General features: G+C 56.2%; 1 protein-coding gene across 1 annotated transcript; it reads left to right on the top strand.

Annotated features, from left to right (window-relative positions):
• Positions 1-10615: 10615 nt before the first annotated feature.
• On the top strand, positions 10616-34043 carry dcst1 (DC-STAMP domain containing 1; the record flags this gene model as incomplete). The annotated part of the gene is made up of 10 exons (XM_060822967.1): positions 10616-10759; positions 11597-11718; positions 13015-13172; positions 15197-15296; positions 17837-17932; positions 19497-19623; positions 23617-23733; positions 24426-24568; positions 26318-26431; positions 33292-34043. Coding segments are annotated over 10 exons (1373 nt in total), but the record flags the coding sequence as incomplete, so codon positions are not given.
• Between the last annotated feature and the right edge of the window lie 31340 nt (positions 34044-65383).

A 65383-nucleotide genomic window follows, 5' to 3' on the forward strand; every position in this document is an offset into this window, starting at 1 on the left:
GTGCTGAGGGAGCGGGTGCTGTCGGATGGTCAGTGCTGAGGCAGTGGACACTGTGGGAGGGTCAGTGCTGAGGGAGCGGGCGCTGTGGGAGGGTCAGTGCTGAGGGAGCGGATGCTGTGGGAGGGTCAGTGCTGAGGGAGTGGGCACTTTCGGAGTGTCAGCACTGAGGGAGTGGGTGCTGTGGAAGGGTCAGTGCTGAGGGAGTTGGTGCTGTGGGAGGGTCAGTGTCTGAGGGAGTGGGCACTGTGGGAGGGTCAGTGCTGAGGGAGTGGGCACTGTGGGAGGGTCAGTGCTGAGGGAGCGGGCTGTGTGGGAGGGTCAGCGCTGAGGGAGCGGGCGATGTGGGAGGGTCAGTGCTGAGGGAGCGGGTGCTTTTGGAGGATCAGTGCTGAGGGAGTGGGCACTCTCGGAGGGTCAGCATTGAGGGAGCGGGTCTGTGGGCGGGTCAGTGCTGAGGGAGTTGGTGGTGTGGGAGGGTCAGTGCTGAGGGAGCGGGCGCTGTGGGACGGTCAGTGCTGAGGGGAGTGGGCGCTGTGGGATGGTCAGTGCTGAGGGAGTGGGTGCTGTGGGATGGTCAGTGCTGAGGGAGCGGGTGCTGTGGAAGGGTCAGCGCTGAGGGAGTGGACGCTGTCGGAGGGTCAGTGCTGAGGGAATGGGCGCTGTGGGAGGTTCTGTGCAAAGAGAGCGGGCGCTGTGGGAGGGTCAGCACTGAGGGAGTTGGTGCTGTGGGAGGGTCAGTGTCTGAGGGAGTGGGCACTGTGGGACAGTCAGTGCTGAGGGAGCGGGCACTGTAGGAGGGTCAGTGCTGAGGGAGTGGGCGCTGTGGGAGGGTCAGTGCTGAGGGAGCAGGCACTGTGGGAGGGTCAGTGCTGAGGGAGAGGGCGTTGTGGGAGGGTCAGAGCTGAGGGAGTGGGTGCTGTTGGAGGGTCAGCGCTGAGGGAGTGGGTGCTGTTGGAGGGTCAGTGCTGAGGGAGTGGGTGGGGTCAGAGGGCCAGTGCTGAGGTAGTGGACACTGTGGGACGGTCAGTGCTGAGGGAGTGGGTGTGGTCGGAGGGTCAGTGCTGAGGGAACGGGTGCTGTGGGAGGGTCAGTGCAGAGGGAATGGGCGCTGTGGGAGGGTCAGTGCTGAGGGAGCAGGTGCTGTGGGAGGGTCAGTGCAGAGGGAGTGGGTGCTGTCGGACGGTCAGTGCTGTGGCAGTGGACACTGTGGGAGGGTCAGTGCTGAGGCAGTGGACACTGTGGGAGGGTCAGTGCTGAGGGAGCGGGCGCTGTGGGAGGGTCAATGCTAAGGGAGTGGGTGCTGTCGGAGGGTCAGCGCTGAGGGAGTGGGCGTTGTCGGTGAGTCTGCGCTGAGCGAGTGGGCACTGTCGGAGGGTCAGTGCTGAGGGAATGGGCGCTGTGGGAGGTTCTGTGCTTAGAGAGCGGGCGCTGTGGGAGGGTCAGCGCTGAGGGAGTTGGTGCGGTGGAAGGGTCAGTGCTGAGGGAGAGGGCACTTTTGGAGGGTCAGTGCTGAGGGAGTGGGTGCTTTTGGAGGGTCAGTGCTGAGGGAGTGGGCACTTTCGGAGGGCCAGCACTGAGGGAGCGGGAGCTGTGGAAGGGTCAGTGCTGAGAGAGTTGGTGGTGTGGGAGCGTCAGTGCTGAGGGAGTGGGCGCAGTCGGAGGGTCAGTGCTGAGGCAATGGACACTGTCGGAGGTTCTGTGCTAAGAGAGCGGGCGCTGTGGGAGGGTCAGAGTCTGAGTGAGGGGGCTGTGTGGGAGGGTCAGCGCTGAAGGAGTGGGCACAGTGGGAGGGTCAGTGCTGAGGGAGTGGGCACTGACGGAGGGTCAGAGCTGAGGGAGTGGGTGCTGTCAGAGGGTCCGTGCTGAGGGAGTGGGCGCTGTGGGAGGGTCAGCGCTGAGGGAGTGGGCACTGTGGGAGTGTCAGTGCTGAGGGAGTGGGCACTGACGGAGGGTCAGTGCTGAGGGAGTGAGCGCTGTCGGAGGGTCAGTGCTGAGGGAATGGGCGCTGTGGGAGGGTCAGCTCTGAGGGAGTTGGTGCGGTGGGTGGGTCAGTGTCTGAGGGAGTGGGCACTGTGGGACGGTCAGTGTTGGGGGAGTGGGCACTGTGGGAGGGTCAGTGCTGAGGGAGCGAGCAATGTTTGAGGGTCAGCGCTGAGGGAGTGGGCGCTGTGGGAGGATCAGTGCTGAGGGAGTGGGCACTTTCAGAGGGTCAGCACTGAGGGAGCAGGCTGTGTGGGAGGGTCAGTGCTGAGGGAGTGGGTGCTGTGGGAGGGTCAGTGTCTGAGGGAGTGGGCACTGTGGGACAGTCAGTGCTGAGGGAGCGGGCACTGTGGGACGGTCAGTGCTGAGGGAGTGGGTGGGGTCGGAGGGTCAGTGCTGAGGGAGTGGGCGCTGTGGTAGGGTCAGTGGTGAGGAAGTGGGTGCTGTGGGAGGGTCAGTGGTGAGGGGGTGCGCGCTATGGGAGGGTCAGTGCTGAGGGAGAGGGCGTTGTAGGAGGGTCAGAGCTGAGGGAGTGGGTGCTGTTGGAGGGTCAGCGCTGAGGGAGTGGGCGCTGTTGGAGGGTCAGTGCTGAGGGAGTGGGTGGGGTCAGAGGGTCAGTGCTGATGCAGTGGACACTGTGGGACGGTCAGTGCTGAGGGAGTGTGTGGGGTCGGAGGGTCAGTGCTGAGGGAGCGGATGCTGTGGGAGGGTCAGTGCTGAGGGAGTGGGTGCTGTGGGAGGATCAGTGCTGAGGGAGGGTCAGTGCTGAGGGAGTGGGCACTGTGGGAGGGTCAGTACTGAGGGAGCGGGTGCTGTGGGAGGGTCAGTGCAGAGGGAGCGGGTGCTGTGGGAGGGTCAGTGCAGAGGGAGTGGGCGCTGTGGGATGGTCAGTGCTGAGGGAGCGGGTGCTGTCGGATGGTCAGTGCTGAGGCAGTGGACACTGTGGGAGGGTCAGTGCTGAGGGAGCGGGCGCTGTGGGAGGGTCAGTGCTGAGGGAGCGGATGCTGTGGGAGGGTCAGTGCTGAGGGAGTGGGCACTTTCGGAGTGTCAGCACTGCGGGAGTGGGTGCTGTGGAAGGGTCAGTGCTGAGGGAGTTGGTGCTGTGGGAGGGTCAGTGTCTGAGGGAGTGGGCACTGTGGGAGGGTCAGTGCTGAGGGAGTGGGCACTGTGGGAGGGTCAGTGCTGAGGGAGCGGGCTGTGTGGGAGGGTCAGCGCTGAGGGAGCGGGCGATGTGGGAGGGTCAGTGCTGAGGGAGCGGGTGCTTTTGGAGGATCAGTGCTGAGGGAGTGGGCACTCTCGGAGGGTCAGCATTGAGGGAGCGGGTCTGTGGGCGGGTCAGTGCTGAGGGAGTTGGTGGTGTGGGAGGGTCAGTGCTGAGGGAGCGGGCGCTGTGGGACGGTCAGTGCTGAGGGAGTGGGCGCTGTGGGATGGTCAGTGCTGAGGGAGTGGGTGCTGTGGGATGGTCAGTGCTGAGGGAGCGGGTGCTGTGGAAGGGTCAGCGCTGAGGGAGTGGACGCTGTCGGAGCGTCAGTGCTGAGGGAATGGGCGCTGTGGGAGGTTCTGTGCAAAGAGAGCGGGCGCTGTGGGAGGGTCAGCACTGAGGGAGTTGGTGCTGTGGGAGGGTCAGTGTCTGAGGGAGTGGGCACTGTGGGACAGTCAGTGCTGAGGGAGCGGGCACTGTAGGAGGGTCAGTGCTGAGGGAGTGGGCGCTGTGGGAGGGTCAGTGCTGAGGGAGCAGGCACTGTGGGAGGGTCAGTGCTGAGGGAGAGGGCGTTGTGGGAGGGTCAGAGCTGAGGGAGTGGGTGCTGTTGGAGGGTCAGCGCTGAGGGAGTGGGTGCTGTTGGAGGGTCAGTGCTGAGGGAGTGGGTGGGGTCAGAGGGCCAGTGCTGAGGCAGTGGACACTGTGGGACGGTCAGTGCTGAGGGAGTGGGTGTGGTCGGAGGGTCAGTGCTGAGGGAACGGGTGCTGTGGGAGGGTCAGTGGTGAGGGAGTGCGCGCTATGGGAGGGTCAGTGCTGAGGGAGTGTGTGCTGTGGGAGGGTCAGTGCTGAGGGAATGGGCGCTGTGGGAGGGTCAGTGCTGAGGGAGCAGGTGCTGTGGGAGGGTCAGTGCAGAGGGAGTGGGTGCTGTCGGACGGTCAGTGCTGTGGCAGTGGACACTGTGGGAGGGTCAGTGCTGAGGCAGTGGACACTGTGGGAGGGTCAGTGCTGAGGGAGCGGGCGCTGTGGGAGGGTCAATGCTAAGGGAGTGGGTGCTGTCGGAGGGTCAGCGCTGAGGGAGTGGGCACTGTCGGAGGGTCAGTGCTGAGGGAATGGGCGCTGTGGGAGGTTCTGTGCTTAGAGAGCGGGCGCTGTGGGAGGGTCAGCGCTGAGGGAGTTGGTGCGGTGGAAGGGTCAGTGCTGAGGGAGAGGGCACTTTTGGAGGGTCAGTGCTGAGGGAGTGGGTGCTTTTGGAGGGTCAGTGCTGAGGGAGTGGGCACTTTCGGAGGGCCAGCACTGAGGGAGCGGGAGCTGTGGAAGGGTCAGTGCTGAGAGAGTTGGTGGTGTGGGAGCGTCAGTGCTGAGGGAGTGGGCGCAGTCGGAGGGTCAGTGCTGAGGCAATGGACACTGTCGGAGGTTCTGTGCTAAGAGAGCGGGCGCTGTGGGAGGGTCAGAGTCTGAGTGAGGGGGCTGTGTGGGAGGGTCAGCGCTGAAGGAGTGGGCACAGTGGGAGGGTCAGTGCTGAGGGAGTGGGCACTGACGGAGGGTCAGAGCTGAGGGAGTGGGTGCTGTCAGAGGGTCCGTGCTGAGGGAGTGGGCGCTGTGGGAGGGTCAGCGCTGAGGGAGTGGGCACTGTGGGAGTGTCAGTGCTGAGGGAGTGGGCACTGACGGAGGGTCAGTGCTGAGGGAGTGAGCGCTGTCGGAGGGTCAGTGCTGAGGGAATGGGCGCTGTGGGAGGGTCAGCTCTGAGGGAGTTGGTGCGGTGGGTGGGAGAGTGTCTGAGGGAGTGGGCACTGTGGGACGGTCAGTGTTGGGGGAGTGGGCACTGTGGAGGGTCAGTGCTGAGGGAGCGAGCAATGTTTGAGGGTCAGCGCTGAGGGAGTGGGCGCTGTGGGAGGATCAGTGCTGAGGGAGTGGGCACTTTCAGTGGGTCAGCACTGAGGGAGCAGGCTGTGTGGGAGGGTCAGTGCTGAGGGAGTTGGTGCTGTGGGAGGGTCAGTGTCTGAGGGAGTGGGCACTGTGGGACAGTCAGTGCTGAGGGAGCGGGCACTGTGGGACGGTCAGTGCTGAGGGAGTGGGTGGGGTCGGAGGGTCAGTGCTGAGGGAGTGGGCGCTGTGGTAGGGTCAGTGGTGAGGAAGTGGGTGCTGTGGGAGGGTCAGTGGTGAGGGGGTGCGCGCTATGGGAGGGTCAGTGCTGAGGGAGAGGGCGTTGTAGGAGGGTCAGAGCTGAGGGAGTGGGTGCTGTTGGAGGGTCAGCGCTGAGGGAGTGGGCGCTGTTGGAGGGTCAGTGCTGAGGGAGTGGGTGGGGTCAGAGGGTCAGTGCTGAGGGAGCGGGTGCTGTGGGAGGGTCAGTGGTGAGGGAGTGCGTGCTATGGGAGGGTCAGTGCTGAGGGAGTGTGTGCTGTGGGAGGGTCAGTGCTGAGGGAGTGGGCGCTGTGGGAGGGTCAGTGCTGAGGGAGCGGGTGCTGTGGGAGGGTCAGTGCTGAGGGAGTGGGTGCTGTGGGAGGGTCAGTGCTGTGGCAGTGGACACTGTGGGAGGGTCAGTGCTGAGGCAGTGGACACTGTGGGAGGGTCAGTGCTGAGGGAGCGGGCGCTGTGGGAGGGTCAGTGCTGAGGGAGTGGGTGCTGTCGGACGGTCAGTGCTGAGGGAGTGGGCGCTGTGGGAGGGTCAGTGCTGAGGGAGTGGGCACTGTCGGACGGTCAGTGCTGAGGGAGTGGGCGCTGTGGGAGGGTCAGTGCTGAGGGAGTGGGTGCTGTCGGAGGGTCAGTGCTGAGGGAATGGGCACTGTGGGAGGTTCTGTGCTTCGAGAGCGGGCGCTGTGGGAGGGTCAGCGCTGAGGGAGTTGGTACGGTGGGTGGGTCAGAGTCTGAGGGAGCGGGCACTGTGGGACGGTCAGTGCTGGGGGAGCGGGCACTGTGGGAGGGTCAGTGCTGAGGGAGCGAGCAATGTGGGAGTGTCAGTGCTGAGGGAGAGGGCGTTGTGGGATGGTCAGAGCTGAGGGAGTGGGTGCTGTTGGAGGGTCAGCGCTGAGGGAGTGGGTGGGGTCGGAGGGTCAGTGCAGAGGCAGTGGACACTGTGGGACGGTCAGTGCTGAGGGGGTGGGTGGGGTCGGAGGGTCAGTGCTGAGGGAGCGGACGCTGTGGGAGGGTCAGTGCTGAGGGAGCAGGTGCTGTGGGAGGGTCAGTGCAGAGGGATTGGGCGCTGTGGGATGGTCAGTGCTGAGGGAGCGGGCACTATGGGAAGGTCAGTGCTGAGGGAGTGGGTGCTGTCGGATGGTCAGTGCTGTGGCAGTGGGCACTGTGGGAGGGTCAGTGCTGAGGCAGTGGACACTGTGGGACGGTCAGTGCTGAGGGAGCGGGCGCTGTGGGAGGGTCAGTGCTAAGGGAGTGGGTGCTGTCGGAGGGTCAGCGCTGAGGGAGTGGGCACTGTGGGAGTGTCAGTACTGAGGGAGTGGGCACTGACGGAGGGTCAGTGCTGAGGGAGTGGGCGCTGTCGGAGGGTCAGTGCTGAGGGAGTGGGCACTGTGGGAGTGTCAGTACTGAGGGAGTGGGCACTTACGGAGGGTCAGTGCTGAGGGAGTGGGTGCTGTCGGAGGGTCAGTGCTGAGGGAGTGGGTGCGGTGGGTGGGTCATTGCTGAGGGAGTGGGCACTGTGGGAGGGTCAGTGCTGATGGAGCGAGCAATGTTTGAGGGTCAGCGCTGAGGGAGTGGGTGCTGTGGGTGGGTCAGTGCTGAGGGAGCAGGCGCTTTTGGAGGGTCAGTGCTGAGGGAGCGGGTGCTGTGGAAGGGTCAGTGCTGAGGGAGAGGGCACTTTTGGAGAGTCAGTGCTGAGGGAGTGGGTGCTTTTGGAGGGTCAGTGCTGAGGGAGTGGGCACTTTCGGAGGGTCACTGCTGAGGGAGCGGGAGCTGTGGAAGGGTCAGTGCTGAGAGAGTTGGTGGTGTGGTAGCGTCAGTGCTGAGGGAGTGGGCGCAGTCGGAGGGTCAGTGCTGAGGCAGTGGACACTGTCGGATGGTCAGTGCTGAGGCAGTGGACACTGGGAGGTTCTGTGCTAAGAGAGCGGGCGCTGTGGGAGGGTCAGAGTCTGAGGGAGGGGGCTGTGTGGGAGGGTCAGCGCTGAGGGAGTGGGCTATGTCGGTGGGACAGCGCTGAGTGAGTGGGCACAGTGGGAGGGTCAGTGCTGAGGGAGTGGGCACTGACGGAGGGTCAGAGCTGAGGAAGTGGGTGCTGTGGGAGGGTCAGTGCTGAGGAAGCGGATGCTGTCGGTGGGTCAGTGCTGAGGGAGTGGGCGCTGTGGGAGAGTCAGTGCTAAGGGAGTGGACACTGTGGGAGTGTCAGTGCTGATGGAGTGGGCACTGACGGAGGGTCAGTGCTGAGGGAGTGGGCGCTGTCGGAGGGTCAGTGCTGAGGGAGTGGGTGCGGTGGGTGGGTCATTGCTGAGGGAGTGGGCACTGTGGGAGGGTCAGTGCTGAGGGAGCGAGCAATGTTTGAGGATCAGCGCTGAGGGAGTGGGCACTTTTGGAGGGTCAGTGCTGAGGGAGTGGGTGCTTTTGGAGGGTCAGTGCTGAGGGAGTGGGCGCTGTGGGAGGGTCAGTGCTGAGGGAGTGGGCGCTGTGGGAGGGTCAGTGCTGAGGGAGCAGGCGCTTTTGGAGGGTCAGTGCTGAGGGAGAGGGCACTTTTGGAGGGTCAGTGCTGAGGGAGTGGACACTGTGGGAGAGTCAGAGTCTGACGGAGGGGGCTGTGTGGGAGGGTCAGCGCTGAGGGAGTGGGCTATGTCGGTGGGACAGCGCTGAGTGAGTGGGCACAGTGGGAGGGTCAGTGCTGAGTGAGTGGGCACAGTGGGAGAGTCAGTGCTGAGGGAGCGGGCGCTGTGGGAGGGTCAGTGCTAAGGGAGTGGGCGCTGTGGGAGGCTCAGTGCTGAGGGAGTGGGTGCTGTCGGAGGGTCAGTGCTGAGGGAGTGGGTGCTGTCGGAGGGTCAGTGCTGAGGGAGTGGGCGCTGTGGGAGGGTCAGCGCTGAGGGAGCAGGTGCTGTGGAAGGGTCAGTGCTGAGAGAGTTGGTGGTGTGGTAGCGTCAGTGCTGAGGGAGTGGGCGCAGTCGGAGGGTCAGTGCTGAGGCAGTGGACACTGTCGGATGGTCAGTGCTGAGGCAGTGGACACTGTGGGAGGTTCTGTGCTAAGAGAGCGGGCGCTGTGGGAGGGTCAGTGTCTGAGGGAGGGGGCTGTGTGGGAGGGTCAGCGCTGAGGGAGTGGTCTATGTCGGAGGGTCAATGCTAAGGGAGTGGGCACTGACGGAGGGTCAGAGCTGAGGGAGTGGGTGCTGTCGGAGGGTCAGTGCTGAGGCAGTGGACACTGTGGGAGAGTCAGTGCTGAGGGAGTGGGCGCTGTGGGAGAGTCAGTGCTGAGGGTGCGGATGCTGTCGGAGGGTCAGTGCTGAGGGAGTGCGCACTGTCGGAGGGTCAGTGCTGAGGGAGTGGGTGCTGTCGGAGGGTCAGTGCTGAGGGAGTGGGCGTTGTCGGTGGGTCAGCGCTGAGGGAGTGGGCACTGTGGGAGGGTCAGCACTGAGGGAGCGTGTGCTGTCAGAGGGTCAGTGCTGAGGGAGTGGGTGCTGTCGGAGGGTCAGTGCTGTGAGAGCGGGCGCGGTTGGAGGGTCAGTGCTGAGGGTGCGGCTGCTGTCGGAGGATCAGTGCTGAGGGAGTGGGCGCTGTCGGAGGGTCTGTGCTAAGAGAGCGGGCGCTGTGGGAGGGTCAGTGCTGAGGGAGCGGGCTGTGTGGGAGAGTCAGTGCTGAGGGATGGGGCGCTGTGAGTGAGCGATGTGGGAGGGTCAGTGCTGAGGCAGTGGGCGCTGTGGGAGGGTCAGCACTGAGGGAGCGTGTGCTGTCAGAGGGTCAGTGCTGAGGGAGTGGGTGCTGTCGGAGGGTCAGTGCTGTGAGAGCGGGTGCGGTTGGAGGGTCAGTGCTGAGGGTGCGGCTGCTGTCGGAGGATCAGTGCTGAGGGAGTGGGCGCTGTCGGAGGGTCTGTGCTCAGAGAGCGGGCGCTGTGGGAGGGTCAGTGCTGAGGGAGCGGGCGCTGTGGGAGAGTCAGTGCTGAGGGATGGGGCGCTGTGAGTGAGCGATGTGGGAGGGTCAGTGCTGAGGCAGTGGGCGCTGTGGGAGGGTCAGCACTGAGGGAGCGGGTGCTGTGGACGGGTCAGTGCTGAGGGAGAGGGCGTTGTGGGAGGGTCAGTGCTGAGGCAGTGGACACTGTGGGAGGGTCAGTGCTGAGGGAGCAGGCGCTTTTGGAGGGTCAGTGCTGAGGGAGCAGGCGCTTTTGGAGGGTCAGTGCTGAGGGAGTGGGTAATTTCGGAGGGTCAGCACTGAGGGAGCGGGAGCTGTGGAAGGGTCAGTGCTGAGGGAGAGGGCGTTGTGGGAGGGTCAGTGTTGAGGCAGTGGACACTGTGGGAGGGTCAGTGCTGAGGGAGTGGGTGCTGTGGGAGGGTCAGTGCTGAGGAAGCGGATGCTGTCGGTGGGTCAGTGCTGAGGGAGTGGGTGCTTTTGGAGGGTCAGTGCTGAGGGAGCAGGTGCTGTGGGAGTGTCAGTCCTGAGGGAGTGGGTGCTGTGGGAGGGTCAGCGCTGAGGGAGTGGGTGCTGTGGGAGGGTCAGTGCTGAGGGAGTGGGTGCTGTGGGAGGGTCAGTCCTGAGGGAGTGGGTGCTGTGGGAGGGTCAGTGCTGAGGGAGCGGGTGCTGTGGGAGGGTCAGTGCTGAGGGAGTGGGTGCTGTGGGAGGGTCAGTGCTGAGGGAGCGGGCGCTGTGGGAGGGTCAGTGCTGAGGGAGTGGGCGCTGTGGGAGGGTCAGTGCTGAGGGAGTGGGTGCTGTGGGAGGGTCAGTGCTGAGGGAGTGGGTGCTGTGGGAGGGTCAGTGCTGAGGGAGTGGGTGCTGTGGGAGGGTCAGTCCTGAGGGAGCGGGTGCTGTGGGAGGGTCAGTGCTGAGGGAGTGGGTGCTGTGGGAGGGTCAGTGCTGAGGGAGTGTGTGCTGTGGGAGGGTCAGTGCTGAGGGAGCGGGCGCTGTGGGAGGGTCAGTGCTGAGGGAGTGGGCGCTGTGGGAGGGTCAGTGCTGAGGGAGTGGGCGCTGTGGGACGGTCAGTGCTGAGGGAGCGGGTGCTGTGGGAGGGTCAGTGCTGAGGGAGTGGGCGCTGTGGGAGGGTCAGTGCTGAGGGAGTGGGTGCTGTGGGAGGGTCAGTGCTGAGGGAGCGGGTGCTGTGGGAGGGTCAGTGCTGAGGGAGTGGGCGCTGTGGGAGGGTCAGTGCTGAGGGAGTGGGCGCTGTGGGACGGTCAGTGCTGAGGGAGTGGGCGTTGTGGGAGGGTCAGTGCTGAGGGAGTGGGCGCTGTGGGAGGGTCAGTGCTGAGGGAGTGGGCGCTGTGGGAGGGTCAGTGCCGTTCTGAGTGCCCTGCTGTCTGTTTCCAGACCTCGTGAACGTTGGTGTCGGACGATGTAAGAAGTGGTTTGCGAACAAGCACAGGGCGTGTCTGGCCAAACTGGTGGTCCCCCTCTTCAACCATCTCTTCTGCCTCCCCATGACATTCAGCTTCCTCTGTAACATCATGAGGGGTAAGGTCATACACTCCACCCTCTCCCCCCACCCCCACTCCCCGTGGGAGCCAGCACCCCATTCTGTACTCTGTCCCTGTCTCTGGGATGGGGGGGGGACAGTGTAGAGGGAGCTTTACTCTGTATCTAACCCCGTGCTGTCCCTTTCCATGGGATGTGGGGACAGTGTAGAGGGAGCTTTACTCTGTATCTAACCCCGTGCTGTCCCTGTCCCTGGGATGGGGGGGACAGTGTAGAGGGAGCTTTACTCTGTATCTAACCCCGTGCTGTTCCCGTCCCTGGGATGGGGGGGACAGTGTAGAGGGAGCTTTACTCTGTATCTAACCCCGTGCTGTCCCTGTCCCTGGGATGGGGGGGACAGTGTAGAGGGAGCTTTACTCTGTATCTAATCCCGTGCTGTGTCCCTGGGATGGGGGGACAGTGTAGAGGGAGCTTTACTCTGTATCTAACCCCGTGCTGTCCCTGTCCCTGGGATGGGGGGACAGTGTAGAGGGAGCTTTACTCTGTACCTAACTCCGTGCTGTCCCTGTCCCTGGGATGTGGGGGACAGTGTAGAGGGAGCTTTACTCTGTATCTAACCCCGTGCTGTCCCTTTCCATGGGATGTGGGGACAGTGTAGAGGGAGCTTTACTCTGTACCTAACGCCCTTGTCCCTGGAATTAGAGGGACAGTGTAGAGGGAGCTTTACTCTGTATCTAACCCCGTGCTGTCCCTGTCCCTGGGATAAGGGGACAGTGTAGAGGGAGCTTTACTCTGTATCTAACCCGTGCTGTCCGTGTCCCTGGGATGTGGGGGTCAGTGTAGAGGGAGCTTTACGGTGTTTTCTGCCTGTGACAGTGATGACTCCATGGTGTAAGGAGCGAATTCCAGTCGATAAGAATTTCGGACAGCTCTACGACAAGGTCAATGGCTCCGTGGAAAACCTCAACAAAGAGTTCACGGCCGAAATGGCCATCAGTGTAAGTACGGCCAGGGGATGGCACCGTGTTACCCATGGGTACATCCCTCAGCGCTGACCCTCCCACACCACCCACTCCCTCAGCACTCACCCTCCTACAGCGCCCACTCCCTCAGCACTGACCCTACCACAGCGCCCACTCCCTCAGCACTGACCCTCCCACAGCGCCCGCTCCCTCAGCACTGACCCTCCCACAGCGCCCACTCCCTCAGCACTCACCCTCCTACAGCGCCCACTCCCTCAGCACTGACCCTCCGACAGCACCCACTCCCTCAGCACTCACCCTCCTACAGCGCCCACTCCCTCAGCACTGACCCTCCCACACAGCCCGCTCCCTCAGCACTGACCCTCCCACAGCGCCCACTCCCTCAGCACTCACCCTCCTACAGCGCCCACTCCCTCAGCACTGACCCTCCCACACAGCCCGCTCCCTCAGCACTGACCCTCCCACAGCGCCCACTCCCTCAGCACTGACCCTCCCACAGCGCCCACTCCCTCAGCACTGACCCTCCCACAGCGCGCACTCCCTCAGCACTGACCCTCCGACAGCACCCACTCCCTCAGCACTGACCCTCCGACAGCACCCACTCCCTCAGCACTGACCCTCCCACAGCACCCACTCCCTCAGCACTGACCCTCCCACAGCGCCCACTCCCTCAGCATTGACCCTCCCACAGCCCCCACTTCCTCAGCACTGACCCTCCGACAGCACCCACTCCCTCAGCACTGACCCTCCCACAGCACCCACTCCCTCAGCATTGACCCTCCCACAGTGCCCACTCCTCAGCACTGACCCTCCGACAGCGCCCGCTCCCTCAGCACTGACCCTCCCACAGCACCCGCTCCCTCAGCACTGACCCTTTGGCAGTGCCCACTCCTCAGCACTGACCCTCCCACAGCACCCACTCCCTCACTGCGAATGAGGACACAGACGATGCGGTCATATGTTTGGAGTGACGATTCTCAAACCCAGTGCCCCCGGGGGTTGGGGTGAGTGGAGGAGATGAGTGAGTGAGGGGCTGTGAGCGGGTGGCATAGAATGGCTCACTCACTCTGAGTCCCTGAGCTGGGCATTATTACTGATTGGAGTAGGCCTCAGAGAGAGGTAAAGCCCTCAGTGAAATATGTTGTGTCGTTACTTAGAAAATGGAGCATTGGCCATCAGAGTAGGCCTCAGTCTGAGTTCAGGCCCTCAGGCGCCATATTGTGTCATTACTTAGAAAATGGAGCACTGGCCATCAGAGTAGGCCTCAGTGTGAGTTCAGGCCCTCAGACGCCATATTGTGTCGTTACTTAGAAAATGGAGCAGCAGTCCATTGTCGGTGCTAACATCACACAAGCGGAGGTGACTGAAACCGTCCGGGAGGAGATATTGAAGAAGAAGACCGTCTTGGACAAAGTGGTTCTCATTTTCAAGCTGCTGGCTTCCCTCTCCTTCCTCATCCTCTTCATCACGTAAGGCTCCCTCTCTCTTTCTCTGCAAACCTCGCTGAACCTCTTTCAACCCGTCCATGGGATGAGGGCTGGGCCCGGGATTTGTCGCCCCATCCCGAATGAGCCCCCGAGGGCAGTTAAGAGTCAACCCGTTTGCTGTGGGTCTGGAGTCATGTGTTGGGCCGAAGGGTCTGTTTCCTTCCTGCATGACTCTAAACGAGACTAGATGAATTTGGGATATCTGGTCAGTATGGACGAGATGGGCCGAAGGGTCTGTTTCCTTCCTGTATGACTCTAAACAAGACTAGATTAATTTGGGATATCTGGTCAGAATGGACAAGATGGGCCGAAGGGTCTGTTTCCTTCCTGCATGACTCTAAATGGGACTAGATTAATTTGGGATACCTGGTCAGCATGGACGAGATGGGCCGAAGGGTCTGTTTCCTTCCTGCATGACTTTAAACGGGACTAGATTAATTTTGGATACCTGGTCAGCATGGACGAGATGGGCCGAAGGGCCTGTTTCTGTGCCCGATGTCTCTGTGAGTCAAGAGAGTTTCATCCGTTGACCGCCAAACGTGGGGCTGGTCCATTCTGGAGGGGCTGAATGGCCTGCCCTTTACTTGCCTGCCCTGAAGGATATGTCCGAGGGAGACGGTGGGGCTATGATCGTGTCGACGGAATTTGTGACGCCCCTCCCCCCCCCCACACACCCCCTCCCGCCTTGCGCCCCCTCCCAGCTTTAACCTTCGAGGGACCCTTGTCCGAAAGTGAACACAAAATGGCGACTCTCGCCCAGCCCCCTCTTTCACCTTTGGCAGGGAAGGGGGGGTGGGGAGAGTAGAGCGATGGTGTCCACGTGACTCCAGGCAACCCCCACCTCCAACCCCGCCCACGGTGAACGGCCTCGCTGCGGGATCAGGAGCCCGCCCCGTCTCATCCATGTTTCCAGGGCCTTCTGACCTTCCAAGGGTGGGGATTGTGGGGAACGACATTCCCGGGAAATTCCACGCCAACTCCCCCCGGGTCTTGGACTGTCCACCCATCTCCCCTCCCAACTCTCCCGCTGACCTTCCAAGGGTGGGGATTGTGGGGAACGACATTCCCGGGAAATTCCACGCCAAATCCCCCTGGGTCTTGGACTGTCCACCCATGTCCCCTCCTAACTCTCCCGCTGACCTTCCAAGGGTGGGGATTGTGGGGAACGACATTCCCGGGAAATTCCACGCCAAATCCCCCTGGGTCTTGGACTGTCCACCCATGTCCCCTCCTAACTCTCCCACTGACCTTCCAAGGGTGGGGATTGTGGGGAACGACATTCCCGGGAAATTCCATGCCAAATCCCCCTGTGTCTTGGACTGACCCCCATCTCCCCTCCCAACTCTCCCACTGACCTTCTAAAGGTGGGGATTGTGGGGAGCGACATTCCCAGGAAATTCCATGCCAAATCCCCCTGGGTCTTGGACTGTCCACCCATGTCCTCTCCTAACTCTCCCACTGACCTTCCAAGGGTGGGAATTGTGGGGAACCACATTCCCGGGAAATTCCACGCCAACTCCCCCCGGGTCTTGGACTGTCCACCCATGTCCTCTCCTAACTCTCCCACTGACCTTCCAAGGGTGGGAATTGTGAGGAACGACATTCCCGGGAAATTCCATGCCAAATCCCCCTGGGTCTTGGACTGTCCCCCGTCTCCCCTCCCAACTCTCCCGCTGACCTTCCAAGGGTTGGGATTGTGGGGAACGACATTCCCGGGGAATTCCGCGCCAACTCCTCCCGGGTCTTTGGACTGTCCACCTTCCCCACCAATCTCCCCAAATCTGCTGCTGACCTTCCAAGGTTGGGGGAATCACGTCAACGGGAATTTGGCGCCCCCGCCCATCCCAGGTCCTGGCCTGTCCTCCGCCCTCACCCACTGAAGCGAGCGATTTTGGAATCTGTCGTACGTGGGAGTGGGCACCTCCGATTTGAGCGTGTTCCTAGTCCCATCTCTCCCCTCCCTCTCTCTCTCTCTCTCTCTCTCGCTTCCTGTTTTGTGTTCCCAGATCCTTCCTGTACACCCTCAACTACAACAGGGACATCCGCTATGACAACATTTACGTCTGTACCTACCTTCGGCAGCTCGACGCGAGGAGGCGAAAGGCGGTAAGACTAACCGTGCCGAATATCACTCGATCCCGTCCCCTGACGAAGGGCTTGCCCAGTGACTTGACTGATTAGGCCCGAGTGAGGTCTCCTTTCGCGAGGGCCACTGGCCAATGGAACAGGGCGAGCCATACGATGTTACGGCGACTCAGAATCGTCAGGACGTTTCCCCCCCACCCACCCATTCTGCCCATCGAGTCCACGCTCCCCCCCCCTCTGCAAACCTGCATTTCCTGCGGCCAACCCATCCCCGATAAAGAGGGCAGCATGAGTGGCGCAGGGGTTAGCACCGCTGCCTCACAGCATCAGGGTCTCAGGTTCGATTCCAGCCTCGGGGGGGTGACTGTCTGTGTGGGGTTTGCACATTCTCCGCCCTTGTCTGTGTGCGTTCCCTCCGGGTGCTCCGGTTTCCTCCCACAGTCCAAAGATGTGCAGGTGAGGGTGGATTGGCCATGCTAAATTGTCCCATAGTGCCCAGGGATGTGCAGGTTAGGGTGGATTGGCCATGCTAAATTGTCTCATAGTGCCCATGGATGTGCAGGTTAGGGTGGATTGGCCATGCTAAATTGTCCCATAGTGCCCAGCGGTGTGCAGGTTAGGGTGGATTGGCCATGCTAAATTGTCCCGTAGTGCCCAGGGATGTGCAGGTTAGGGTGGGTTGGCCATGCTAAATTGTCCCATAGTGCCCAGGGATGTGCAGGTTAGGGTGGATTGGCCATGCTAAATTGTCCCATAGTGCCCTGGGATGTGCAGGTTAGGGTGGATGGGCCATGCTAAATTGTCCCATAGTGCCCTGGGATGTGCAGGTTAGGGTGGATTGACCATGCTAAATTGTCCCATAGTGCCCAGGGATGTGCAGGTTAGGGTGGATTGACCATGCTATATTGTCCCATAGTGCCCAGGGATGTGCAGGTTGGGGTGGATTGGCCATGCTAAATTGTCCCATAGTGCCCAGGGATGTGCAGGTTAGGGTGGATTGGCCACGCTAAATTGTCCCATAGTGCCCAGGGATGTGCAGGTTAGGGTGGATTGGCCGTGCTAAATTGTCCCATAGTGTCCCAGGAATGTGCAGGTTAGGGTGGATTGACCATGCTAAATTGTCCCGTAGTGCCCAGGGATGTGCAGCTTAGGGTGGATTGGCCATGCTAAATTGTCCCATAGTGCCCTGGGATGTGCAGGTTAGGGTAGATTGGCCGTGCTAAATTGTCCCATAGTGCCCAGGGATGTGCAGGTTAGTGTGGATTGGCCATGCTAAATTGTCCCATAGTGCCCTGGGATGTGCAGGTTAGGGTGGATTGACCATGCTAAATTGTCCCTAGTGCCCAGGGATGTGCAGGTTAGGGTGGATTGGCCATGCTAAATTGTCCCATAGTGCCCAGGGACGTACAGGCTAGGGTGGATTGGCCATGCTAAATTGTCCCATAGTGCCCAGGGACATACAGGCTAGGGTGGATCGGCCATGCTAAATTGTCCCATAGTGCCCTGGGATGTGCAGGTTAGGGTGGATTGGCCATGCTAAATTGTCCCGTAGTGCCCAGGGATGTGCAGGTTGGGGTGGATTGGCCATGCTATATTGTCCCATAGTGCCCAGGGATGTGCAGGTTGGGGTGGATTGGCCATGCTAAATTGTCCCATAGTGCCCAGGGATGTGCAGGTTAGGATGATTTAGTCTGGGATAAATGGAGGATTCTAGGCTTGGGAAATAGGTCTGGGTGGGTTACTCTGTGGATGGTCCATGTGGAAGCGTTGGGCCGAAGGGTCTGTTTCCACCCTGTCGGGCCTTTCTGAGAGTTGACCGTTTTCTGCCATCCCAGAAACTGACCATTTGGTGCAACTCGACTCTTCTGTCCCTGTGGTGACCTTTGCGGAAGGTCAAAACTGTCTGGAAAACAATAGTTTTCACTGTCTCTCTCTGCACACGTGCCATAAATCAGACCCGGTGTCAAATCCCAGGGTGCGGTGGATACTCAGACACTGAACAAGTTTCAGGAGATAATTGTTTTAGTCAGGAACAGGTTAGAGAGTTATCGGGAGTGGGCAGGAATATGTCTGAACAGGCCCGGGCTGTTCTCCCTGGAGCGTCGGAGGCTGAGGGGGTGACCTTATAGATAAAATCATGAGGGGGCATGGATAGGATAAATAGACAAGGTCTTTTCCCCCTGGGGTGGGGGAAGTCCAGAACTAGAGGGGTTTAGGGTGAGAGGGGAAAGGGACAACTTTTTCACGCAGAGAGTGGTACGTGTGTGGAATGAGCTGCCAGAGGAAGTGGTGGATGCATGGGAATTGGGGGCATGGATAGGAAGGATTTGGAGGGATATGGGCCAAGTGCTGGCAAATGGGACTGGATTGGGTTGGGATATCTGGGTCGGAATGGATGGGTTCGACTGAAAGGTGTTTCCGACTGTACATCCCAATGACTCATGGGACTGAGGAGTGAAATGTGCTTTTCTGTTGAGTGAACACCAGCCAAGACAAACCAAATATTTTCCATTTGTGTTTTCAATGCCCCGTTAACTGTGCGTGACCCTCCTTCCTGTTAGGACAGAAGATACATCCTGCCACTGAAGAAAGCAGAGAGAGCAGATGTGATTTTCCCCTGGCAACTCAAGGTTCACTCAACTGAAATGAAAACTCTGGTAACACACTGATTCTCTCAATGCTGTTCCCACCGACAGCGCCCGCTCCCTCAGCACTGACCCTCCCACAGCGCCCACTCCCTCAGCACTGACCCTCCCACAGCACCCACTCCCTCAGCACTGACCCTCCCACAGCGCCCGCTCCATCAGCGCTGACCCTTCCACAGCGCCCACTCCCTCAGCACTGACCCTCCCACAGCACCCACTCCCTCAGCGCTGACCCTCCCACAGCGCCCACTCCCTCAGTGCTGACCCTCCCACAGCGCCCGCTCCCTCAGCGCTGACCCTCCCACAGCGCCCACTCCATCAGCGCTGACCCTCCCACAGCGCCCACTCCCTCAGCGCTGACCCTCCCACAGCGCCCACTCCCTCAGCGCTGACCCTCCCACAGCGCCCACTCCCTCAGCACTGACCCTCCCACAGCGCCCGCTCCCTCAGCACTGACCCTCCCACAGCGCCCACTCCCTCAGTGCTGACCCTCCCACAGCACCCGCTCCCTCAGCACTGACCCTCCCACAGAGCCCACTCCATCAGCGCTGACCCTCCCACAGCGCCCACTCCCTCAGCGCTGACCCTCCCACAGCGCCCACTCCATCAGCGCTGACCCTCCCACAGCGCCCACTCCCTCAGTGCTGACCCTCCCACAGCACCCGCACTCTCAGCGCTGACGCTCCCACAGCACCCACTCCCTCAGCACTGACCCTCCGACAGCACCCACTCCCTCAGCACTGACCCTCCCACAGCGCCCACTCCCTCAGCACTGACCCTCCCACAGCGCCTGCTCCCTCAGCACTGACCCTCCGACAGCGCCCGCTCCCTCAGCACTGACCCTCCGACAGCGCCCGCTCCCTCAGCACTGACCCTCCGACAGCGCCCACTCCCTCAGCACTGACCCTCCCACAGCACCCACTCCCTCAGCACTGACCCTCCCACAGCGCCCACTCCCTCAGCACTGACCCTCCGACAGCACCCACTCCCTCAGCACTGACCCTCCCACAGCACCCGCACTCTCAGCGCTGACCCTCTGACAGTGCCCACTCCCTCAGCGCTGACCCCTCCGACAACACCCATTCCCTCAGCACTGACCCTCCGACAGTGCCCGCTCCCTCAGCACTGACCCTCCGACAGCGCCCACTCCCTCAGCACTGACCCTCCCACAGCACCCACTCCCTCAGCACTGACCCTCCAACAGCACCCACTCCCTCAGCACTGACCCTCCCACAGCACCCGCACTCTCAGCGCTGACCCTCCAACAGTGCTCACTCCCTCAGCACTGACCCTCCCACAGCGCCCACTCCCTCAGCAGTGACCCTCCCACAGCGCCCGCACTCTCAGCGCTGACCCTCCGACAGCGCCCACTCCCTCAGCACTGACCCTCCCACAGCACCCACTCCCTCAGCACTGACCCTCCGACAGCACCCACTCCCTCAGCACTGACCCTCCCACAGTGCCCGCTCCCTCGGTGTGGTTTGTTTTGGTGGTGTCCTGGTCAGTGTCTGAGGTGAATCTTCAGGCCTCGGCCTACTGCGTTGCACTCGGGCCTAACCCAGGCTCTCTCCTTCAGATCCTGGAGTTGATCCAGAACGTTGCGATCATCCTGGTGATCCTAGCACTGTTCACACTGGACTGGCTCCTCTTCACAATGTTGGACATTATCAGGCGGCACAGTTTTCTGGAATATTCCTTCAGCGGTGAGTCCACTGGGAGTTGACGGTCTCATCCCTACTACTCCTGAGGCAACGTCGGCCTGTTCCCGATGGGGCCGGTCCATTCCGTTCATGTGTGATGAAGCTGATCTTACAATCAGACAATCCCAACAGTGCAGGACCAGGCCATTCAGCCCAACAGGTCCACACAAACCCTTCGAAGAGTAACCCACCCAGATCCGTTCCTCAAACTCACATTTCCCCTGCCTAATCCACCCCAGAGCACTATGGGACAATTTAGCATGGCCAACCCACCCTAACCTGCACATCCCTGGGCACTATGGGACAATTTAGCATGGCCAATCCACCCTAACCCGCACATCTCTGGGCACTATGGGACAATTTAGCATGGCCAATCCACCCTAACCCGCACATCTCTGGGCACTATGGGACAATTTAGCATGGCCAATCCACCCTAACCTGTACATCCCTGGGCACTATGGGACAATTTAGCATGGCCAATCCACCCTAACCTGTACATCCCTGGGCACTATGGGACAATTTAGCATGGCCGATCCACCCTAACCTGCACATCCCTGGGCACTATGGGACAATGTAGCATGGCCGATCCACCCTAACCTGCACATCTTTGGACTGTGGGAGGAAACCGGAGCACCCGGAGGAAGCCCACGCAGACCCGGGAGGGGAGAATGTGCAAACCCCACACAGACGGTCGTAGGAGGGAGGGATCGAACCCGGATCCTGGCGTCATGAGGCAGTGGCGCCGACCACGGAGCCATCTTTATTGGCGGGACCATGAGAGTCAAAATTCAGTTGGGACTAGTGATCATAAAATGACATAATTTGATACTCGGACAGCGAACTTTGAACAGTATAGCGCAGGAAGAGGCCCTTCGGCCCACAATGCTGTGATGTCAAATTAAACTAATCATCTCTGCCCTCCCTTAGTCCATATCCCTCCCTCCCTTGCCTGTCCATTCCCTTCTCTGAAAACCCTTTTAACTCCCCCTATCGTATTTGCCACCCCACCAACCCCCCCTTCCCCAAAGGCAGCACGTTCCACACTCCTATCCCTCTGTGTTTCAAAACCTCCCCCTCCTCCAAACGTTCCCCCCTCACCTTAAACGCATTCCCCCGCTAGTTTGAGACATTCCAATAATGCTTATGACCATCCCCGCGATCTGTTGAATTTCCCCTCAGGGAGAGAGCAATCCAGGAACTTCTAGCCTCTCCCCGTAGCCCACACCCTCTAATCCAGACACTCCCCGGTGAACTCTCTCTCGCACCCTCTCCACCTCCTCCCTGGGAGCCAACAGATCTCTGAAAGGGTGGCCGAACCAAAGTCTTCCAAAGCTGAGACATGACGTCCTGACCCTGTCTACTCCGTTCTCTGAACAGTTAAAGGCAGGCGTGGCCCTATCTATGTGCATGGTCGCTGTGAGAGTGAGGAGGTTGGGTCAACAAAAATGGTATTTAACTTAATTTGATTTGCTTTATAATCGTCACGTGTCCCGGGATACAGTGAAAAGTATTGTTTTGTGTGCACGTCCTACCTGACATGAGTACATCAGGGCGATCGAACACAAAACGGTGTTACAGTTAGAGAGAAAGGCTCAGAGAAAGATTAGTGCTAATAAGTGAGAGGTCCGTGGGGACAAAGCTGCTGTTGAATCTATTGGTTGGGTCTTTTTCAACTTTGCTATCTCCTGCCTGATGGAAGAGGGTGGCGGAGGGTACAGCGAGGCTGACTGAGGACAGTGTCAGGAAAAAGCCAGGAGCCGTTTGATGACCTCAGTCATTCCCGACTCCTCATAGTTCGTGTCCGAACCCAGCAGGATCGGGACAACATCCAGGCTTGCGCTGACAGTGAGGCAGGTTACATCGGCGCCACACAAATGCAGGCTGTGGCCATCTCCAACAAGAGAGAGAATCTAACCATCGCCCCCTTGATGTTCAGTGGTGTTACCATCACTGAATCCCCCCACTATCAACATCCTGGGGGTTCCCATTGAGAGAGAATCTAACCATCGCCCCCTTGATGTTCAGTGGTGTTACCATCACTGAATCCCCCCACTATCAACATCCTGGGGGGTCCCATTGAGAGAGAATCTAACCATCGCCCACTTGACGTTCAATGGTGTTACCATCACTGAATCCCCCCACTATCAACATCCTGGGGGTTCCCATTGAGAGAGAATCTAACCATTGCCCCCTTGACGTTCAATGGTGTTACCATCACTGAATCCCCCCACTATCAACATCCTGGGGGTTCCCATTGAGAGAGAATCTAACCATCGCCCCTTGACGTTCAATGGTGTTACCATCACTGAATCCCCCCACAATCAACATCCTGGGGGTTCCCATTGAGAGAGAATCTAACCATTGCCCCCTTGACGTTCAATGGTGTTACCATCACTGAATCCCCCCACTATCAACATCCTGGGGGTTCCCATTGAGAGAGAATCTAACCATCGCCCCTTGACGTTCAATGGTGTTACCATCACTGAATCCCCCCACAATCAACATCCTGGGGGTTCCCATTGAGAGAGAATCTAACCATCACCCCCTTGACGTTCAATGGTGTTACCATCACTGAATCCCCCCCACTATCAACATCCTGGGGGTTCCCATTGAGAGAGAATCTAACCATCACCCCGTTGATGTTCAATGGTGTTACCATCACTGAATCCCCCCCACTATCAACATCCTGGGGGTTCCCATTGAGAGAGAATCTTCCCGCAAATTCACCCCAAACTCTGGGTCAGATATGTGGATGACACCTTCGTAATCATTAAAAACACAGAAATAGAGACTACACACCGGATCATCCACGTCACACTCACAAGGAATCTGATTCACGAGAGAGGAAGAAAAGGACAACCAACTCCCATTCCTAGACATGATGGTACAGAGAACACCGAACGGAGAATTCAGCACAAAGGTGTACAGGAAAGCCACACACACAGACCAAGTCCTGAACTACGACACCCCAACACACACAGCTGCATCAAGACACTGTTCAAAAGGGTCACCACACACTGCAGCACACCAGAACTGCAAAAAGAGGAATAAGAACACCTATACAATGTATTTGCCAAAAACGGATACCCCTGCAATTTGCCTAAGGGAAAGACAACGGAACGAGGACATACCACAACCCAAAGGACTAGCCACACTCCCATACATCAGGAGCATTTCCGAACTGACAGCCAGGCTACTGTGACCACTAGGGCTCATAACAGCACAGAAACCAACAGCCACTCTCAGACAACAACTCACCAGGACGAAGGACGCGATACCCAGCATGAGCAAAACCAATGTAGTGTACAAAATCCCATGCAAGGACTGCACAAAACACTACATAGGACAAACAGGAAGACAGCTAACGGTCCGCATCCATGAACACCAACTAGCCACGAAACGACATGACCAGCTATCCTTAGGAGCCACGCACGCAGATGACAAGCAACATGAGTTCGACTGGGACAACACTACTATTATAGGGCAAGCCAAACAGAGAACAGCCAGGGAATTCCTAGAGGCATGGCACAATCAACAAACATATCGACCTGGACCCAATATACCGGCCACTGCAGCGGACAGCTGGAACTGACACCCGGAAGCTGCAGAGACAAACCACTATAAATGCCGGAGGAAACAACACAGAAGCGCTTCCCAGGAGGCTCCCAAGCACTGAGGATGTCACCTAGACAGGGGGACGAAACGTCTGCAACACAAATTCCCAGCTCGGCGAACACAACCACAACACCAAATTGGAATGTTTTGTACCAATTCCATTCTTAAGGACGCGGGAGGGAGACGGCAGGGAGGAGGTTTATTGAGTTTAAAAGGGAGGGGACAGGGAAACCCTTGAGGAGGGGATTGGATGGGTCGGCACAGGTCAGCAGTATGGGGCTGGTGGGTGGGGAGAGGAGAGGGTGGGATTGGTTCCCACATCCCGATTTTCCGATGGAGTCTCCCGTTGTGATTCTGAGCTGTTGCGTGTGTCCCTTACAGAGAGTCATCACCTGGAGATCAATGTGGGAGGGACCTCGATGTTAGCCAATCTGATTCGTCGGGCGGTCTCGGCTTTCAACACCACCATGGACGTCAAGATAGAGTCCAACAATCTGCGTAAGGGATTGATCGCCGTGGATACGCGGTGGGGCAGGGGGAGGCCCGAGGGCTGAGCGACCCTGCCACAGCGCCCACTCCCTCAGCACTGACCCTCCGACAGCACCCAGTCCCTCAGCACTGACCCTCCCACAGCGCCCGCTGCCTCAGCACTGACCCTCCCACAGCACCCACTTCCTCAGCACTGACCCTCCCACAGCGCCCACCCCCTCAGCACTGACCCTCCCACAGCACCCACTCCCTCAGCGCTGACCCTCCCACAGCGCCCACTCCCTCAGCACTGACCCTCCGACAGAGCCCACTCCCTCAGCACTGACCCTCCCACAGCACCCAATCCTTCAGCACTGACCCTCCCACAGCGCCCAATCCTTCAGCACTGACCCTCCGATAGCGCCCACTCCCTCAGCACTGACCCTCCGACAGTGCCCACTCCCTCAGCGCTGACTGTCCGACAGCGCCCGCTCCCTCAGCACTGACCCTCCCACAGTGCCCACTCCTAAACCCCTAACCCTCTCTGAAGGAACCTCCCTTTATACTCTAATCCTCCCCCAAAGACCCTTTCTCTCGACCCTAACCCTGCGTTCGGATTCCAGTGGTGGTCCTGGACTGGGGTGAGGTGGGGATAATGGCGGGTGGGACAGGCGGTAGTGTGTCCCAATACCCTGCCCTCCGGGTTTGTATTTGTGTTTCAGACTGCCTCCCTGTTCCTCACAAGATGACCAAGCAATCGATCATCCTGACCGTGGTGCCCGTCGTTGGCCTGGTCAGCTTTTGTTTCCTGCAAGTCTACAGCTACCGACTACGGCGGGTCATCGCTGGGCTCTGCTTCCCAAAGGTAAGGTGGCAACTCCGCACCATCCTGAATACCCACTGGCTTCACCCCACTCCAGGGAAAAGACCTTGTCTATTTACCCTATCCATGCCCCCTCATGATTTAATAACCCTCTATAAGGTCACCCCTCAGCCTCCGACGCTCCAGGGAAAACAGCCCCAGCCTGTTCAGCCTCTCCCTGTAGCTCAAACCCCCCAACATCCTTGTCAATCTTTTCTGAACCCTTTCACAACATCTTTCCGAGAGGAAGGAGACCAGAATTGCACGCAATATTCCAACAGCGGCCTAACCAATGTCCTGTCCAGCCGCAACATGACCTCCCAACTCCTGTACTCAATACTCTGACCAATAAAGGAAAGCATACCAAACACCGCCTTCACTATCCTATCTACCTGGGAAATCTACTGCTCTATCATCAGTCTGAGACCAACATGATCACACACACACACACACACACAAACACATACACAGACAGACACACAGACACACACACACACACACACACACACACACACATTCACATATATGCTCACTCAGATACACACTCTCACAAACACACACACACACTGTCTCATCCAGGCACACACACTCAAGTGCAGATACACACACACACACTCCGGTTTCCTCCCACATTCCAAAGATGTGCGGGTTAGGGTGGATTGGCCATGCTAAATTGTCCCGTAGTGCCCAGGGATGTGCAGGTTAGGGTGGATTGGCCATGCTAAATTGTCCCATAGTGCCCAGGGATGTGCAGGTTAGGGTGTATTGGTCATGCTAAATTGTCCCATAGTGTCCAGGGATGTGCAGGTTAGGGTGGATTGGCCATGCTAAATTGTCCCATAGTGCCCAGGGATGTGCAGGTTAGGGTGGGTTGGCCATGCTAAATTGTCCCATAGTGCCCAGGGATGTGCAGGTTACGGTGGATTGGCCATGCTAAATTGTCCCGTAGTGCCCAGAGATGTGCAGGTTAGGGTGGGTTGGCCATGCTAAATTGTCCCATAGTGCTCAGGGATGTGCAGGATAGGGTGGGTTGGCCATGCTAAATTGTCCCATAGTGCCCAGGGATGTGCAGGTTAGGGTGGGTTGGCCATGCTAAATTGTCCCATAGTGCCCAGGGATGTGCAGGTTAGGGTGGATTGGCCATGCTAAATTGTCCCATAGTGCCCAGGGATGTGCAGGTTAGGGTGGATTGGCCATGCTAAATTGTCCCATAGTGCCCAGGGATGTGCAGGTTAGGGTGGATTGGCCATGCTAAATTGTCCCGTAGTGTTCGGTGCATTAGTCAGGGGTAAATGTAGGGGAATGGTGAGGACGTGTTGGGCCTGTTTCCTCACTGTCAGGAATCTCATCCAAATCACACACAAACACACACCCACACACACCCACACACACTCTCAGACACATACAGACACCATCCCGAGTTGGAAATATAACGGCCGTTCCTGCGGGGGTCAGAATCCTGGAGCTCTCTCCCTACAGCACACGGCGCGGGGTGGGGAGTGGAATGGGACTGCAACGGTTCAAGATGGCTGCCTAACCCTCACCTCCTCTGGGGTGGGGGCAATTTAGGGGAGAGAGGAAATGGCAGCGATGCTGTGGATGAAGCAAGGCTTGCTTTGTGGATCTGGGATCTGGGATCCGCTCCCTGAGAGGGAGGGAGGGGAATAGGAGGGGCCGCGTAGCCTGTGTCCTGTTGTAACTCCCTGTGCCCATTTGGGGTGATCTGACTGGCTCCGCGCTCTGTCCCTGCAGCGAGAGAAGAAGAGGGTGCTCTTCCTCTACAACGAATACCTGCGGAAACGGATCAGCTACGCAGAGACCCAACGCAAAAAAATTCTCATCCAGGCACGCAACAAACAACTCTGGGTAAGCAGATCTCTCCCTGAGTACATACCCCGCCCCGAACCCCTCGATTAGATTCCAGTCTGTAACTCCCTCCCGGGTATCTGTTATTCTGTATATAACCCACCCCGAACCCCTCGATTAGATTCCAGTCTGTAACTCCCTCCCGGGTATCTGTTATTCTGTATATAACCCACCTCGAACCCCTCGATTACATTCCAGTCTGTAACTCCCTCCCGGGTATCTGTTATTCTGTATATAACCCACCCCGAATCCTTCGATTAGATTCCAGTCTGTAACTCCCTCCCGGGTATCTGTTATTCTGTATATAACCCACCCCGAACCCCTCGATTAGATTCCAGTCTGTAACTCCCTCCCGGTATCTGTTATTCTGTATATAACCCACCTCGAACCCCTCGATTAGATTCCAGTCTGTAACTCCCTCCCGGTATCTGTTATTCTGTATATAACCCACCTCGAACCCCTCGATTAGATTCCAGTCTGTAACTCCCTCCCGGGTATCTGTTATTCTGTATATAACCCACCCCGAACCCCTCGATTAGATTCCAGTCTGTAACTCCCTCCCGGGTATCTGTTATTCTGTATATAACCCACCTCGAACCCCTCGATTACATTCCAGTCTGTAACTCCCTCCCGGGTATCTGTTATTCTGTATATAACCCACCCCGAATCCTTCGATTAGATTCCAGTCTGTAACTCCCTCCCGGGTATCTGTTATTCTGTATATAACCCACCCCGAACCCCTCGATTATAACAGATCCGAATGGGGATATTTGGTCAGAGCTAAAATTGCAGGGAGCTGTGTTGGTGAGGTGAGTTTACAGGAGGTTTGTTAGGTGGGAATAACAGGGATATTGATTGATGCAGAGAATGGAGGAATTCAATCCTGGGTTGTAGTCTCAGTCAGGTACGTGGTATTTAAGGTGGATCAGATTATAGTGCTTTTCATTTGAAACAAGTTTAAATGTTTAAAGGGGTTCTGAAAAGAGTACTCGGAAATAGGGTACTTGGAATGGATCAGGAATGAGTGATTTAAGGTGGAGCAGGTGTGGGAATTTAAGGTGGATGAGGTATTGGGGTATTTGAGGTGGATGGGATATTGGAGCATTTAGGGTGGATGAGTCATTAAGGTAATTAAGCTGAATGAAATATTGGGATATTTCACGTGATTAAGGTATTGGGGTAATTGAGGTGGATGAGATATTGGGGTAATTAAGGTAGATGAGGTATTGGGGTATTTAAGGTGGATAAGGTATTGGGGTATTTAAGGTGGATGAGATATTGGGGTATTTAAGGTGGATGAGACATTGGGGTATTTAAGTTGGATGAGGTATTGGGGTATTTAAGGTGGATGAGGTAATGGGGTATTTAAGGTGGATGAGGTATTGAGGTATTTAAGGTGGATGAGACATTGGGGTATTTAAGGTGGATGAGGTATTGGGATATTTAAGGTGGATGAGGTATTGGGGTATTTAAGGTGGATGCGGTATTGGGATATTTAAGGTGGATGAGATATTGGGGTATTTAAGGTGGATGAGACATTGGGGTATTTAAGGTGGATGAGGTATTGGGGTATTTAAGGTGGATGAGGTATTGAGGTATTTAAGGTGGATGAGGTATTGGGGTATTTAAGGTGGATGAGACATTGGGGTAATTAAGGTGGATGAGGTATTGGGGTATTTAAGGTGGATGAGGTATTGAGGTATTTAAGGTGGATGAGGTATTGGGGTATTTAAGGTGGATGAGGTATTGGGGTAATTAAGGTGGATGAGGTATTGGGGTATTTAAGGTGGATGAGGTATTGGGGTAATTAAGGTGGATGAGGTATTGAGGTATTTAAGGTGGATGAGGTATTGGGGTATTTAAGGTGGATGAGGTATTGGGGTATTTAAGGTGGATGAGATATTGGGGTATTTAAGGTGGATGAGATCGAAAATAGAACACAGAACAGTACAGCCCAGTCCAGGCCCTTCAGCCCATCATGTTGTGCCAATGATTAATTCTAATCTAAATAAAAATAACTTAACCTACGCACCCCTCAACTCCCTGCTATCCATGGGCATGGCCAGCAGTCACTTAAATATCCCCAATGAGTCTGTGTCCACCACCACAGCTGGCAACACATCCCATGCGTTCACAACTCTCTGTGTAAAGAACCTCCCTTTGACGTCCCCTCTATACCTTCCTCCTAATATCTTCAAACTGTGACCCCTCGTCCCACTCAATCCTGCCCTGGGGAAAAGTCTCTGGCTATTGACTCTATCTATTCCTCTCATTATTTTGTACACCTCGATCAGATCTCCTCTGTTCCTCATTCTCTCCAGAGAGAAAACTCCAAGTTTATTCAGCTTCTCTTCATGAGGCAAGCCCTCCAGTCCAGGCAGCATCCTGGTAAACCTTCCTTGCACCCTCTCCAAAGCCTCTGTATCTTTACTGCAGTAGGGCGACCAGAACTGGACACAATATTCCAAGGGTGGTCTCACCAGGGACTTGTAGAGCTGCAGCAAAACCTCGCGGCGCTTAAACTCGACTCCCCCTGCTAATGAAAGTCAAAACACCATCTGCTTTCTTAACAACCCTATCCACTTGGGTGGCAACTTTGAGGGATCTATGTACTTACACACTCAGATCCCTCTGTCCCTCCACACTGCCAAGCATCCTGTCTTTAATCCTATATTCAGCATTCGGGTTTGACCTTCCAAAACGCGTCACTTCGCATTTATCCAGGTTGAACTCCAACTGCCATTTCTCAGCCCGGCTCTGCATCCTGTCTCTGTCACCCTAAAGCCTGCAGATACTATCGATGAGACCTCCAACCTTAGTGTCATCTGCAAATTTACTAACCCACCCCTCAACCTCCTCATCTGTAAAAACTACAAAGAGCTGAGACCCTAGAACAGAGCCCTGCGGGATCCCACTCAACACTGGCCTCCAGGAAGAATACTTCCCATCTACAACCACTCTCTGCCTTCTGTCAGCCGGCCAATTCCGAATCCAGATAGCCCAAATCTCCCTGTATCCCACACCTCCTGACTTTATGAATGAGCCTACCATGGGGAACCTTATCAAATGCCTTGCTGAAATCCACATACACCACATCCACTGCTCCACCTTCGTCGACCTGTCTCGTCACCTCCTCAAAGAACTCAATAAGATTTGTGAGGCATGACCTGCCCCTCACAAAGCCGTACTGACTGCCTTTAATCATGCTATGCTTTTCCAAAGAGTTATAAATCCTAACCCTCAGAGGTCTTTCCAAAACGTTGCTGACCACAGACGTGAGACTGACGGGTCTGTAATTGCCAGGGATCTCGCCTCCTTCCGATCCTCCGGTCCGACTCCCGCGGGTATTTTAAGGTGGATGTGACATGGGGTATTTGAGGTGGATGTGACATGGGGTATTTAAGGTGGATGTGACATGGGGTATTTTAAGGTGGAGGCAATATTGGGGTATTTTAAGGTGGATGTGACATGGGGTATTTAAGGTGGAGGAAATATTGGGGTATTTTAAGGTGGATGTGATATGGGGTATTTTAAGGTGAACGAAATATTGGGGTATTTTAAGGTGGATGTGACATGGGGTATTTAAGGTGGTGGCAATATTGGGGTATTTAAGGTGGATGTGACATGGGATATTTAAGGTGGATGTGACATGGGGTATTTAAGGTGGAGGAAATATTGGGGTATTTTAAGGTGGATGTGACATGGGGTATTTAAGGTGGATGTGACATGGGGTATTTAAGGTGGATGAAATATTGGGGTATTTTAAGGTGGATGTGACATGGGGTATTTAAGGTGGATGAAATATTGGGGTATTTTAAGGTGGATGTGACATGGGGTATTTGAGGTGGATGTGACATGGGGTATTTAAGGTGGATGAAATATTGGGGTATTTTAAGGTGGATGTGACATGGGGTATTTAAGGTGGAGGAAATATTGGGGTATTTAAGGTGGATGTGACATGGGGTATTTAAGGTGGATGTGACATGGGGTATTTAAGGTGGATGTGACATGGGGTATTTAAGGTGGAGGAAATATTGGGGTATTTAAGGTTGATGTGACATGGGGTATTTAAGGTGGAGGAAATATTGGGGTATTTAAGGTGGATGTGACATGGGGTATTTTAAGGTGGATGTGACATGGGGTATTTAAGGTGGATGAAATATTGGGGTATTTTAAGGTGGATGTGACATGGGGTATTTAAGGTGGATGAAATATTGGGGTATTTTAAGGTGGATGTGACATGGGGCATTTAAGGTGGATGAAATATTGGGGTATGTTAAGGTGGATGTGACATGGGGTATTTAAGGTGGATGAAATATTGGGGTATTTAAGGTGGATGAAATATTGGGGTATTTAAGGTGGAGGAAATATTGGGGTATTTTAAGGTGGAGGAAATATTGGGGTATTTTAAGGTGGATGTGACATGGGGCATTTAAGGTGGAGGAAATATTGGGGTATTTTAAGGTGGATGTGACATGGGGCATTTAAGGTGGATGAAATATTGGGGTATGTTAAGGTGGATGTGACATGTGGTATTTAAGGTGGATGAAATATTGGGGTATGTTAAGGTGGATGTGACATGGGGTATTTAAGGTGGATGAAATATTGGGGTATTTAAGGTGGATGAAATATTGGGGTATTTAAGGTGGAGGAAATATTGGGGTATTTTAAGGTGGATGTGACATGGGGCATTTAAGGTGGATGAAATATTGGGGTATTTTAAGGTGGATGTGACATGGGGCATTTAAGGTGGATGAAATATTGGGGTATGTTAAGGTGGATGTGACATGGGGTATTTAAGGTGGATGAAATATTGGGGTATTTAAGGTGGAGGAAATATTGGGGTATTTTAAGGTGGATGAAATATTGGGGCATTTTAAGGTGGATGTGACATGGGGCATTTAAGGTGGATGAAATATTGGGGTATGTTAAGGTGGATGTGACATGGGGTATTTAAGGTGGATGAAATATTGGGGTATTTAAGGTGGAGGAAATATTGGGGTATGTTAAGGTGGATGTGACATGGGGTATTTAAGGTGGATGAAATATTGGGGTATTTTAAGGTGGATGTGACATGGGGTATTAGGTGGATTAGGTACAGGGTGTTTAAGGTGGATTAGATACAGGGTGTTTAAGGTGGATTAGGTACGTGGGGTTTAAGGTGGATTAGATACAGGGTGTTTAAGGTGGATTAAGTACGGGGAGTTTAAGGTGGATTAGGTACGCAGTGTTTAAGGTGGATTAGGTACAGGGTGTTTAAGGTGGATTAGATACGGGGTGTTTAAGGTGGATTAGATACGGGGAGTTTAAGGTGGATTAGTTACGGGAGTTTAAGGTGGATTAGTTACGGGGTGTTTAAGGTGGATTAGATACGTGGGGTTTAAGGTGGATTAGTTACGGGTGTTTAAGGTGGATTAGTTACGGGGTGTTTAAGGTGGATTAGATACGTGGGGTTTAAGGTGGATTAGTTACGGGGTGTTTAAGGTGGATTAGATACGGGGTGTTTAAGGTGGATTAGGTACGTGGTGTTTAAGATGGATTAGATACGGGGTGTTTAAGGTGGATTAGGTGCGGGGTGTTTAAGGTGGATTAGATACGGGGTGTTTAAGGTGGATTAGGTACGTGGTGTTTAAGGTGGATTAGATACGGGGTGTTTAAGGTGGATTAGGTACGGGGTGTTTAAGGTGGATTAGATACGGGGTGTTTAAGGTGGATTAGGTACGGGGTGTTTAAGGTGGATTAGATACGGGGTGTTTAAGGTGGATTAGGTACGGGGTGTTTAAGGTGGATTAGGTACGGGGTGTTTAAGGTGGATTAGATACGGGGTGTTTAAGGTGGATTAGGTACGTGGTGTTTAAGGTGGATTAGATACGGGGTGTTTAAGGTGGATTAGGTACGTGGTGTTTAAGGTGGATTAGATACAGGGTGTTTAAGGTGGATGTGGTATGGGATATTTACTGAGGGTGAGAGTGGGAGTGGGTGTCAGGTGATGTCTTCACCCGGGTTTGAGGGCGTTGGACGTGGAGAGGGTCAGGGTGACACTGCGACCGACCCTCGAGGGGTCACTGACGGTCCCTGTGCTCTCTCTCTATCTCTCTCTCCCTCTGTCTCTATATCTCTCTCTCTATCTCTCTCTCCTTTCCTCTATCTCTCTCTCCCTCTCTCTATCCCTCCCTCTCTCTCTATCTCTCTATCTCTCCCTCTCTCTCTCCCTCTCTCTGTCTCTCTCTCTCCCTGTCTCTCCCTCTCTCTCTCTCCCTCTGTCTGTCTGTCTCTCTCTCTATCTCTATCTCTCTCTCCCTCTCTCTATCTCTCTCTCCCTCTCTCTCTCTATATCCCTCTCTATCTCTTTCTCTCTCCCTCTGTCTCTCTCTCTCTATCTCTCTCTCCCTTTCTCTATCTCTTTCTCCCTCTCTCTCTATCTCTCTATCCCTCTCTCTCTATCCCTCCCTCCCTCTCTCTCTATCCCTCCCTCCCTCTCTCTCTATCCCTCCCTCCCTCTCCCTTTCTCTCTCTCTCTTTCCCTCTCTCTGCCTCTCTCTCTCTCTCTCTCCCTCTCTCTCTATCTCTTTGTCTCTCCCTCTGTCTCTCTCTCTCTCTATCTATCTCTCTCTCCCTTTCTCTATCTCTCTATCCCTCCCTCTCTCTATCTCTCTATCCCTCCCTCTCTCCCTCTCTCTCTCTCTGTCTCTCTCTCCCTCCCTCTCTCTATCTCTCTCTCCCTCTCTCTCTCTGTATCTCTCTCTCCCTCTCTCTCTCTCTATATCTCTCTCTCTCTCTCTATATCTCTCTCTCCCCTCTCTCTCTCTCTCTCTCTCTATATCTCTCTCTCCCTCTCTCTCTCTCTCTCTCTCTCACAGCAACTCCGTGGAGTGGCTGGAGTGATCCACAAGCTGATGCCCTGTGTGCGGCGGTTCGTGCGGAAGCGATGTGTGGTGTGCAGCGAGGGCCCCACTGAAACCTCGTATCATTGCCCCAATGTGGGCTGTGGGGCCATGTACTGCCACCTCTGCTGGAGGGACATCAGGAAGTTTTGCTTTCACTGTCTACCCTTTGAGGAGTTCGTATCGGAGGGCAGCGACCTGGAGAACAGCCCCAATTACGGGCAGTGAGGCCTGGCCAACCGGGATTCATTTACCCACCCCACTCTCCCTCCCCTACCCCCCCCCCCCCCCCCCCCCGCTAATCTCCCACACCATACCCCATCCAGCTCCTCATCAAATCTCCCACATCCCGAGAGCCGGAGACTCTAATCTATCAGTGCAGCCTCTCCCTCGCTTTCATCAACACACACTCACTCCAACTATCCACCCCTACACCCCCTCCCCATCTCTGTCACCCCCTACACCCCCTCCCTATCTCTGTCACCCCCTTCAGCTCCCTACACCCCCTCCCTATCTCTGTCACCCCTCCAGCCCCTACACCCCCTCCCTATCTCTGTCACCCCTCCAGCCCCTACACCCCCTCCCTATCTCTGTCACCACCTCCAGCCCCTACACCCCCTCCCTATCTCTGTCACCCCTCCAGCCCCTACACCCCCTCCCTATCTCTGTCACCCCCTTCAGCTCCCTACACCCCCTCCCTATCTCTGTCACCCCCTCCAGCCCCTACACCCCCTCCCTATCTCTGTCACCCCCTCCAGCCCCTACACCCCCTCCCTATCTCTGTCACCCCCTCCAGCCCCTACACCCCCTCCCTATCTCTGTCACCCCCTCCAGCCCCTACACCCCCTCCCTATCTCTGTCACCCCCTCCCTATCTCTGTCACCCCCTCCAGCCCCTACACCCCCTCCCTATCTCTGTCACCCCCTCCAGCCCCTACACCCCCTCCCTATCTCTGTCACCCCCTCCAGCCCCTACACCCCCTCCCTATCTCTGTCACCCCCTCCAGCCCCTACACCCCCTCCCTATCTCTGTCACCCCCCCTCCAGCCCCTACACCCCCTCCCTATCTCTGTCACCCCCCCTCCAGCCCCTACACCCCCTGTACATAGTGTTGCGGCCTCCCTCACCAATCTTCCTGATGTATCCACTGGAGGGTGTTTGGGGTTCACTTGGGACAAGATGGGTTTAACGCTGAACGGGAGGTGCTGTTCAACTGCAGGGAGCGGCACCAGGGAATGGTTCACACACCCACATCACCCACATGGGGAATGGGATGGATTGGAGCCTGAGGCCTACTGTCTCAGGCCTTAGCAACCAAACAGGGAATGGGATGGATTGGTTACCCATAGCAACTGAAGGGGGAATGGGATGGATTGGTTACCCATAGCAACTGAAGAGGGAATGGGATGGATTGGTTACCCATAGCCACTGAAGGAGGAATGGGATGGATTGGTTACCCTTAGCAACCAAACAGGGAATGGGATGGATTGGTTACCCATAGCCACTGAAGGAGGAATGGGATGGATTGGATACTCATAGCAACTGAAGAGGGAATGGGATGGATTGGTTACCCTTAGCAACTGAAGAGGGAATGGGATGGATTGGTTACCCATAGCCACTGAAGGGGGAATGGGATGGATTGGTTACCCATAGCAACCAGATAGGCAAATGGGATGGATTGGTTACCCATAGCAACTGAAGGGGGAATGGGATGGATTGGTTACCCATAGCAACTGAAGAGGGAATGGGATGGATTGGTTACCCATAGCAACTGAAGGGGGAATGGGATGGATTGGTTACCCATAGCAACCATATTGGGGAATGGGATGGATTGGTTACCCATAGCAACTGAAGGGGGAATTGAATGGATTATTTACCCATAGCAGCCAAATTGGGGAATGGGATGGATTGGTTTGTCATAGCAACCAGATAGGCAATGGGATGGATTGGTTACCCATGGCAATCCAGGGGTACAGGAAGGAGCTTTGGTGGTGGTGGGGGGGGAGGGTTAGTTTTTGTTGCCTTTAGAGCGGTTTGCCAGCGAGAGGTGTAGGGGGTGGGGTGGCGAGGGGAGCACTGACCGGGAACTCGCCATTAGCCTGGCTATGGCAAAGCGAGAAGGTGGGGCCATCGCGATGTGGGGGGGGGGAGGGGTGTGTTAGCTGTGGAATTGCCAGCTCCACATTACGGGGGGAGAGGGCAAAAGGATGCGCCCACTCTCTCTCTTTCTCTCTCTCTCTCTGTCCGAAACCCGCTCCCCCACTCCCCTCCACCCCCACAGTACCCCACCATTTCCATTGGTTGTTGTAGTCCTGAGAGTTGGGTGAGGCTGAGGGAAACAGCCCGCAGGAAGGGGTGAAGGGTCCATCCTGGACAGTAGGCCTCAGGCTCGGGCGAGAGGAAGGAACTGGCTGGATTTGACCAGGCCGTGCCGGACAAGCTGAGCCGAATACAGAGCTGACCGAGGAGTGGGGGGGTTGCGATGTGGTGTTCTGTCAGTGACGTTGGGGGAGGGGGGTGGTCAGGGTAGGGGGAGGGGGACCGTCGGAGTTACTCTCCGGATTGGCGTTATGGCATAAACCACAGGCCTGGCCTACTTTGCCTCTTTGATGCGCTTTGTGTGTACATTTATTTAGCCTCCCCGCTCCTCCTCTCCGTGGATGGGGGTGGGGGGTGGGGGGTGGGGGGGGGGCGGGCGGTGCACGGGCAAGGGCAGTGGGGTGTTCCAGACCCTCGCCGCTCTATGGGAGATGGAATTCGCTGCTCTCCCCTGATCCCGGCCTATCTCGCTCATAACTGGGGAGGGGCAGGGTCTTCATCAGCCAGGGTCGTGAACTCAGCAAGTCCCTCCCTAACCCTCTCCATCTCTCTCTCTCTCTTTTTCATCTGATTCTCTCTGTCTTTCGCTCTGTCCATCACTTTCTCACTGCGACTCTCTCTCGCTTTCTCTCTCTCTCTCTGTTTCTTTCCCTCTCTGCGTCTCACACTCTGTCTCTCTTTCCGTCTCTCTCTCTCTGTCTCTCTCTCTCTGTCTGTCTCTCTCTCTGTCTCTCTCTCTCTGTCTCTCTCTCTCTGTCTGTCTCTCTCTCTGTCTCTCTCTCTGTCTCTCTTTCCGTCTCTCTCTCTCTCTGTCTCTCTCTCTGTCTCTCTCTCTCTGTCTGTCTCTCTCTCTGTCTCTCTCTCTCTGTCTGTCTCTCTCTGTCTCTCTCTCTGTCTCTCTCTCTGTCTCTCTGTCTCTCTCTGTCTCTCTCTCTGTCTCTCTCTCCGTCTCTCTCTCTGTCTCTCTCTCTCTCTCTCTCTCTCTCTCTCCGTCTCTCTCTCCGTCTCTTTCTCTCTGTCTCTCTCTCTGTCTCTCTCTCTGTCTCTCTCTCTCTGTCTCTCTCTCCGTCTCTCTCTCCGTCTCTCTCTCTCTCTGTCTCTCTCTCTCTCTGTCTCTCTCTCTCTGTCTCTCTCTCTGTCTCTCTCTCTGTCTCTCTCTCTCTGTCTCTCTCTGTGTCTCTTTCTCTCTGTCTCTGTCTCCATCTCTCTGTGTTTCTCTGTGTCTCTCTCTTTCTCCCTGTGTGTCTCTCTCTCTCTCTCTCTCTCTGTCTGTTTCTCTCTCTCTAACCCCGTGTCTCTCTGTTACTCTCTCCCAGTCTCCATCTCTTTCTGTCTCTGTCTCACATTCTGTCTCTCTCTTGCTGTCTCTCTTTCTCTCGACATCTCTGTCTCTCTCGCTCTCTCTGTGTCTCACTCTCTCTATTTCTCTCCCTCTCCCATATCTCTCTGTCTTTCTCACTGCATCTCTCTCTCTCTCTCTCTCTCTCTCTCAAAACCCACCATCCCAACTTGGAAATATATTGGCCGTTCCTTCGGGGGCAGAATCCTGAAACTCCCTCCCTAACGGGGCCCTGTGTCCCCTCACCACACGGGGAGGGCGGAGGGCGAGGGGAACTGGAGGGATTCAAGATGGCGGCTCACCTCCTCGAGGGAGGGGCAAGAGACCATGGCCTAGCCAGAGCTGCCCACAGCTCATGAATGAGTAATTCAACGCGGGATTGGCCGAGAGAGAGTGAGAGGTGATGGAGAGAGGGTAGTGGCACTCCCTTTGGCAGAGAGAGCATTGACCAACTGTCCCTAGGGGTGACCATTCTTCGGGAGGGGCTGTACCACCGAGGGAGTGGGCTGGGGCATGGCCTGGTATCGTTCCCTCCTCTGGCCCGGGAGGGATGGGTAGAGGATGGTTGAAACCCCGAGCTGGCCCCATTCCACAGAACCATCACCCCATCCCCCTTCATCCTTCGACCTCAAAACAGGAGGACAACTGCTTCCCCCCCACCAACCTCCCAGGGGCATTTAAAGATGGCATCGGGGTGGGGGGAGCGGGGCTGTATTCCGGGATATCTGGGCGAGCTGATTGGACGCGTGGCGAGAGCAGCAGGGCTGAAGTCAGTCGCCGGGGTGGGGGTGGGGGGGGGTTGGTGGACGTTGCCCACATTATTTGCGACGACTCCGCCCAGAGGCAGAGTGAGAACCCGCTCGGCTTCGCAGGCAATACAGAGTGACAACCCGCTCGGCTTCGCAGGCAATACGAACCACACTCGGAACGTAGGAAATCCAGGGGGATCTCGCCGACGGGTCGCGGTCCGCGGTTGGGGGAGAGGGGAGCGGTTTTTACCGTCACTCAGTGTTGCTTCGCATTCCCCCCACCCCACCCCCACAACAAAGACGGGCAACCCTTCACCCAGGGGCGGGCAATGATCGGATGATGCCAACGTCCCCGGGGCGAAGGGACTCAACGTGGCCAAACACCAGGCCGAGACCAATCAAGAAAGGGTTGTCGAAAGGTCAAGACAGAACTAAAACCAGGAAGGGGGGAGCAAATTCTCAAGTCCAAAGAGCCCAAAAGTGGGGGGCGGGGGGGCTGCTGATTGACAATTCACCGTCAGCGCATCATCGTGTTGGAAACGCACTGTATCTTTGAGAGAGAGGGAGAGAGAGGAACTACTGTCCATACAGCAGTACGTTGCCTGGTCAAAGGGAGCTTCCCTCCGTGAGACATTGCGACACACGTGATCGACTGAAGATAACCCAGGGAGATCTTCAGCTAGAGGAGACACACCAAAGACTAGAGTCGCTGTGCGCTTTTAAAATGAAGTCGATGTAATTTTATTGGAAGAAGATATTATTTTTGGGTTAGAGGACGATTTGGTTCAGGGAAATGGGGGCTGAGAGTTGTGAATAATGTTCACTTTTAGAGTGAAGGTAGAAATTGATTTGTTTTTTCCCTTAAATGCCGGAATTTGGGAGTTTCAAGTCAGTCGGGGGAAGAGGGGGAAAGATTGAAAAGGCAGCTGAGGGGCAAGGTTTTCCCCCAGAGGGTGGTACGTGTATGGAATGAGCTGCCAGAGGATGTGGTGGAGGCTGGGACAATGCATCGGGATGGGGACATGGATAGGAAGGGTTTGGAGGGATATGGGCCAAGTGCTGGCCAATGGGACTAGATTGGGTTGGGATATCTGGGTCGGCACGGACGCGATGGGCTGAAGGGTCGTCTGGCATCCTCTCAGCACATCACGGTGGACTGAGGCCAATCGGTCCATCAGATCTGCACTAACCCTGTCTGGGCACAACGGGACAATTTAGCATGGCCAATAAACCCTAATCTGCACATCTTAGAGCACCTTCTGTCAGAAACCACATCAAACAATGCTCTCCCAGGACTGAGGGAGCGGGCGCAGTCGGGGGGTCAGTGCTGAGGGAGCGGGTGCTGTCGGAGGGTCAGTGCTGAGGGAGTGGGTGCTGTGGGAGGGTCAGTGCTGAGGGAGTGGGCGCGATGGGAGGGTCAGTGCTGAGGGAGCGGGTGCTGTCAGAGGGTCAGTGCTGAGGGAGTGGGTGCTGTGGGAGGGTCAGTGCTGAGGGAGCGGGTGATGTCGGAGGGTCAGTGCTGAGGGAGTGGGTGCTGTGTTGGAGGGTCAGTGCTGAGGGAGTGGGCACTGTGGGAGGGTCAGTGCTGAGGGAGTGGGTGCTGTGGGAGGGTCAGTGCTGAGGGAGTGGGTGCTGTGGGAGTGTCAGTGCTGAGGGAGCGGGTGATGTCGGAGGGTCAGTGCTGAGGGAGCGGGTGATGTCGGAGGGTCAGTGCTGAGGGAGTGGGTGCTGTGGGAGTGTCAGTGCTGAGGGAGCGGGTGATGTCGGAGGGTCAGTGCTGAGGGAGTGGGTGCTGTGTTGGAGGGTCAGTGCTGAGGGAGCGGGTGATGTCGGAGGGTCAGTACTGAGGGAGTGGGTGCTGTGGGAGTGTCAGTGCTGAGGGAGCGGGTGATGTCGGAGGGTCAGTGCTGAGGGAGTGGGTGCTGTGTTGGAGGGTCAGTGCTGAGGGAGCGGGTGATGTCGGAGGGTCAGTGCTGAGGGAGTGGGTGCTGTCGGAGGGTCAGTGCTGAGGGAGCGGGCGATGTCGAATTCGCTGGGATCTCTTTACGATCGCTCTCTGAGCCACGGTGTTGATTTGGTGAGTCAGCCGAGACTAGGAAATGGACATGTCTTCAGCTCACTAACTCTCTATTGTGAGGGCTGGATGAGCTGGGAATGAGCCAGGAATGTTCTGGAAGGGCTCAGCAATTGGGGGGGACCACAGGGATCAGTTTGGGGTCAGACACAGGGCTATGGGAAACAGAGAGAGAGAGAGAGAGAGACAATGGGTCAGTAGGATTAGTTTGGGGATTGATACAGGGCTATGGGGAGAGAGCGGGGGCAGTGGGATTAGTTTGTGGATTGATACAGGGCAATGGGGAGAGAGCGGGGGGCAGTGGGATTAGTTTGGGGATTGATACAAGGCTATGGGGAGAGCGCGGGGCAGTGGGATTAGTTTGGGGGTTGATACAGGGCTATGGGGAGAGAGCGGGGGCAGTGGGATTAGTTTGGGGATTGATACAGGGTTATGGGGAGAGAGCAGGGGGCAGTGGGATTAGTTTGGGGATTGATACAGGGTTATTGGAAGAGAGCGGGGGCAGTGGGATTAGTTTGGGGATTGATACAGGGCTATGGGGAGAGAGCGGGGGGCAGTGGGATTAGTTTGGGGATTGATACAAGGCTATGGGGAGAGCGCGGGGCAGTGGGATTAGTTTGGGGATTGATACAGGGCTATGGGGAGAGAGCGGGGGCAGTGGGATTAGTTTGGGGATTGATACAGGGCTATGGGGAGAGAATGGGGCAGTGGGATTAGTTTGTGGATTGATACAGGGCTATGGGAGAGAGCGGGGGCAGTGGGATTAGTTTGGGGATTGATACAGGGCTATGGGGAGAGAACGGGCAGTGGGATTAGTTTGTGGATTGATACAGGGCTATAGGGAGAGATCGGGGTTGTGGGATTAGTTTGGGGATTGATACAAGGCTATGGGGAGAGAGTGGGGCAGTGGGATTAGTTTGGGGATTGATACAGGGCTATGGGGAGAGAGTGGGGCAGTGGGATTAGTTTGGGGATTGATACAGGGCTATGGGAGAGAGCGGGGGCAGTGGGATTAGTTTGGGGATTGATACAGGGCTATGGGAGAGAGCGGGGGCAGTGGGATTAGTTTGGGGATTGATACAGGGCTATGGGGAGAGCGCGGGGCAGTGGGATTAGTTTGGGGGTTGATACAGGGCTATGGGGAGAGAGCGGGGGCAGTGGGATTAGTTTGGGGATTGATACAGGGCTATGGGGAGAGAACGGGGCAGTGGGATTAGTTTGTGGATTGATACAGGGCTATGGGAGAGAGCGGGGGCAGTAGGATTAGTTTGGGGATTGATACAGGGCTATGGGGAGAGAGTGGGGGGCAGTGGGATTAGTTTGGGGGTTGATACAGGGCTATGGGGAGAGATCGGGAGGCGGTGGGATTAGTTTGGGGATTGATACAGGGCTATGGGGAGAGCGCGGGGTCAGTGGGATTAGTTTGGGGATTGATATAGGGCTATGGGGAGAGAGCGGGACAGTGGGATTAGTTTGGGGATTGATACAGGGCTATGGGGAGAGAGTGGGGGGCAGTGGGATTAGTTTGGGGATTGATACAGGGCTATGGGGAGAGAGCGGGGCAGTGGGATTAGTTTGGGGATTGATACAGGGCTATGGGGAGAGAGTGGGGGGCAGTGGGATTAGTTTGGGGATTGATACAGGGCTATGGGGAGAGAGCGGGGGCAGTGGGATTAGTTTGGGGATTGATACAGGGTTAGGGGGAGAGAGCGGGGGGCAGTGGGATTAGTTTGGGGATTGATACAGGGCTATGGGGAGAGAGTGGGGGCAGTGGGATTAGTTTGGGGATTGATACAGGGCTCTGGGATGAGAGCTGGGGGAAGTGGGATTAGTTTGGGGATTGATACAGGGCTATGGGGAGAGAGCGGGGCAGTGGGATTAGTTTGGGGAATGATACAGGGCTATGGGGAGAGAGCGGGGGCAGTGGGATTAGTTTGGGGATTGATACAGGGCTATGGGGAGAGAGCGGGGACAGTGGGATTAGTTTGGGGATTGATACAAGGCTATGGGGAGAGAGCGGGGGGCAGTGGGATTAGTTTGGGGCGTGATACAGGGCTATGGGGAGAGAGCGGGGGCAGTGGGATGAGTTTGGGGATTGATACAGGGCTATGGGGAGAGAGCGGGTGCAGTGGGATGAGTTTGGGGATTGATATAGGGCTATGGGGAGAGAGCGGGGCAGTGGGATTAGTTTGGGGATTGATACAAAGCTATGGGGAGATAGAGTGGTGGGCAGTGGGATTAGTTTGAGGATTGATACAGGGCTATGGGGAGAGAGCGGGGGGCAGTGGGATTAGTTTGGGGATAGATACAGGGCTATGGGGAGAGAGCGGGGGGCAGTGGGATTAGTTTGGGGATAGATACAGGGCTATGGGGAGAGAGCGGGGACAGTGGGATTAGTTTGGGGATAGATACAGGGCTATGGGGAGAGAGCGGGGGCAGTGGGATTAGTTTGGGGATTGATACAGGGCAATGGGGAGAGAGCGGGGGCAGTGGGATTAGTTTGGGGATTGATACCGGGCTATTGGGAGAGAGCGGGGGCAGTGGGATTTGTTTGGGGATGGATACAGGGCTATGGGGAGAAAGCGGGGGGCAGTGGGCATCGTTTGGGGATTGAGTAAAAAATGAGGTCTGCAGATGCTGGAGATCACAGCTGCAAATGTGTTGCTGGTCAAAGCACAGCAGGCCAGGCAGCATCTCAGGAACAGAGATACAGGGCTAAGGGGAGAGAGCGGGGCAGTGGGATTAGTTTGGGGATTGATACAGGGCTATGGGGAGAGGGTGGGGGCAGTGGGATTAGTTTGGGGATTGATACAGGGCTATGGGGAGAGAGCGGGGACAGTGGGATTAGTTTGGGGATTGATACAGGGCTATGGGGAGAGAGCGAGGTCAGTGGGATTAGTTTGGGGATTGATACAGGGCTATGGGGAGAGAGCGGGGCAGTGGGATTAGTTTGGGGATTGATACAGGGCTATGGGGAGAGAGCGGGGGGCAGTGGGATTAGTTTGGGGATTGATACAGGGCTATGGGGAGAGAGCGGGGGGCAGTGGGATTAGTTTGGGGATTGATACAGGGCTATGGGGAGAGAGCGCGGGGCAGTGGGATTAGTTTGGGGATTGATACAGGGCTATGGGGAGAGAGCGGGGGCAGTGGGATTAGTTTGGGGATTGATACAGGGCTATGGGGAGAGAGCAGGGGCAGTGGGATTAGTTTGGGGATTGATACAGGGCTATGGGGAGAGAGCGGGGGGCAGTGGGATTAGTTTGGGGATTGATACAGGGCTATGGGGAGAGAGAGCGGGGCAGTGGAATTAGTTTGGGGATTGATACAGGGCTATGGGGAGAGCGCGGGGGGCAGTGGGATTACTTTGGGGATTGATACAGGGCTATGGGGAGAGAGCGGGGCAGTGGGATTAGTTTGGGGATTGATACAAGGCTATGGGGAGAGAGCGGGGCAGTGGGATTAGTTTGGGGATTGATACAAGGCTATGGGGAGAGAGCGGGGCAGTGGGATTAGTTTGGGGATTGATACAAGGCTATGGGGAGAGAGCGGGGGCAGTGGGATTAGATTGGGGATTGATACAGGGCAATGGGGAGAGAGCGGGGGGCCGTGGGAGTAGTTTGGGGATTGATACAGGACTATGGGGAGAGAGCGGGGCAGTGGGATTAGTTGGGGGATTGATACAGGGCTATGGGGAGAGAGCGGGGCAGTGGGATTAGTTTGGGGATTGATACAGGGCTATGGGGAGAGAGCGGGGGGCAGTGGGATTAGTTTGGGGATTGATACAGGGCTATGGGGAGAGAGCAGGGGCAGTGGGATTAGTTTGGGGATTGATACAGGGCTATGGGGAGAGAGCGGGGGGCAGTGGGATTAGTTTGGGGATTGATACAAGGCTATGGGGAGAGAGCGGGGGCAGTGGGATTAGATTGGGGATTGATACAGGGCAATGGGGAGAGAGCGGGGGGCCGTGGGAGTAGTTTGGGGATTGATACAGGACTATGGGGAGAGAGCGGGGCAGTGGGATTAGTTGGGGGATTGATACAGGGCTATGGGGAGAGAGCGGGGCAGTGGGATTAGTTTGGGGATTGATACAGGGCTATGGGGAGAGAGCGGGGGGCAGTGGGATTAGTTTGGGGATTGATACAGGGCTATGGGGAGAGAGCAGGGGCAGTGGGATTAGTTTGGGGATTGATACAGGGCTATGGGGAGAGAGCGGGGGGCAGTGGGATTAGTTTGGGGATTGATACAGGGCTATGGGGAGAGAGAGCGGGGCAGTGGAATTAGTTTGGGGATTGATACCGGGCTATTGGGAGAGAGCGGGGGCAGTGGGATTTGTTTGGGGATGGATACAGGGCTATGGGGAGAAAGCGGGGGGCAGTGGGATTTGTTTGGGGATGGATACAGGGCTATGGGGAGAAAGCGGGGAGCAGTGGGCATCGTTTGGGGATTGAGTAAAAAATGAGGTCTGCAGATGCTGGAGATCACAGCTGCAAATGTGTTGCTGGTCAAAGCACAGCAGGCAGGCAGCATCTCAGGAACAGAGATACAGGGCTAAGGGGAGAGAGCAGGGCAGTGGGATTAGTTTGGGGATTGATACAGGGCTATGGGGAGAGGGTGGGGGCAGTGGGATTAGTTTGGGGATTGATACAGGGCTATGGGGAGAGAGCGGGGACAGTGGGATTAGTTTGGGGATTGATACAGTGCTATGGGGAGAGAGAGTGGTGGGCAGTGGGATTAGTTTGGGGATTGATACAGGGCTATGGGGAGAGAGCGGGGACAGTGGGATTAGTTTGGGGATTGATACAGTGCTATGGGGAGAGAGCGGGGGGCAGTGGGATTAGTTTGGGGATTGATACAGGGCTATGGGGAGAGAGTGGGGCAGAGGGATTAGTTTGTGGATGGATACAGGGATATGGGGAGAGAGCGGGGGACAGTGGGATTAGTTTGGGGATTGATACAGGGCTATGGGGAGAGAGCGGGGGCAGTGGGATTAGTTTGGGGATTGATACAGGGTTATGGGGAGAGAGTGAGGGGCAGTGGGATTAGTTTGGGGATTGATACAGGGCTATGGAGAGAGAGCGGAGGGCAGTGGGATTAGTTTGGGGATTGATACAGGGCTATGGGGAGAGAGCAGGGGGCAGTGGGATTAGTTTGGGGATTGATACAGGGCTATGGGGAGAGAGCGGGGGGCAGTGGGATTAGTTTGGGGATTGGTACAGGGTTATGGGGAGATAGCGGGGGGCAGTGGGTTTAGTTTGGGGATTGATACAGGGCCATGGGGAGAGAGCGGGGGCAGTGGGTTAGTTTGGGGATTGATACAGGGCTATGGGGAGTGAGCGGGGGCAGTGGGATTAGTTTGGGAAATGATACCAGGCTATGGGGAGAGAGCGGGGGGCAGTGGGAATAGTTTGGGTATTGATACAGGGCTATGGGGAGAGAGCGAGTTCAGTGGGATTAGTTTGGGGATTGATACAGGGCTATGGGGAGAGAGCGGGGCAGTGGGATTAGTTTGGGGATTGATACAGGGCTATGGGGAGAGAGCGGGGGGCAGTGGGATTAGTTTGGGGATTGATACAGGGCTATGGGGAGAGAGCAGGGGCAGTGGGATTAGTTTGGGGATTGATACAGGGCTATGGGGAGAGAGCGGGGGGCAGTGGGATTAGTTTGGGGATTGATACAGGGCTATGGGGAGAGAGAGCGGGGCAGTGGAATTAGTTTGGGGATTGATACAGGGCTATGGGGAGAGCGCGGGGGGCAGTGGGATTACTTTGGGGATTGATACAGGGCTATGGGGAGAGAGCGGGGCAATGGGATTAGTTTGGGGATTGATACAAGGCTATGGGGAGAGAGCGGGGCAATGGGATTAGTTTGGGGATTGATACAAGGCTATGGGGAGAGAGCGGGGCAGTGGGATTAGTTTGGGGATTGATACAAGGCTATGGGGAGAGAGCGGGGGCAGTGGGATTAGTTGGGGATTGATACAGGGCAATGGGGAGAGAGCGGGGGGCCGTGGGAGTAGTTTGGGGATTGATACAGGACTATGGGGAGAGAGCGGGGCAGTGGGATTAGTTGGGGGATTGATACAGGGCTATGGGGAGAGAGCGGGGCAGTGGGATTAGTTTGGGGATTGATACAGGGCTATGGGGAGAGAGCGGGGGGCAGTGGGATTAGTTTGGGGATTGATACAGGGCTATGGGGAGAGAGCAGGGGCAGTGGGATTAGTTTGGGGATTGATACAGGGCTATGGGGAGAGCGCGGGGGGCAGTGGGATTACTTTGGGGATTGATACAGGGCTATGAGGAGAGAGCGGGGCAATGGGATTAGTTTGGGGATTGATACAAGGCTATGGGGAGAGAGCGGGGCAATGGGATTAGTTTGGGGATTGATACAAGGCTATGGGGAGAGAGCGGGGCAGTGGGATTAGTTTGGGGATTGATACAAGGCTATGGGGAGAGAGCGGGGGCAGTGGGATTAGTTTGGGGATTGATACAGGGCTATGGGGAGAGAGCGGGGCAGTGGGATTAGTTGGGGGATTGATACAGGGCTATGTGGAGAGAGCGGGGCAGTGGGATTAGTTGGGGGATTGATACAGGGCAATGGGGAGAGAGCGGGGGGCCGTGGGAGTAGTTTGGGGATTGATACAGGGCTATGGGGAGAGAGTGGGGCAGTGGGATTAGTTTGGGGATTGATACAGGGCAATGGGGAGAGAGCGGGGCAGTGGGATTAGTTTGGGGATTGATACAGGGCTATGGGGAGAGCGGGGCAGTGGGATTAGTTTGGGGATTGATACAGGGCAATGGGGAGAGAGCGGGGGCAGTGGGATTAGTTTGGGGATTGATACAGGGCTATGGGGAGAGAGCAGGGGGCCGTGGGAGTAGTTTGGGGATTGATACAGGACTATGGGGAGAGAGCGGGGGCAGTGGGATTAGTTTGGGGATTGATACAGGGCTATGGGGAGAGAGCTGGGGGCAGTGGGATTAGTTTGGGGATTGATACAGGGCTATGGGGAGAGAGCAGGGGCAGTGGGATTAGTTTGGGGATTGATACAGGGCTATGGGGAGAGAGCAGGGGCAGTGGGATTAGTTTGGGGATTGATAAAGGGCTATGGGGAGAGAGAGCGGGGGGCAGTGGGATTAGTTTGGGGATTGATACAGGGCAATGGGGAGAGAGCGGGGGCAGTGGGATTAGTTTGGGGATTGATACAGGACTATGGGGAGAGAGCGGGGCAGTGGGATTAGTTTGGGGATTGATACAGGGCTACGGGGAGAGAGTGGGTCAGTGGGATTAGTTTGGGGATTGATGCAGGGCTATGGGGAGAGAGCAGGGGCAGTGGGATTAGTTTGGGGATTGATAAAGGGCTATGGGGAGAGAGAGCGGGGGGCAGTGGGATTAGTTTGGGGATTGATACAGGGCTATGGGAGAGAGAGCGGGGGGCAGTGGGATTAGTTTGGGGATTGATACAGGGCTATGGGGAGAGCGCGGGGGGCAGTGGGATTACTTTGGGGATTGATACAGAGCTATGGGGAGACAGCGGGGCAGTGGGATTAGTTTGGGGATTGATACAGGGTTATTGGAAGAGAGCGGTGGGCAGTGGGATTAGTTTGGGGATTGATACAGGGCTCTGGGGAGAGAGCAAGTGGCAGTGGGATTAGTTTGGGGATTGATACAGGGCTATGGGGAGAGCGCGGGTGCAGTGCGATTAGTTTGGGGATTGATACAAGGCTATGGGGAGAGAGCGGGGGCAGTGGGATTAGTTTGGGGATTGATACAGGGCTATGGGGAGAGAGCGGGGCCAGTGGGATTAGTTTGGGGATTGATACAGGGCTATGGGGAGAGAGCGGGGGCAGTGTGATTAGTTTGGGGATTGATACAGGGCTATGGGGAGAGATCGGGGGGCAGTGGGATTAGTTTGGGGATTGATACAGGGCTATGGAGAGAGAGCGGGGGCAGTGGGATTAGTTTGGGGATTGATACAGGGTTATGGGGAGAGAGCAAGTGGCAGTGGGATTAGTTTGGGGATTGATACAGGGCTATGGGGAGAGCGCGGGTGCAGTGGGATTAGTTTGGGGATTGATACAGGGCTATGGGGAGAGCGCGGGTGCAGTGGGATTAGTTTGGGGATTGATACAGGGCTATGGGGAGAGAGCGGGTGCAGTGGGATTAGTTTGGGGATTAATACAGGGCTATGGGGAGAGAGCGGGGGCAGTGGGATTAGTTTGGGGATTGATACAGGGCTCTGGGGAGAGAGCAGGTGCAGTGGGATTAGTTTGGGGATTGATACAGGGCTATGGGGAGAGAGCGGGGCAGTGGGATTAGTTTGGGGATTGATACAGGGTTATGGGGAGAGAGTGAGGGGCAGTGGGATTAGTTTGGGGATTGATACACGGCTATGGGGAGAGAGCAAGTGGCAGTGGGATTAGTTTGGGGATTGATACAGGGCTATGGGGAGAGAGCGGGGACAGTGGGATTAGTTTGGGGATTGATACAGGGTTATGGGGAGAGAGTGAGGGGCAGTGGGATTAGTTTGGCGATTGATACAGGGCTATGGGGAGAGAGCGGGGGGCAGTGGGATTAGTTTGGCGATTGATACAGGGCTATGGGGAGAGAGCGGGGGGCAGTGGGATTAGTTTGGCGATTGTTACAGGGCTATGGGGAGAGAGCAAGTGGCAGTGGGATTAGTTTGGGGATTGATACAAGGCTATGGGGAGAGAGCGGGGCAGTGGGATTAGTTTGGGGATTGATACAGGGCTATGGAGAGAGAGCGGGGGGCAGTGGGATTAGTTTGGGGATTGATACAGGGCTATGGGGAGAGCGCGGGTGCAGTGGGATTAGTTTGGGGATTGATACAGGCTATGGGGAGAGAGCGGGGGGCCGTGGGAGTAGTTTGGGGATTGATACAGGACTATGGGGAGAGAGTGGGGCAGTGGGATTAGTTGGGGGATTGATACAGGGCTACGGGGAGAGAGTGGGTCAGTGGGATTAGTTTGGGGATTGATACAGGGCTATGTGGAGAGAGCGGGGCAGTGGGATTAGTTTGGGGATTGATACAGGGCTATGGGAGAGAGAGCGGGGGACAGTGGGATTAGTTTGGGGATTGACACAAGGCTATGGGGAGAGAGCGGGGGCAGTGGGATTAGTTTGGGGATTGATACCGGGCTATTGGGAGAGAGCGGGGGCAGTGGGATTTGTTTGGGGATGGATACAGGGCTATTGGGAGAGAGCGGGGGCAGTGGGATTTGTTTGGGGATTGATACAGGGCTATTGGGAGAGAGCGGGGCAGTGGGATTAGTTTGGGAATTGATACAGGGCTATGGGGAGAGGGTGGGGGCAGTGGGATTAGTTTGGGGATTGATACAGGGTTATGGGGAGAGAGAGTGGTGGGCAGTGGGATTAGTTTGGGGATTGATACAGGGCTATGGGGAGAGAGCGGGGACAGTGGGATTAGTTTGGGGATTGATACAGTGCTATGGGGAGAGAGCGGGGCAGTGGGATTAGTTTGGGGATGGATACAGGGCTATGGGGAGAGAGCGGGGAAGTGGGATTAGTTTGTGGATGGATGCAGGGATATGGGGAGAGAGCGGGGACAGTGGGATTAGTTTGGGGATTGATACAGGGCTATGGGAGAGAGCGGGGCAGTGGGATTAGTTTGGGGATTGATACAGGGCTATGGGGAGAGAGCGGGGCAGTGGGATTAGTTTGGGGATTGATACAGGGCTATGGAGAGAGAGCGGGGGCAGTGGGATTAGTTTGGGGATTGATACAGGGCTATGGGGAGAGAGCAGGGGGCAGTGGGATTAGTTGGGGGATTGATACAGGGCTATGGGGAGAGAGCGGGGGCAGTGGGATGAGTTTGGGGATTGATATAGGGCGATGGGGAGAGAGCGGGGCAGTGGGATTAGTTTGGTGATTGATAGAGGGCTATGGGAAGAGAGTGGGGCAGTGGGATTAGTTTGGGGATTGATACAAAGCTATGGGGAGATAGAGTGGTGGGCAGTGGGATTAGTTTGTGGATTGATACAGGGCTATGGGAGAGAGCGGGGGCAGTGGGATTAGTTTGGGGATTGATACAGGGCTATGGGGAGAGAACGGGGCAGTGGGATGAGTTTGTTGATTGATACAGGGCTATAGGGAGAGATCGGGGTTGTGGGATTAGTTTGGGGATTGATACAAGGCTATGGGGAGAGAGTGGGGCAGTGGGATTAGTTTGGGGATTGATACAGGGCTATGGGGAGAGAGTGGGGCAGTGGGATTAGTTTGGGGATTGATACAGGGCTATGGGAGAGAGCGGGGCAGTGGGATTAGTTTGGGGATTGATACAGGGCTATGGGAGAGAGCGGGGGCAGTGGGATTAGTTTGGGGGTTGATACAGGGCTATGGGGAGAGAGCGGGGGCAGTGGGATTAGTTTGGGGATTGATACAGGGCTATGGGGAGAGAACGGGGCAGTGGGATTAGTTTGTGGATTGATACAGGGCTATGGGAGAGAGCGGGGGCAGCAGGATTAGTTTGGGGATTGATACAGGGCTATGGGGAGAGAGCGGGGCAGTGGGATTAGTTTGTGGATTGATACAGGGCTATGGGGAGAGCGCGGGGCAGTGGGATTAGTTTGGGGGTTGATACAGGGCTATGGGGAGAGATCGGGAGGCGGTGGGATTAGTTTGTGGATTGATACAGGGCTATGGGAGAGAGCGGGGGCAGTAGGATTAGTTTGGGGATTGATACAGGGCTATGGGAGAGAGCGGGGCAGTGGGATTAGTTTGTGGATTGATACAGGGCTATGGGGAGAGCGCGGGGCAGTGGGATTAGTTTGGGGGTTGATACAGGGCTATGGGGAGAGATCGGGAGGCGGTGGGATTAGTTTGGGGATTGATACAGGGCTATGGGGAGAGCGCGGGGGCAGTGGGATTAGTTTGGGGATTGATACAGGGCTATGGGGAGAGAGCGGGGGCAGTGGGATTAGTTTGGGGATTGATACAGGGCTATGGAGAGAGAGCGGGGGACAGTGGGATTAGTTTGGGGATTGATACAGGGCTATGGGGAGAGAGCAGGGGGCAGTGGGATTAGTTGGGGGATTGATACAGGGCTATGGGGAGAGAGCGGGGGCAGTGGGATGAGTTTGGGGATTGATATAGGGCGATGGGGAGAGAGCGGGCAGTGGGATTAGTTTGGTGATTGATAGAGGGCTATGGGAAGAGAGTGGGGCAGTGGGATTAGTTTGGGGATTGATACAAAGCTATGGGGAGATAGAGTGGTGGGCAGTGGGATTAGTTTGTGGATTGATACAGGGCTATGGGAGAGAGCGGGGGCAGTGGGATTAGTTTGGGGATTGATACAGGGCTATTGGGAGAGAGCGGGGGCAGTGGGATGAGTTTGTTGATTGATACAGGGCTATAGGGAGAGAGCGGGGCTGTGGGATTAGTTTGGGGATTGATACAAGGCTATGGGGAGAGAGTGGGGCAGTGGGATTAGTTTGGCGATTGATACAGGGCTATGGGGAGAGAGCAAGTGGCAGTGGGATTAGTTTGGCGATTGTTACAGGGCTATGGGGAGAGAGCAAGTGGCAGTGGGATTAGTTTGGGGATTGATACAAGGCTATGGGGAGAGAGCGGGGCAGTGGGATTAGTTTGGGGATTGATACAGGGCTATGGAGAGAGAGCGGGGGGCAGTGGGATTAGTTTGGGGATTGATACAGGGCTATGGGGAGAGAGCGGGTGCAGTGGGATTAGTTTGGGGATTGATACAGGGCTATGGGGAGAGAGCGGGGGGCCGTGGGAGTAGTTTGGGGATTGATACAGGACTATGGGGAGAGAGTGGGGCAGTGGGATTAGTTGGGGGATTGATACAGGGCTACGGGGAGAGAGTGGTTCAGTGGGATTAGTTTGGGGATTGATACAGGGCTATGTGGAGAGAGCGGGGCAGTGGGATTAGTTTGGGGATTGATACAGGGCTATGGGAGAGAGAGCGGGGGACAGTGGGATTAGTTTGGGGATTGACACAAGGCTATGGGGAGAGAGCGGGGGCAGTGGGATTAGTTTGGGGATTGATACCGGGCTATTGGGAGAGAGCGGGGGCAGTGGGATTTGTTTGGGGATGGATACAGGGCTATTGGGAGAGATCGGGGGCAGTGGGATTTGTTTGGGGATTGATACAGGGCTATTGGGAGAGAGCGGGGCAGTGGGATTAGTTTGGGAATTGATACAGGGCTATGGGGAGAGGGTGGGGGCAGTGGGATTAGTTTGGGGATTGATACAGGGTTATGGGGAGAGAGAGTGGTGGGCAGTGGGATTAGTTTGGGGATTGATACAGGGCTATGGGGAGAGAGCGGGCAGTGGGATTAGTTTGGGGATTGATACAGTGCTATGGGGAGAGAGCGGGGCAGTGGGATTAGTTTGGGGATGGATACAGGGCTATGGGGAGAGAGCGGGCAGTGGGATTAGTTTGTGGATTGATACAGGGATATGGGGAGAGAGCGGGGGACAGTGGGATTAGTTTGGGGATTGATACAGGGCTATGGGGAGAGAGCGGGGGCAGTGGGATTAGTTTGGGGATTGATACAGGGCTATGGGGAGAGAGCGGGGCAGTGGGATTAGTTTGGGGATTGATACAGGGCTATGGAGAGAGAGCGGGGGACAGTGGGATTAGTTTGGGATTGATACAGGGCTATGGGAGAGAGCAGGGGGCAGTGGGATTAGTTTGGGGGATTGATACAGGGCTATGGGGAGAGAGCGGGGGCAGTGGGATGAGTTTGGGGATTGATACAGGGCGATGGGGAGAGAGCGGGGCAGTGGGATTAGTTTGGTGATTGATAGAGGGCTATGGGAAGAGAGTGGGGCAGTGGGATTAGTTTGGGGATTGATACAAGGCTATGGGGAGATAGAGTGGTGGGCAGTGGGATTAGTTTGTGGATTGATACAGGGCTATGGGAGAGAGCGGGGGCAGTGGGATTAGTTTGGGGATTGATACAGGGCTATGGGGAGAGAACGGGGCAGTGGGATGAGTTTGTTGATTGATACAGGGCTATAGGGAGAGATCGGGGGTGTGGGATTAGTTTGGGGATTGATACAAGGCTATGGGGAGAGAGTGGGGCAGTGGGATTAGTTTGGGATTGATACAGGGCTATGGGGAGAGAGTGGGGCAGTGGGATTAGTTTGGGGATTGATACAGGGCTATGGGGAGAGAGCGGGGCAGTGGGATTAGTTTGGGGATTGATACAGGGCTATGGGAGAGAGCGGGGGGCAGTGGGATTAGTTTGGGGGTTGATACAGGGCTATGGGGAGAGAGCGGGGGCAGTGGGATTAGTTTGGGGATTGATACAGGGCTATGGGGAGAGAACGGGGCAGTGGGATTAGTTTGTGGATTGATACAGGGCTATGGGGAGAGAGCGGGGGGCAGCAGGATTAGTTTGGGGATTGATACAGGGCTATGGGGAGAGAGCGGGGCAGTGGGATTAGTTTGTGGATTGATACAGGGCTATGGGGAGAGCGCGGGGCAGTGGGATTAGTTTGGGGGTTGATACAGGGCTATGGGGAGAGATCGGGAGGCGGTGGGATTAGTTTGTGGATTGATACAGGGCTATGGGAGAGAGCGGGGGCAGTAGGATTAGTTTGGGGATTGATACAGGGCTATGGGGAGAGAGCGGGGCAGTGGGATTAGTTTGTGGATTGATACAGGGCTATGGGGAGAGCGCGGGGGCAGTGGGATTAGTTTGGGGGTTGATACAGGGCTATGGGGAGAGAGCGGGAGGCAGTGGGATTAGTTTGGGGATTGATACAGGGCTATGGGGAGAGCGCGGGGGCAGTGGGATTAGTTTGGGGATTGATACAGGGCTATGGGGAGAGAGCGGGGGCAGTGGGATTAGTTTGGGGATTGATACAGGGCTATGGAGAGAGAGCGGGGGACAGTGGGATTAGTTTGGGGATTGATACAGGGCTATGGGGAGAGAGCAGGGGGCAGTGGGATTAGTTGGGGGATTGATACAGGGCTATGGGGAGAGAGCGGGGCAGTGGGATGAGTTTGGGGATTGATACAGGGCGATGGGGAGAGAGCGGGGCAGTGGGATTAGTTTGGTGATTGATAGAGGGCTATGGGAAGAGAGAGGGGCAGTGGGATTAGTTTGGGGATTGATACAAGGCTATGGGGAGATAGAGTGGTGGGCAGTGGGATTAGTTTGTGGATTGATACAGGGCTATGGAGAGAGCGGGGGCAGTGGGATTAGTTTGGGGATTGATACAGGGCTATGGGGAGAGAACGGGGCAGTGGGATGAGTTTGGTGATTGATACAGGGCTATAGGGAGAGATCGGGGTTGTGGGATTAGTTTGGGGATTGATACAGGCTATGGGGAGAGAGCGGGGCAGTGGGATTAGTTTGGGGATTGATACAGGGCTATGGGGAGAGAGTGGGGCAGTGGGATTAGTTTGGGGATTGATACAGGGCTATGGGGAGAGAGCGGGGCAGTGGGATTAGTTTGGGGATTGATACAGGGCTATGGAGAGAGCGGGGGCAGTGGGATTAGTTTGGGGGGTTGATACAGGGCTATGGGGAGAGAGCGGGGGCAGTGGGATTAGTTTGGGGATTGATACAGGGCTATGGGGAGAGAACGGGGCAGTGGGATTAGTTTGGGGATTGATACAGGGCTATGGGAGAGAGAGCGGGGGCAGTGGGATTAGTTTGGGGATTGATACAGGGCTATGGGGAGAGAGCGGGGCAGTGGGATTAGTTTGGGGATTGATACAGGGCTATGGGGAGAGAGCTGGGGCAGTGGGATTAGTTTGGGGATTGATACAGGGCTATGGGAGAGAGAGTGGGGCAGTGGGATTAGTTTGGGGATTGATACAGGGCTATGGGGAGAGAGAGGCGGGCAGTGGGATTAGTTTGGGGATTGATACAGGGCTATGGGGGAGAGCGGGGGGGCAGTGGGATTAGTTTGGGGATTGATACAGGGCTATGGGGAGAGAGCGGGGGGGCAGTGGGATTAGTTTGGGGATTGATACAGGGCTGGGGAGAGAGAGGGGGGCAGTGGGATTAGTTTGGGGATTGATACAGGGCTATGGGGAGAGAGCGGGGGCAGTGGGATTAGTTTGGGGATTGATACAGGGCTATGGGGAGAGAGCGGGGCAGTGGGATTAGTTTGGGGATTGATACAGGGCTATGGGGAGAGAGCGGGGGCAGTGGGATTAGTTTGGGGATTGATACAGGGCTATGGGGAGAGAGCGGGGCAGTGGGATTAGTTTGGGGATTGATACAGGGCTATGGGGAGAGAGGGGGCAGTGGGATTAGTTTGGGGATTGATACAGGGCTATGGGGAGAGAGCGGGGGCAGTGGGATTAGTTTGGGGATTGATACAGGGCTATGGGGAGAGAGCGGGGCAGTGGGATTAGTTTGGGGATTGATACAGGGCTATGGGGAGAGAGCGGGGGCAGTGGGATTAGTTTGGGGATTGATACAGGGCTATGGGGAGAGAGCGGGGGCAGTGGGATTAGTTTGGGGATTGATACAGGGCTATGGGGAGAGAGCGGGGGCAGTGGGATTAGTTTGGGGATTGATACAGGGCTATGGGGAGAGAGCGGGGCAGTGGGATTAGTTTGGGGATTGATACAGGGCTATGGGGAGAGAGCGGGGCAGTGGGATTAGTTTGGGGATTGATACAGGGCTATGGGGAGAGAGCGGGGGCAGTGGGATTAGTTTGGGGATTGATACAGGGCTATGGGGAGAGAGCGGGGGCAGTGGGATTAGTTTGGGGATTGATACAGGGCTATGGGGAGAGAGCGGGGCAGTGGGATTAGTTTGGGGATTGATACAGGGCTATGGGGAGAGAGGGGGGGCAGTGGGATTAGTTTGGGGATTGATACAGGGCTATGGGGAGAGAGCGGGGCAGTGGGATTAGTTTGGGGATTGATACAGGGCTATGGGGAGAGAGCGGGGGCAGTGGGATTAGTTTGGGGATTGATACAGGGCTATGGGGAGAGAGCGGGGGCAGTGGGATTAGTTTGGGGATTGATACAGGGCTATGGGGAGAGAGCGGGGCAGTGGGATTAGTTTGGGGATTGATACAGGGCTATGGGGAGAGAGCGGGGGCAGTGGGATTAGTTTGGGGATTGATACAGGGCTATGGGGAGAGAGCGGGGGCAGTGGGATTAGTTTGGGGATTGATACAGGGCTATGGGGAGAGAGCGGGGCAGTGGGATTAGTTTGGGGATTGATACAGGGCTATGGGGAGAGAGCGGGGGGCAGTGGGATTAGTTTGGGGATTGATACAGGGCTATGGGGAGAGAGCGGGGGCAGTGGGATTAGTTTGGGGATTGATACAGGGCTATGGGGAGAGAGCGGGGGGCAGTGGGATTAGTTTGGGGATTGATACAGGGCTATGGGGAGAGAGCGGGGCAGTGGGATTAGTTTGGGGATTGATACAGGGCTATGGGGAGAGAGCGGGGGCAGTGGGATTAGTTTGGGGATTGATACAGGGCTATGGGGAGAGAGCGGGGGCAGTGGGATTAGTTTGGGGATTGATACAGGGCTATGGGGAGAGAGCGGGGGCAGTGGGATTAGTTTGGGGATTGATACAGGGCTATGGGGAGAGAGCGGGGGCAGTGGGATTAGTTTGGGGATTGATACAGGGCTATGGGGAGAGAGGGGGGGCAGTGGGATTAGTTTGGGGATTGATACAGGGCTATGGGGAGAGAGCGGGGCAGTGGGATTAGTTTGGGGATTGATACAGGGCTATGGGGAGAGAGCGGGGGCAGTGGGATTAGTTTGGGGATTGATACAGGGCTATGGGGAGAGAGCGGGGGGCAGTGGGATTAGTTTGGGGATTGATACAGGGCTATGGGGAGAGAGCGGGGGCAGTGGGATTAGTTTGGGGATTGATACAGGGCTATGGGGAGAGAGCGGGGCAGTGGGATTAGTTTGGGGATTGATACAGGGCTATGGGGAGAGAGCGGGGCAGTGGGATTAGTTTGGGGATTGATACAGGGCTATGGGGAGAGAGCGGGGGCAGTGGGATTAGTTTGGGGATTGATACAGGGCTATGGGGAGAGAGCGGGGGCAGTGGGATTAGTTTGGGGATTGATACAGGGCTATGGGGAGAGAGCGGGGGCAGTGGGATTAGTTTGGGGATTGATACAGGGCTATGGGGAGAGAGCGGGGGCAGTGGGATTAGTTTGGGGATTGATACAGGGCTATGGGGAGAGAGCGGGGGCAGTGGGATTAGTTTGGGGATTGATACAGGGCTATGGGGAGAGAGCGGGGGCAGTGGGATTAGTTTGGGGATTGATACAGGGCTATGGGGAGAGAGCGGGGCAGTGGGATTAGTTTGGGGATTGATACAGGGCTATGGGGAGAGAGCGGGGCAGTGGGATTAGTTTGGGGATTGATACAGGGCTATGGGGAGAGAGCGGGGGCAGTGGGATTAGTTTGGGGATTGATACAGGGCTATGGGGAGAGAGCGGGGGGCAGTGGGATTAGTTTGGGGATTGATACAGGGCTATGGGGAGAGAGGGGGGGCAGTGGGATTAGTTTGGGGATTGATACAGGGCTATGGGGAGAGAGCGGGGGCAGTGGGATTAGTTTGGGGATTGATACAGGGCTATGGGGAGAGAGCGGGGCAGTGGGATTAGTTTGGGGATTGATACAGGGCTATGGGGAGAGAGCGGGGCAGTGGGATTAGTTTGGGGATTGATACAGGGCTATGGGGAGAGAGCGGGGGCAGTGGGATTAGTTTGGGGATTGATACAGGGCTATGGGGAGAGAGCGGGGGCAGTGGGATTAGTTTGGGGATTGATACAGGGCTATGGGGAGAGAGCGGGGCAGTGGGATTAGTTTGGGGATTGATACAGGGCTATGGGGAGAGAGCGGGGCAGTGGGATTAGTTTGGGGATTGATACAGGGCTATGGGGAGAGAGCGGGGGCAGTGGGATTAGTTTGGGGATTGATACAGGGCTATGGGGAGAGAGCGGGGGCAGTGGGATTAGTTTGGGGATTGATACAGGGCTATGGGGAGAGAGCGGGGGCAGTGGGATTAGTTTGGGGATTGATACAGGGCTATGGGGAGAGAGCGGGGGCAGTGGGATTAGTTTGGGGATTGATACAGGGCTATGGGGAGAGAGCGGGGGCAGTGGGATTAGTTTGGGGATTGATACAGGGCTATGGGGAGAGAGCGGGGGCAGTGGGATTAGTTTGGGGATTGATACAGGGCTATGGGGAGAGAGCGGGGGCAGTGGGATTAGTTTGGGGATTGATACAGGGCTATGGGGAGAGAGCGGGGGCAGTGGGATTAGTTTGGGGATTGATACAGGGCTATGGGGAGAGAGCGGGGCAGTGGGATTAGTTTGGGGATTGATACAGGGCTATGGGGAGAGAGCGGGGGCAGTGGGATTAGTTTGGGGATTGATACAGGGCTATGGGGAGAGAGCGGGGGCAGTGGGATTAGTTTGGGGATTGATACAGGGCTATGGGGAGAGAGCGGGGGCAGTGGGATTAGTTTGGGGATTGATACAGGGCTATGGGGAGAGAGCGGGGGCAGTGGGATTAGTTTGGGGATTGATACAGGGCTATGGGGAGAGAGCGGGGGCAGTGGGATTAGTTTGGGGATTGATACAGGGCTATGGGGAGAGAGCGGGGGCAGTGGGATTAGTTTGGGGATTGATACAGGGCTATGGGGAGAGAGCGGGGGCAGTGGGATTAGTTTGGGGATTGATACAGGGCTATGGGGAGAGAGCGGGGCAGTGGGATTAGTTTGGGGATTGATACAGGGCTATGGGGAGAGAGCGGGGCAGTGGGATTAGTTTGGGGATTGATACAGGGCTATGGGGAGAGAGCGGGGGCAGTGGGATTAGTTTGGGGATTGATACAGGGCTATGGGGAGAGAGCGGGGCAGTGGGATTAGTTTGGGGATTGATACAGGGCTATGGGGAGAGAGGGGGCAGTGGGATTAGTTTGGGGATTGATACAGGGCTATGGGGAGAGAGCGGGGCAGTGGGATTAGTTTGGGGATTGATACAGGGCTATGGGGAGAGAGCGGGGCAGTGGGATTAGTTTGGGGATTGATACAGGGCTATGGGGAGAGAGCGGGGGCAGTGGGATTAGTTTGGGGATTGATACAGGGCTATGGGGAGAGAGCGGGGGCAGTGGGATTAGTTTGGGGATTGATACAGGGCTATGGGGAGAGAGCGGGGGCAGTGGGATTAGTTTGGGGATTGATACAGGGCTATGGGGAGAGAGCGGGGCAGTGGGATTAGTTTGGGGATTGATACAGGGCTATGGGGAGAGAGCGGGGCAGTGGGATTAGTTTGGGGATTGATACAGGGCTATGGGGAGAGAGCGGGGGCAGTGGGATTAGTTTGGGGATTGATACAGGGCTATGGGGAGAGAGCGGGGCAGTGGGATTAGTTTGGGGATTGATACAGGGCTATGGGGAGAGAGCGGGGGCAGTGGGATTAGTTTGGGGATTGATACAGGGCTATGGGGAGAGAGCGGGGCAGTGGGATTAGTTTGGGGATTGATACAGGGCTATGGGGAGAGAGCGGGGGCAGTGGGATTAGTTTGGGGATTGATACAGGGCTATGGGGAGAGAGCGGGGCAGTGGGATTAGTTTGGGGATTGATACAGGGCTATGGGGAGAGAGCGGGGCAGTGGGATTAGTTTGGGGATTGATACAGGGCTATGGGGAGAGAGCGGGGGCAGTGGGATTAGTTTGGGGATTGATACAGGGCTATGGGGAGAGAGCGGGGGCAGTGGGATTAGTTTGGGGATTGATACAGGGCTATGGGGAGAGAGCGGGGGCAGTGGGATTAGTTTGGGGATTGATACAGGGCTATGGGGAGAGAGCGGGGCAGTGGGATTAGTTTGGGGATTGATACAGGGCTATGGGGAGAGAGCGGGGCAGTGGGATTAGTTTGGGGATTGATACAGGGCTATGGGGAGAGAGCGGGGGCAGTGGGATTAGTTTGGGGATTGATACAGGGCTATGGGGAGAGAGCGGGGCAGTGGGATTAGTTTGGGGATTGATACAGGGCTATGGGGAGAGAGCGGGGCAGTGGGATTAGTTTGGGGATTGATACAGGGCTATGGGGAGAGAGCGGGGGGCAGTGGGATTAGTTTGGGGATTGATACAGGGCTATGGGGAGAGAGCGCGGGGCAGTGGGATTAGTTTGGGGATTGATACAGGGCTATGGGGAGAGAGCGGGGCAGTGGGATTAGTTTGGGGATTGATACAGGGCTATGGGGAGAGAGCGGGGCAGTGGGATTAGTTTGGGGATTGATACAGGGCTATGGGGAGAGAGCGGGGGGCAGTGGGATTAGTTTGGGGATTGATACAGGGCTATGGGGAGAGAGCGGGGGCAGTGGGATTAGTTTGGGGATTGATACAGGGCTATGGGAGAGAGCGGGGCAGTGGGATTAGTTTGGGGATTGATACAGGGCTATGGGGAGAGAGCGGGGGCAGTGGGATTAGTTTGGGGATTGATACAGGGCTATGGGGAGAGAGCGCGGGGCAGTGGGATTAGTTTGGGGATTGATACAGGGCTATGGGGAGAGAGCGGGGCAGTGGGATTAGTTTGGGGATTGATACAGGGCTATGGGGAGAGAGCGGGGGGCAGTGGGATTAGTTTGGGGATTGATACAGGGCTATGGGAGAGAGCGGGGGCAGTGGGATTAGTTTGGGGATTGATACAGGGCTATGGGGAGAGAGCGGGGCAGTGGGATTAGTTTGGGGATTGATACAGGGCTATGGGGAGAGAGCGGGGCAGTGGGATTAGTTTGGGGATTGATACAGGGCTATGGGGAGAGAGCGGGGGGCAGTGGGATTAGTTTGGGGATTGATACAGGGCTATGGGGAGAGAGCGGGGGCAGTGGGATTAGTTTGGGGATTGATACAGGGCTATGGGGAGAGAGCGGGGCAGTGGGATTAGTTTGGGGATTGATACAGGGCTATGGGGAGAGAGCGGGGGGCAGTGGGATTAGTTTGGGGATTGATACAGGGCTATGGGGAGAGAGCGGGGGCAGTGGGATTAGTTTGGGGATTGATACAGGGCTATGGGGAGAGAGCGGGGGCAGTGGGATTAGTTTGGGGATTGATACAGGGCTATGGGGAGAGAGCGGGGCAGTGGGATTAGTTTGGGGATTGATACAGGGCTATGGGGAGAGAGGGGGCAGTGGGATTAGTTTGGGGATTGATACAGGGCTATGGGGAGAGAGCGGGGGGCAGTGGGATTAGTTTGGGGATTGATACAGGGCTATGGGGAGAGAGCGGGGGCAGTGGGATTAGTTTGGGGATTGATACAGGGCTATGGGGAGAGAGCGGGGCAGTGGGATTAGTTTGGGGATTGATACAGGGCTATGGGGAGAGAGCGGGGGGCAGTGGGATTAGTTTGGGGATTGATACAGGGCTATGGGGAGAGAGCGGGGGCAGTGGGATTAGTTTGGGGATTGATACAGGGCTATGGGGAGAGAGCGGGGCAGTGGGATTAGTTTGGGGATTGATACAGGGCTATGGGGAGAGAGCGGGGGCAGTGGGATTAGTTTGGGGATTGATACAGGGCTATGGGGAGAGAGCGGGGCAGTGGGATTAGTTTGGGGATTGATACAGGGCTATTGGGAGAGAGCGGGGGCAGTGGGATTAGTTTGGGGATGGATACAGGGCTATGGGGAGAGAGAGCGCGGGCAGTGGGATTAGTTTGGGGATTGATACAGGGCTATGGGGAGAGAGCTGGGGCAGTGGGATTAGTTTGGGGATTGATACAGGGCTATGGGGAGAGAGAGAGGCAGTGGGATTAGTTTGGGGATTGATACAGGGCTACGGGGAGAGTGCGGGGCAGTGGGATTAGTTTGGGGATTGATACAGGGCTATGGGGAGAGAGCGGGGGCAGTGGGATTAGTTTGGGGATTGATACAGGGCTATGGGGAGAGAGCGGGGGGCAGTGGGATTAGTTTGGGGATTGATACAGGGCTATGGGGAGAGAGCGGGCAGTGGGATTAGTTTGGGGATTGATACAGGGCTATGGGGAGAGAGCGGGGGCAGTGGGATTAGTTTGGGGATTGATACAGGGCTATGGGGAGAGAGCGGGGGGCAGTGGGATTAGTTTGGGGATTGATACAGGGCTATGGGGAGAGAGCGGGGGCAGTGGGATTAGTTTGGGGATTGATACAGGGCTATGGGGGAGAGAGCGGGGGCAGTGGGATTAGTTTGGGGATTGATACAGGGCTATGGGGAGAGAGCGGGGGGCAGTGGGATTAGTTTGGGGATTGATACAGGGCTATGGGGAGAGAGCGGGGCAGTGGGATTAGTTTGGGGATTGATACAGGGCTATGGGGAGAGAGCTGGGGCAGTGGGATTAGTTTGGGGATTGATACAGGGCTATGGGGAGAGAGCGGGGGCAGTGGGATTAGTTTGGGGATTGATACAGGGCTATGGGGAGAGAGCGGGGCAGTGGGATTAGTTTGGGGATTGATACAGGGCTATGGGGAGAGAGAGGGGGGGGCAGTGGGATTAGTTTGGGGATTGATACAGGGCTATGGGGAGAGAGCGGGGCAGTGGGATTAGTTTGGGGATTGATACAGGGCTATGGGGAGAGAGCGGGGCAGTGGGATTAGTTTGGGGATTGATACAGGGCTATGGGGAGAGAGCGGGGGCAGTGGGATTAGTTTGGGGATTGATACAGGGCTATGGGGAGAGAGCGGGGGCAGTGGGATTAGTTTGGGGATTGATACAGGGCTATGGGGAGAGAGCGGGGCAGTGGGATTAGTTTGGGGATTGATACAGGGCTATGGGAGAGAGCGGGGCAGTGGGATTAGTTTGGGGATTGATACAGGGCTATGGGAGAGAGCGGGGCAGTGGGATTAGTTTGGGGATTGATACAGGGCTATGGGGAGAGAGCGGGGCAGTGGGATTAGTTTGGGGATTGATACAGGGCTATGGGGAGAGAGCTGGGGCAGTGGGATTAGTTTGGGGATTGATACAGGGCTATGGGGAGAGAGCTGGGGCAGTGGGATTAGTTTGGGGATTGATACAGGGCTATGGGGAGAGAGCGGGGGGCAGTGGGATTAGTTTGGGGATTGATACAGGGCTATGGGGAGAGAGCGGGGGCAGTGGGATTAGTTTGGGGATTGATACAGGGCTATGGGAGAGAGAGGGGGGGCAGTGGGATTAGTTTTGGGGATTGATACAGGGCTATGGGAGAGAGCGGGGCAGTGGGATTAGTTTGGGGATTGATACAGGGCTATGGGGAGAGAGCGGGGGGCAGTGGGATTAGTTTGGGGATTGATACAGGGCTATGGGGAGAGAGCTGGGGCAGTGGGATTAGTTTGGGGATTGATACAGGGCTATGGGGAGAGAGCGGGGGCAGTGGGATTAGTTTGGGGATTGATACAGGGCTATGGGGAGAGAGCGGGGGCAGTGGGATTAGTTTGGGGATTGATACAGGGCTATGGAGAGAGAGCGGGGGCAGTGGGATAGTTTGGGGATTGATACAGGGCTATGGGAGAGAGCGGGGGGCAGTGGGATTAGTTTGGGGATTGATACAGGGCTATGGGAGAGAGCGGGGCAGTGGGATTAGTTTGGGGATTGATACAGGGCTATGGGGAGAGAGCTGGGGCAGTGGGATTAGTTTGGGGATTGATACAGGGCTATGGGGAGAGAGCGGGGCAGTGGGATTAGTTTGGGGATTGATACAGGGCTATGGGGAGAGAGAGCGGGGGCAGTGGGATTAGTTTGGGGATTGATACAGGGCTATGGGGAGAGAGCGGGGGGCAGTGGGATTAGTTTGGGGATTGATACAGGGCTATGGGGAGAGAGCGGGGCAGTGGGATTAGTTTGGGGATTGATACAGGGCTATGGGGAGAGAGCGGGGCAGTGGGATTAGTTTGGGGATTGATACAGGGCTATGGGGAGAGAGCGGGGCAGTGGGATTAGTTTGGGGATTGATACAGGGCTATGGGGAGAGAGGGGGCAGTGGGATTAGTTTGGGGATTGATACAGGGCTATGGGAAGAGAGCGGGGCAGTGGGATTAGTTTGGGGATTGATACAGGGCTATGGGGAGAGAGCGGGGGCAGTGGGATTAGTTTGGGGATTGATACAGGGCTATGGGGAGAGAGCGGGGCAGTGGGATTAGTTTGGGGATTGATACAGGGCTATGGGGAGAGCGCGGGGGCAGTGGGATTAGTTTGGGGATTGATACAGGGCTATGGGGAGAGAGCAGGGGCAGTGGGATTAGTTTGGGGATTGATACAGGGCTATGGGGAGAGAGCGGGGCAGTGGGATTAGTTTGGGATTGATACAGGGCTATGGGGAGAGAGCGGGGCAGTGGGATTAGTTTGGGGATTGATACAGGGCTATGGGGAGAGAGCGGGGGCAGTGGGATTAGTTTGGGGATTGATACAGGGCTATGGGAGAGAGAGCGGGGGCAGTGGGATTAGTTTGGGGATTGATACAGGGCTATGGGGAGAGAGCGGGGGCAGTGGGATTAGTTTGGGGATTGATACAGGGCTATTGGGGAGAGAGCGGGGGCAGTGGGATTAGTTTGGGGATTGATACAGGGCTATGGGGAGAGAGCGGGGGAGTGGGATTAGTTTGGGGATTGATACAGGGCTAGGGGAGAGAGCGGGGGCAGTGGGATTAGTTTGGGGATTGATACAGGGCTATGGGGAGAGAGTGGGGCAGTGGGATTAGTTTGGGGATTGATACAGGGCTATGGGGAGAGAGCGGGGCAGTGGGATTAGTTTGGGGATTGATACAGGGCTATGGGGGAGAGAGCGGGGCAGTGGGATTATTTTGGGGATTGATACAGGGCTATGGGGAGAGAGCGGGGGCAGTGGGATTAGTTTGGGGATTGATACAGGGCTATGGGAGAGAGCGGGGCAGTGGATTAGTTTGGGGATTGATACAGGGCTATGGGGAGAGAGCGGGGCAGTGGGATTAGTTTGGGGATTGATACAGGGCTATGGGAGAGAGCGGGGCAGTGGGATTAGTTTGGGGATTGATACAGGGCTATGGAGAGAGCGGGGCAGTGGGATTAGTTTGGGGATTGATACAGGGCTATGGGGAGAGAGCGGGGGCAGTGGGATTAGTTTGGGGATTGATACAGGGCTATGGGGAGAGAGCGGGGCAGTGGGATTAGTTTGGGGATTGATACAGGGCTATGGGGAGAGAGCGGGGCAGTGGGATTAGTTTGGGGATTGATACAGGGCTATGGGGAGAGAGCGGGGGCAGTGGGATTAGTTTGGGATTGATACAGGGCTATGGGGAGAGAGCTGGGGCAGTGGGATTAGTTTGGGATTGATACAGGGCTATGGGGAGAGAGCGGGGCAGTGGGATTAGTTTGGGGATTGATACAGGGCTATGGGAGAGAGCGGGGGCAGTGGGATTAGTTTGGGGATTGATACAGGGCTATGGGGAGAGAGCGGGGCAGTGGGATTAGTTTGGGGATTGATACAGGGCTATGGGAGAGAGCGGGGGGCAGTGGGATTAGTTTGGGGATTGATACAGGGCTGGGGAGAGAGCGGGGGCAGTGGGATTAGTTTGGGGATTGATACAGGGCTATGGGGAGAGAGCGGGGGGCAGTGGGATTAGTTTGGGGATTGATACAGGGCTATGGGGAGAGAG

Source organism: Hemiscyllium ocellatum, unplaced genomic scaffold, assembly GCF_020745735.1.
Source record: "Hemiscyllium ocellatum isolate sHemOce1 unplaced genomic scaffold, sHemOce1.pat.X.cur. scaffold_2806_pat_ctg1, whole genome shotgun sequence".
NCBI lineage: Eukaryota > Metazoa > Chordata > Chondrichthyes > Orectolobiformes > Hemiscylliidae > Hemiscyllium > Hemiscyllium ocellatum.